The sequence below is a fragment of the Gymnoscopelus braueri genome (assembly GCF_963280865.1).
Source record: "Gymnoscopelus braueri genome assembly, chromosome: 5".
NCBI classification, from domain to species: domain Eukaryota; kingdom Metazoa; phylum Chordata; class Actinopteri; order Myctophiformes; family Myctophidae; genus Gymnoscopelus; species Gymnoscopelus braueri.
Window position 1 is genome coordinate 14,075,318 of NC_137606.1, and position 72,089 is coordinate 14,147,406.

Below are 72,089 nucleotides of genomic sequence, written 5' to 3' on the forward strand. Positions count from 1 at the left end.
CTGATTAATTTGATCATTATACTAGCTACATTTCATATACATAAATCCAAATTGAGTCATTGCCAAACCTTCTTTCATTGTATTTGAGAATTGACATCGAAGCCAATCGTACATAAAAACACTTTTTGTGTTCACTCTTTAATGTTTTCTGTTAGTAAATCCCCCTGGCTCTGATGTTGTTTTATTCATTGATGCATTGTGCTGTTTGTGTTCGTTTTGTATTGTATTGTTATATGTCATGAGTGTTATAAATAAAGATTTGTGGGAGGAAAAAAAAGTAGAACTCTTTTTTTCCTCCCACAAATGTAAACTAAGTACATTTACTCAAGTAAATCTTTATTCCTGGACCTATGCCCAGGAAACGCCCGTAGGGGGCGCTGGTTTACCTATTTGTAGACTGGGATCAGTTCGCTTTGCAGGTTGCTGTTGCTGATCCAGCTTTGTCCAGTAGTCTCACGTCTCACGCATGGTCTCACGTGGCCAGGCTGTTGGCTGGGTCTAATAGCGGATACGGAAACAGTTCCTGCATGAGTGTGCACAAATGACCGGATCCAGGACCAGTAGACGGACTCTGAACCGCACCAGAGCACTGAGCAGAAAATAGAAACCATGGTCTGTGGTGGACAGTAAATTATGGTTAAACAAACAAACAAACAAACTACTCCACTACAAGTGAAAGTTACTCAGTATTGTTAACTTTTTCTTCTTTTTTGTGTGTTTTTGGTCTCCCCTACCTCTCTTCTTCTATCCCCAAAAACACCCCAGTTTGAACCCCAGGTTTTCACAGCATATCTGGGGTTTTCTGAAAATTGGTCTCAAAACAGACCAAACTGATTTTCACCCGAACGTGACGTCACGTTCGGTTCAATCCCTCCCGTTATTTCAGTTCCAGTTCTTTCTTTTTTTTTAATGATTTTTTCTTCTTTTTTCTTTTTACTTTTCCCACACAGAACCAGGAGATTAGCCTGGTAAACCCTCCCTCCGGAAATCTCATTTCTATTTGATTCCAGGAATCAAATAGAAATGAGATTTCCGGAGGGAGGGTTTACCAGGCTACCAGGAGATAACCAAGCCCCCAGAGTTGCTGAGAAACATTGAAGCTGCCACCCCAGTGGCCAAAGCTGGAACTGCAGGCGGGGAGAAATACATGCACGCGCAAAACATGCTGAGAGATATTTATATATATAGATATAAATATGTAAACATATTATACATAAACACATATGCATTTAGTTATACATAGGCATCTCGAGTGTATTTAATAAATATATCGCGTTCAATCCTTGACACACGGGCTGCCGTAGAACGCAAAAAGGACACTAGTGCGCATGCTCATAACTCTATTGGGGTACAAAATCAAACCAATAATTCTACTTCCGGCAGGTTTCCGGGTGCTTCAAAACGCCACTGAGCACATTCATTGAAATGATAGCTGGGGGCGGGGCAATCCGCCCTCTAGTTATATTATACCTCTATAGACCGCCGAAGTCTGACGTCATTTACACATCCTTTGTTTGTCTACCTGGTTCGCAGTTTTCCACCCCCGTTCTGAATCCCATAGACGTATTTAATATCGCGTCAAATAAGAACTGTGTTCCAAAAATAAACAAATGACCACGGCGGGTTGACTCTTATGGATATGAAGCATCAACTGACGGTGAGAAAACGCTAATGTTACTTCCGCCGAATTAGTTACATTTTCGCCAGAAACAGACTGTATCAAATATAAGTGACTGACTATCATAAACGATACAGAACCTCCTCCCTGACAATAACGCCGACACGCGGTGTTTACTTTTGGACCACAATTCTTATATGAGACGATTCTAAGATGACCCAATGTTATTCTCCATAGAGAAATTACTTCCGCAAACCTGGGGATGAACGAGTGACGTCAGGACTTCGGTGCTCTATAGAGCGTCGCAGTTCCCGCCCACTTCCTGTTTTTTTTTCGTGCCGGAAGAAAAAACTCAATGCATTTTTCCATTGACATTTCCAAAAATATTTATATCTATTAATTTAAGCCTCGAATCAAGCCATCATGAGATGACATGAATCATGACCATAAAACGTTTTTTTCTGTGATTTTTTTTTATTTTATATTTAATTATATGATATACTATATTTAATAAATACCCTTTGTTTTGCCGTTTTCACAAAAAAAAAATCACAGAATCAAATGTTTTATGGTCATGATTCATGTCATGTCATGATGGCTTGATTCGAGGCTTAAATTAATAGATATAAATATTTTTGGAAATGTCAATGGAAAAATGCATTGAGTTTTTTCTTCCGGCACCAAAAAAAACAGGAAGTGGGCGGGAACTGCGACGCTCTATAGAGCGTCGCAGTTCCCGCCCACTTCCTGTTTTTTTTGGTGCCGGAAGAAAAAACTCAATGCATTTTTCCATTGACATTTCCAAAAATATTTATATCTATTAATTTAAGCCTCGAATCAAGCCATCACGAGATGACATGAATCATGACCATAAAACGTTTTTTTCTGTGATTTTATTTTATTTTATATTTAATTATATGATATACTATATTTAATAAATACACTTTGTTTTGCCGTTTTCAAAAAAAAATAATCACAGAATCAAACGTTTATGGTCATGATTCATGTCATGTCATGATGGCTTGATTCGAGGCTTAAATTAATAGATATAAATATTTTTGGAAATGTCAATGGAAAAATGCATTGAGTTTTTTTTTCCGGCACCAAAAAAAACAGGAAGTGGGCGGGAACTGCGACGCTCTATTGAGATAACATGCATACAAACTGGCTCAATAGCGCCCCGTGCCAAACAGGACAATGTGGTATTGCAGGTGAAAGTGCCAGAGAGAAGTTAGTTGGAATGAGTATATCTGAGGCTTGATTTAGGCTCAAACCTTTTGAAAAACGTTTGAGGGACATAAAAAATATGATATAAATTTTTTTTTAATTCATGTTGTAGATCATTTAAAGTACTGTAGGTTTTATTTAATTTTTTTTACTTTCTCAAAAATACGTTCTGTTGTTTTCACAATGGATTTATTTTACAGAACCTCGTAACTCCCTGAAACCACGCCACACAAAGCCTCAATAAATGCCTATAAAACTTTGCACAGAATAAAAGGACAGTCAACAGTTATTGTCATTGTATCATTTTTTATTTGCTTGTCATGTTTATTTGCTTGGCATTGCAGATAGGCCTACAACTGTGTGTGTGTGTGTGTGTGTGTGTGTGTGTGTGTGTGTGTGTGTGTGTGTGTGTGTGTGTGTGTGTGTGTGTGTGTGTGTGTGCGTGCGTGCGTGCGTGCGTGCGTGCGTGCGTGCGTGCGTGCGTGCGTGCGTGCGTGCGTGCGTGCGTGTGTGCGTGTGTGTGTGTGTGTGCCAGGGGGTCTGGGGTGATTACTGTGAGCTCTAAATATAGTATCATCAGCACAGTGGAAATCAGAATCCAAAGCTGTTCTACGTCAAAGTCCAGTAAGACATGAGGACTAGAAAGGGGCTTCTTTATACAAACACCTCAGTCATCCAACATCATCGGGGAGAACATCCAACAATTTGGGTGAGAATGCAACATTGCAGCTGAATGCATGTTGTGATGTGTCATAAATTAACCTTATTAAATCGCATAAACTGGATCATATGACTAGAAAAACAGATGGGACTGTTGAAAAGAAATGCAAACCAATAAGCAACAAGGAAACTGACAGGGATACTAGTCAACTCATGTAAACAGGAAACTTGCTCTCAGGGTTGAAGTGTGTCAAGCAGGGTTCTGCCTCACATCTTGTACACCTTATAGGCAATTCCTCTTTCATAGGCATATGGTTGACGATCTACTGACTTAAATCTCATGTATATTCACGTTTCAGGTAAATATCCAAATAAATTAAGTTCTTGCTTATCTTAATATGACTTAAATGTCATGTATGTTCACGTTTAAACTAAAGTTCCAAACATAATAATAATAATAATAATAATAATAATAAACTTTATTTGTATAGCACCTTTCATGACATGAAATGCAGCTCAAAGTGCTTTACAGAGCAAGAATACAATTACAGTTAGAACCAATTTAACAATAAAGCAAACAAAAATAAAATAAAATAAAAGCAAAAGCATAAAACAACATTAAAATAGGCAATACAGTGAGGAATTAAAAATTAACCAAAGAATCAGCTAAAAGCAAGAGTGAAGTAATAGGTCTTGAGCTGTGCTTTAAAGCTATCGACAGAGGCTGCCTGTCTTAAGTGTAATGGGAGTTTATTCCACACTGTCGGTCCGTAAAAGCAGAATGCTGCTTCACCATATTTTTTATATGTCATTGTAGGCACCTCGAGCAGGTCAGCACTTGAAGACCTGAGGGCCCGGTTTGTAACATATCTCTCTAGGCAGAGGTAGGAAGATGCCAGACCATTTAGAGCTTTATAAACTATTAAAAGAATTTTAAAATCAATCCTAAAAACAACCGGGAGCCAGTGTAGTGAAGCTAGAACTTCTCAAACAGAATTTTTTCAAACATAAAGCGCTGTGCTGTACAACTCCCCATTTAATCATCTCTCAATTCTCATAATCCTCAACCTTTTTAGATATCTCTGACTTTCTCCCTAATTTGACGTCGTACCCCCAAGTGGATTCCCTTTAACTGGAACCCTGTTGCAATTGCTTCCTGGGTCATTTATATCAGAGCTTGGGAGAGTCTCTCAGTCTGTCTCTCCCTCCATTTTTCTGTAGTTTCGAGTCTATTTTTTTAACCACTTGAACCCTAATATATATCTGGGGGAACAGCTTCTTCTTTTGGCTAATTCCCATCAGTGGTCGCCACAGCAGATTATCTGTTTCCATATTGTTCTGTGTTCTGCATCTTTCTCAGTTACTCCAGCCACCTGCTTGTCCTCTCTTACTGAATCCATAAACCTCCTCTTTGGCCTTCCTCTTCTCCTCTTGCCTGGCAGCTCCGTCTTCAGCGTCCTTCTCCCAATGTACCCCTCATCCCTCCTCTGCTCATGGTCAAACCATTATCCCAAAACCTTCTAAACTGGGCTGATCCTCTAGTAATTTCTGATCTTGGCTCTCCTAGTCAGTCCTAATGAGAATCTTAGCATCCTCAATTCTGCCACCTCCAGCTCCGCCTCCTGTCTTTTCGTCACCGTTTCCAAGCCGTGCAGCATAGCTGAACAAATTTTCTGCAAATGTTCTCGGGGGAGCATTCACCGAAAATAGCAGATCTACAAACTCACAACGTCAGACATTTCAGCGAAGAAATTTGGTTTAAAGGGAAACAATACAGAGCCTACCCGGGCCAACTAAGTATTGGTTTACCAAGCTGAGGGTTTAAATGGTTAAACATCTGTTTATTGAAAGTATTTTTGTTAGTTTGCTTTCCCGAAAGCCAGTTACAAAACAGTAAGTACAACACAAGATTCAACAGACAATGACAGAGACCCACAAAGTAACAGTAAAAAGGACCATAAGAAAAAAAGAAAAAAGACAGAAAAAAAGGGAAAGTGTTGTGTCTCTGATGAAGCAGGTTTGTGGTGAAGCACACCGTAGCCACAGCTAGAGCAAAAAACAACAACAACTGCTTCTTTTGTCTCGTCTCTGCCTATCTGTCTGTTCCTCACTCCTGTACCAAAATATGTTCATTGCAGAACTATCATCCTCTATAGTAGTTCTCAAACATTGTCATGTCAAATCGATACATTTGACACTTACACCCCCTTTAGAAAATACTTTGTGCCAGGGACCCTATAAGAGAACATTCTTGTTGTTAGATTAGATTTAGTATAGAATTCGACCAATGTCTGATATAGGCCTACTGTAGGTGGGGAAGTAACAGTGGAATGAGTAAAAAAGGGGAAAAAGTACTTTATTGCGAGTACAATGTTTCGGTTCAACTGACCTCCATCAGGTATCTCAGTGGAAAGAGTGAAACCTATGATCTCAATAGCAATTCTTATACATTCTCTCATCAAATTAAGCCTTTCCTCATTTTGCTGGGGCGGCCTGGTACCCCCTCAAGGACCCCTGGGGTTCCCCAGACACCACTTTGAGAAGCACTGTTATGTATCACCTATAGGCTATAACTTTTAAACAATCTATGGTAAAACTCCCTCAAACACACACAAAAACCTTCACCCCATCTCCTCTTAACCCAATCAAGTCCAACAGACTAAAGTACATCGCCAAGCCTAGCGTTGGCTAGCAACACCCACCCCCCCTCTTCTTTACACTGCCATTAGAATGGTGGCTAACTAGTGGGAAAGATGGGGAGGGAGGGGGTGTTTGCCATTGTGAAAGCCAGCCTAAACGTTTTTTGTTGTTTTTGTGAGAAAAGAGGGAGAGTGAAGGATTGAGTACAGGGTGGGGGGGGGGTTGTTACGGGTGGTTGGGATGGCTTGGATGGGGTGGTGGGGATAACTTCAGTTGAACACCATGATGGCTGGTAATATATGCAGCCTTATTGTGGCGAGCCAATGCACCATGCTATAATGGGAGGCGACAGCGGTGGGGGCAAGCCTGGGGGGGGCATGGCGGGCTGTCCTCAGCCTTACTTATGGCCCCTTGCTCACACACCCCCAAGAGGTGTCAACCAGACATTCCTCCGAGCTCAAAATGAAGCTTCTTCCATTAATAATTAAGTATGTTTGTTCATGTGTTTTCATAACGAGTGGAAGGCCAGACACAAAACCCAAGGACAGGCAGACAATGAAGAGTCGATAACACTCTTTCAAGATGCAAATGTGACTACCGCAGCTTCCCGTGCGTACAGCCAGGTTGGGTCTATGTGACAAGCTACTACATGTGTGGCTTTCCTCTGCAGGCATAGCTACGTGCTGCATCACAGCACATTTTAAAGAGAAAGTAAAAGCCTAAGAAACAGGACAAACTAAGGTGAGTATTTATAAAGAAATATATACATATCTTTCCTCCTACTTGAATGCAATTCTATATGGTTACTTTACTAATACAGGGCAGGCTTAAAATATTTACATTTTTTATTAATAAATAACAGTGATGTAAATGATTATGCACACCTTCACATGCAATGAAGTCGGAGCTAAGCTTGGTTATTAATATGATGACCATAACTGCTATTGCTTAACTTTTATGAAGTTATACTTGGAGTGTGTTTACTGTATAATATGCTCGGATTCCCTGACAGGCATACAGTAAGCAGTTGCTGCCAATGATCTATAGTGCACTTAATATGTATGCTTCTATTTAGAAAGGGCAATTTTGTTTTGAAGCCCCCTGCATTGTACATTTATAAACGCCAAAAATAACTGTTCTTAGATTTGATCATGAGCAATCGGTAGGGCCAATTGTCGTGGAATTCTGGATCAATCAGTAATTGATGAGGCAAGAGGAGTCTGAGACAATATTCTAGGTGGTGATGGATATGCTTTAATGTACATGATGTCATAGGGAGAAGTACAATAACACTCATGCCGGTGGTATGCCAACGAGCACAGGGAGCAAACCATAGATATACTCTAGCTGCTACAAGGACAAGATGAACCATAACAAGACAGGCTGCACCAAAACAATAGCTCAGGTCTAAATTCTTTCTCACAAGTCAATTAATTTAATCTGATTTGTTGAATAGAGGGTGGCAGAATAGAGAGCACAGCTTTTTTTTAAGCTTCAGGCTTTGTTTCAGACACTTTCCCTGAAAAGGCCCGGCCCATGAGAACAAGGACCAAAGTATTGTACTGTATCTGCACAAAGATGACAAAGGACAATAGGAGGGTCTGACGCTGAGAAACACGACAGAGGAGGAGGCAAACAAGGACAAAAGATCAACTGATTGGAGCAAACTGACCAAATTGGTGCGAAACATAGAGGCTTTCAACAAATAGCCTATACTGATAGTCGAAGTATCACTGCAAGGAAACTCCACAACAGATTTATTTAGATACTGTTTTATACAAATGTCAACTGAGTTGCAAACTAACCTATAAAGAACACAATAAACTGTAAAATTATTGACATTCATCCCGTCATGACTAATAATTAAAAAAATCTCCCAAATCTCTCCCAAAATCTCTCCCATATGGGACAGATAATTAATGTCCATTGTAATTTTTTACTTTGACTTACTTTGTGTGTCTTTCAAGTGTAATGTTATGGAGTTTTGTGTAATTTAATTTCTAGGGAAATATGTGAAGGGACATAATCCTTTAATAGCAAATGGTTTCTCATACAAACTTCAAACATGGCAGCATACCACTAAATTAGACACCAATAGATGTGTACTGTGTCAGCATTTGCATTGTGAAAGACTATCTGATTATACCACCCATCAACAGGTGTGATGCCATCCATCCACCCTAATCCCAGCAAGTGATGTCACAGACGAGAGGAAGAGTTTGGGGTAAAGGGGACTGGATCCACAGGTTTGCTCTTGCTTACCTTCTGTTAGTCGTACCATGCACAGGCTTCCTTCCCAACTTCTGGTCGCGGGTGTTAACCCTATCCTGGGACTCACACACACACCAGCACATCACAGAGCAGGCCATCCTTAATGTCACCCTGGAGACCCTGATGAGCGTCAATAAACACCAGCACAGCTATGCAAAAGAACAGGTGAAGCGCATTTGGCATGTAATAGAACGTCTACTATTGATGACAGTAAAAGAGAAACTAATCAACATCTGTCTTTTCCAGACTGAACTGGGTCGTGGGTTCTGGCGAGCCGTAGGAGAGGTGGTGAAGTCCAATGCCGCCATGGACTTCCTGAGCTCCACCAGGTCTGACCCGGTGTACCACTTTGATTCGGAGCGTGTAGACAGTGCCATTGCGATGCTGCGGCAATTCTGGGCTCAGACTCTGCTCTCGCTACGGGCCAAGGAGTATCAGAGAGCCCGTCACAGCTTGGGTCAGCTTCTACACTCCCTGCAGGTACAAACAAAACTGTGATTGTATAGTGAGCGCATTTCTATATCATCTTTACCCAACGTGTTTACAATGTGCATTACATGCACCCATGCACACAAAGTTTAGGTTGCTCAAGGACACTTCGACATGACGGTGAACACAGGGTACCTTCGGGTTCTCACAGCCACTCTACCTCCTGAACCACTGTGGCCTGAGTGCATAATTGTCTAAAGTGCTTTCTTATATTACAGTATAATATAACAAAGTACTTTAGACAATTATACATTGGTTTTCAAAGTGGGATCCGGGAAAATTAGCAGATATACAAAATGATCAGATATACAAGCTCATAGCGGGCCAGTTTGTGCTATGAGCTTGTAGATCTGCTATTTTCTTTTAAATCTTGAATATATATATATTTTTAAGTGAACATTTTTAACACAAATCTTTGCTTATGGGGGTCCCTGGCACAAAACATGTTCAGACGGGTTTCCGCGGCCAAATACATCAATCAATATAGGGGTCCTTGACTTTAAAAAGTTTGAGAACAAAGTGTATTACACTATGATTGCAACGTACAAGCGGAGTGGGAAAACATTTAGTTGACAGACTTCGAGACTTGACAGACAATTACATATACAGTATACACAGTATTTGCTTTGTCTCTTATACGCTGTTCCATGTGACATCAGGACTTCTACAGTCACAGTAACTGGGTGGAGATGGGCCAGCGCTCCATCTACCTCCACCTACTACAGCCTGAGGAGCCTGCCTTCCCTGTAGCTAAAGGTTAGTTTCACAGAAGGTATTAACCACTGTCAGGTTAAGTCCAGTATTTTGTCAATACACACAAAAAAAAGAAAGAATTGAAGAAAAGGAATGTTCCGGTTCAAATGGCACATATATATTTTAGCTGTTATTCAATAGTCATGTTAATATGAGTTCTGGTACTTTGAGCCTCTGGCCAAAATCCTCTGAGGCTCTCAAAGGAGATCTTCTCTCAAGTAATAATTTGATGTTTTATGATAAAAAACACAAGCAAAGTTACCTGTAGAGCAACAATGGCTCCATACACTACAATAATGGCTGATGCTGTAATATCTAAACTCCTGTGTAAACAATACATCCACGATCTAGACTACCAGGTATTTTTTTTTTTGCCTTTTAGCTAAATCTGCTACATTTACGTCACAATAATAGTGAGTGATGCAATGTAATGTGATGTTAATTCATGTGTATTTTCCCTGTTAAATTAAGATAAAAACCTGTAATACTCTGGATAAGCTTCAACCTTTTCAAGCCGTGACCCCCAAAATAATCATATTTGAACTGGGGACCCCACTAAATAATCATATTTGAACTGGGGACCCCACCCACCCTCCCACCCTGACAAGCACTTGGAATGTATAGGAGCTGAGGCATTAAATCTAGTTTGACTCGGTTCCACAGATGCTCACAATGCTTTGCGTTGCGAAGCTTTGTGAGCTTCGGCTATTTTCACAATATTTGCCCCTTTCTTATATTATTTGACAATTTGGCCAATGTTTGACCGTTTTATAGTATAATTTGTTGAATACTTTTGATGCAGTGCCAGTAACGGTCTTTTTCTTTTAAATTTTTGAGGTCTTAAAAGTCCTTAAATTGTCACCTCACTGTCATCTGGGGACCCCCTAAAAAATCATGTCGTCACCTTGCTAAACTAATGGCCCAGTCACAAAAGCATGTGACTTAGGCCAAAAAAATGGCCTATTTTGGCCTAAGTCACACTAGGGAGTTAGGCCATTATACTAAAAGGGGAGTGAACAGCATGATCCTTTTCAATTAGGAGATGGGCGATTTTACCAGAGGTGGCCAGTATCATGAGGAGCTGACTTAGGCAAAAATATAATTTTCCTCAAAAAATGACTTAGGCCATTAGTTTAGCACGGTGACGATGTGGGGATCCCCCTGGGGGTCACGACCCACAGGTTGAGAACCACTGCTCTGGATCACCAAGCCAGGAGTGGATAACGACAACACTATAACCTCTTCTGTGTCCTTAGATGATACCCCCACCTGTATGGAATGCTTCAGTGCCACTTGTAGAGGAAACCTCCTGCCCAGAGTCACTGACGTAAAGCAACACGCTCCACTGCTCACCACTGGCTACTTCAGCACTTACCCTTCCAAACCACATGGTTAGCGCAAGTACTGTATAAGGACAATTTCTCACAGTAAAAAAATACGATTTGTGGACATTCTTTTCTGGGACTGCCCTGCCAGAAATATCACAAGCTGAAAAACTAAATCCGATTAAAATTGGTTTTGTTGCTGTTGTTTGATAGTTTTAGATCTTTATCAACACAAAAACAAACAATCTCAAATTGGGAGCGTACCTATATGTTCCCGCAGCAACCATAACCCCAGCAACCCTAACCCTAATCCTAAACTGAGGGAATTCAGGGCTGAGGGAACATATAGGCATGATGATTGACCCCTCAAATCAATCACTAAAACACTGAAACACTGATAAGCAAAAGCCTACAGGTATTCTGCAATTTGTTTTTCAGGCAAATGCAGCCATGGGGGCATACTGGACAGTAGCCGCCATAAAGGTGCCAAGGGGGGCATCAACAAGGATAGCACCTCCCCCCTCTTCTCCCCCCACCACTACCTCCACTTTGATGCTGCTAAGCTGGCTGCCAAGGCCACCCTGGCTGTCTTAAAGGACCTCCGAGACACTGTGAGCCAAACAAGCTTCCTGAGGTGAGATTCATGTCAGTGAACCACATTATTAATACAGATTTCCTTGGTAAGAAATCAGAATATTGAAGTACAGAAATGTCAAAAACTCAATTTCCAGACTCCCTAGAGCACTGTTAGTTAGTTGAGGATTTAGGCAGTTTGTGCAGTTAAATACAATATATAGTCAGCATTGCCCTCAATCATCAAAATATGTAATACAATGCAATAAATGTACATTGTTTTTAAAAAGAGTAGACGCACAACATACCCCTATCTTTTTTTAAATGAACCACACCATCACTTACAACCACCAATTTTTATAATTATCTTTGTTTAAAGCTGCACTATGTAACTTTCCTCTTCTACCCCGGATTTGAACCTAGTTTCCTGCACAAGTGCTGAAATGTTTACCATTGAGCTAAAAGAGCCTGCCTGCTTGCTCAGGGGATTTATTTAATCAAAATCTAAATTTGTGTCAGATCCTGTGTCTAGGTGAGACATGACTTTTGACACAATCTAAATGTCTCAATAGAAGAGCAGGGAGACAAAATACAACCACCCAAATTGTACAAGTCATATTGTATTAACATACTCTACCATACAGATTGGACATCATTACTTTTTATTCATTAAAAACAAGTTACATAGTGCCGCTTTAAGTCTGTATCCACACTTGAGTAAAACGAGACAGACTGGTGAAGTGCAAACCAAGTCAATTTCAGTACAAACAAAACTACACATTTCCAACTGATTATTTTATGATTTGGATTCTCCTGTCTTATGTTTCCTGTTCCTTAAAAGGCTATTTAGTGTGAAGCAGCCTCCTGCATTAGTAATTGTCATGGACACAACAGGTAGCATGTTTGAAGAGATCACTGCTGCCCGTCGTCGGGCCTTGTCCATCATCCAGAGCCGTGCCAGTAACCCCGGGCAGTCTGGCACCTTTTTGCTTGTGCCCTTCCATGACCCAGGTGAGGTTGTGGCCCTTGTCAGTTAACAGGGCCGTGGTCTGAGACCAAATTGTAGCAATAGTAAATGACCCAGGACGTCCACAGACAGCAGAAGCTGAAATGCTAACTTGGTCCTTAAATACGTTAAGGAACAACAAAAACTAATTTGGAGATTTGAAAAAAAAATTAAAGGGTCCTTCAGTAAACACTTTAACCCCTTGAACCCCAGCATCCATATTCGGGGGGGAATATTAGCCAAAAATAGCATATCGACAAGCTCAACAACGCGTTGACGTGTTGTGAGCTTGTAGATATGCTCTTTTTTCTCAAAGAGATTTGTTATAGATGATAAAAAGCAGTCCAAGTACAGAGCTAACTCAGTCTATAGAGGGTTTACTCTTGTCAGAGGCTTCACCCCAGATTTTCAGCACATAATGTACGTCCCTCAAGAACCAGCTAATATGTGTGTTAGTCTACATGAGGCTATCGCCTCTATCTGATTAACCAAATAAAGGTTACTTATTTCTTCCTTGTTCCTGTCTTGACAATTAATGCTGTTTTGAGTAAGAAAATTGATCATTTATGGCAACATTTCAATAAATGTATTATGAGTCCGACTGAGAAACCTAGTACCAGGTTTATGTTTGTCAAAGTTGACTTGTCTGTCACAGTCAATTTGTACCCCATGCTACAGACGTAGGACCAGTCTACGAGACTGATGATCCAGAACAGTTCATGAGCCACATGGAGAATCTAATGGCCCTAGGAGGAGGAGATGAGCCAGAGATGTGTCTCTCTGCCATTCAGGTGGGCATGCTAAAGAAAACATACTAACCAAGTATAAACAGTGTTGTTTATTAAACATTCTTTAACAGGTAGAAAACACAATGAGATTCCAAATGTTATTTTCAAGTGTGAACTGGCCAAGAGACAGTAGCAAGAAAGTTACAGATAATCACTGAACAAAAAGGAAAAAAGACATCCTCCCATCACACTGACAGTCTTGGGAACTCTGATTCAGTGATGTGTGTCATAAAGACGTCACATTATAAGTGTGATGGGGACATACCCAAAATGGCTTTATAAACAAATGTCAACCAGTGACTTAATCTATATTATGTATTAAGAGAATTCATATTATCATGTGAATTCACACGAACGGGATGGTTTACCAAGCTACCGTTCAACCACAGCGTACAATGCAATGATTAATATATACCGTGCATAACATTGGTTATGAACCTCAAGGCATACTGCTTAACAGTGCCTAAAGATCTCAGACACTGAACATGTACTCTAACCGCTTTGTGCGTACGTGTGTGTGTGTGTGTGTGTGTGTGTGTGTGTGTGTGTGTGTGTGTGGGGGGGGGGGGGGTCTGTGTCTCTCATCTCACATTGTCTGTCACATTGTTTATGAATATAAGCCGCAAGTCGCTAATTTGATGTCTTCTCTCAGCTTGCCCTCACTCACAGCCCACCTCTGTCAGAGATATTTGTCTTCACTGACGCTTCCCCCAAAGATGCCCACATGTTCGAGGCAGTGAAGGCTCTGACACTTGAGAGACAAAGCAAGGTAACGTTATTGTAGTCAATATGGTACCCTCAGCTACTTTTCTACAGATTTGACTGATTACCGTATATATATTTTATGTTATATTTTGCATTATGTTGTATTTTAATGTGCTGTGATTTGTGTTGTTGTGTTTTGATACGGCTACTTCCGTGGGCCAGGTCACTCTTGTAATAGCCTGAAAGAGCGAGCCCTATCGATGGTCTTGAAGGGCGGATCCAAAACCCAGGCGGTTGGATTCCAGCGCCGCTTCCTATTGCTTCACCAATCTATGTCCCCGCCTCCCCTCCCCCCCTCCCCCCCCCCCCCCGGCCTGTGCACGGAACACGCTGACGTCACCAAATTTAGAGCGACGCCCCTCTGCACTCTGATTGGTTAGGAGATAACAAGGTTCACTCCCACTTCGAAACCACCGTTCCTGCATGGTTCCCCCAGACTTTTTTCTTTTGTAACAAAGAAAAGGCATGGGTTTACGAGGCTACTCTTGTAAAAGAGATTTCTGACCTCAATGGGATTTCCTGGTAAATAAAGGTAAAATAACTAAATTTTAAAAAATCTGTTCAAAATCTGTTCTACCTGGATCTACTGTCCACTATCTAGGTGACGTTCCTCATCACTGAAGACCCCAGTCACAAAATGGACAGAGGAGGGAGGAGGGGACGGGTGAGGAGGGAGACTCTCTCTCCTGACCGTTTCTCTCTCTACTCCAACTTGTCGTCCGTATCGGGGGGACTGACGGTGTTCACCACCAACGCTGACATCCACAGGGTCTCTGCCATCGTGGATGACAACACAGCCCCTGACAAGGTAGCCTACTGCAGCATAATCAGCACCTCTAGAGCAGTGCTTCTCAAAGTGGTCCCCGAGGGGCTTCCAGGGGGTCCCCAGCAAAATCAGTTCAACCACGTTAACCCATTAAGACCGGGAACGCATCTGTGTCATTTTAGATTTCTTTGGCTATTCAAAAATAGCAGATATACAAGCTCATAGCGCGGCACCGAGTGCCGCACTACGAGCTTGTAGATCTGCTATTTTTGAAAAAACGTGTGCAAATCTTTGAATATATATATATATATATTTTTTAAAGCCAACATTTTTAACTCAGATCTTTGCTTCTGGAGGGGTCCCTGGAACAACATTATTTTGAGATTGGGGTCCGCGGCCAAATACACATCAGTTTGGGGGTCCTTGACATGAAAAAGGTTTGAGGACCACTGATATAGATGGGTTTCCGCGCGACGTCATCACAGAGCAGAGTGCGCAATCTGCGCATGCCTGGGGTAGAACGAACCGGAAGCGCTCTTCACTCTGTTGTTGTGTTCGGGATTTAGATAGGCATAATGCTGCTATTATAGGCATAATGCTGCTATTATATACAAACAGATCCAACTTCCGACAAATCATTTTTATTGAGTAAAGAAGATATTACAAACTGCATAATTTAATCTACTTTCATTAAACCCGGTGAAGACCATTTCTTTTATGAATTTACATTTGACTAGAGCTGCTGCGGGTAATAGCGCCCTCTATCTATAGGCTCACCCCTCCACTGCGTGCGCATCATCCTCTCATGTTTACAAACAGGAAACCCATCTATAGCCACAAAAAAAACGTTTTTTCAAAAAACTGTTAGGATTTAGAAGATATTTGTAAAATCCACAGAAGCAAAGATTTGAGTTAAAAATGTTCGCTTTAAGAAATATATATTCAAAGATTTGCACAAATTTTCACGATAAAAAAAAAAAAAGCAGATAAACAAGCTCATAGCCCGGCACCGAAATGGATAACGCTATTTTATACCACTGTAGATCTACTATTTTCAGAGGAGGGGGATCTTGAATTTGAAACACAACAACCCTCTTTTCAGATGGGGGTCCGTGGCCAAATACATATACTGTACATTTGTGGGTACTTGACATGAAAATGTTTGAGAACCAGGTTATCAAGATGAGATAAGATGTATACGATAAGATAGGATCATACCTCTGTCTCTTTCCCTTGCAGGTGACCCTCCTCCATGTGGAGAGTGATGCTGACTCTATGTCCTCTCACTCATTCAGAGTGGACACCGCTGTCAAGACGGTCACCCTGCACCTCAGCGGCAAACTGATGCACTATAACCTCATCAGCCCATCAGGTATAACAGAGGGGCCACATCATTACGGGTCCATTTGGGTCCAGTGCTCTCAGAGTTAAATGAAGATTTTACTGTGTGTGACTGTGTGTATGATAGAATACCACACATGCAGTAACACAACTTTAGAAGAATGCGAGCACAACTCAAGTCTCACCTATTAGTCTTACTGGCTGCACACGGTTCAGAACAAGTTCATCAAAGCACAAAGATCACAAGTAGGTACTCACAAAATGGCCTTTAGGTACTTTTTATTATGATCGGGCATGGGCAGCATACAATGCGGATGCATTTTGGCAGCGCTTTTCTCAGTGCAAAGACACACTCTCACACACACACACACACACACACACACACACACACACACACACAACACTCCAACATAAGTAAACACACTACACACACCTTAATATCAGCCCTCATGTCGACACTGGCCACAACCCACAACCCCAAGAAAAGGATTCGTCATGAGCCTCTGCTTGCATTGTCTAATGTCTATACCACAAATGCAATATGAATTGCATGTGTGACCGTCAGTGGTGAAAAAAGTACACACATTTTTTCCTTCAGTAAAAGTATCAATACTGCAATGTAGAAATACTCTGTTACAAGTAAAAGTCCGGAATTCAAAATTTACTTGAGTAAAAGTACTAAAGTTTTGGCATCAAAATGTACTTAAAGTACCAAAAGTAAAAATACTTGTTATGCAGAATGTCCCAAGTTTAAAGAAAATATATTTTGGAAATAGCAGATCTACAAGCTCACAATGCATCACATCGCAACACATTGTGAGCTTGTAGATCGGCTATCAGAATCAGAATCAGAATCAGTTTTATTGTCACATCACAGGTTTACAAGGTAAAAAAGTGGGTGAAATTCGTTTTTGTACATCATTCCCATCGCAACGTTAGTTTCCATAGAAAGAAGAGGGGGGGGGGGGGGGGAGAAGAAGAGGGGGTGGGGGGCAAGTGGGAAGGAGATCAAAACAAGAGAGCAACAGAAGGCCAGACAAGTTATCTACATATTTACAAAGTACCTGAGATAATAAAAAACAAAAAAAAACTAAGGTGCCTGAGCATAGCAGCAATGTATGTATACTGTGCATGTTATACTTATACTGTGCATGATATACATATGGACGTTAAGGTGCTTAGAGGAAAAGAGCACAATAAAAAGACAAAAAAAAGTCAGTGCGTTATACATGGGATTAAGGTGCAAAAGGTCAGTGCGTGTCCACCTAGGGTGGACTGACCCTAGTATAATCCGCAAGTAGCTCCATGAGGGAGTGCAACAAAAAGTCATTTGTACCTGGTGTAGTCCACAGGTGTCCACAGGTGTGTCTATTTTCAAATGGCCGAAATGTATATAGGGCTGAAGTCGTTACTGTATATTTTGTAATAATAATCAAAATCTACAAAGTAACTAGTAACTAAAGTTTTAAAATAATTGTAGTGGAGTAAAATTTACAATATTTTATAATGGAGTAGAAGTAAAAGTACTGAAAATGGGAAATACTCCAGTAAAGTAAAAATACCTCAAAACTGTACTTAAGTAGGCCTACAGTACTTGAGTAAAATTACTTAGTTACTTTACACCACTGGTGACACACACACACACACACACACACACACACACACACACACACACACACACACACACACACACACACACACACTCAATATCACTTTTTCAGTATTTCGGTCACCATTTAATTATGCTCCATTCTTGGAATTATCTAAAATCTGTACTTTTCACATCCCTCTCAGGCCAGAGCCAGTCAACCCTGAATAAGCTGGGTCCTCTGGCAGAGTTGGAGAGATTTGAAGGTCTACATCGCATCAGCCTGGTCTCTCCTATAGAGCCGGGGGAATGGACCCTCCAAGCCAGGGCTGACGGGCACCTCACCTTCAATATTATAGGTAAAGATATGTGATTACTGTTAACGTAACCGTTCAGAATCTTCTGAACTGTTGTTTAACAAAATAAAATCCTATATCTGTCCTCTCACAACTGGGGGCAAATGTAAAGAACATACACACATGCACCTTGTCTTTGATGCTTCATTCTGAAGAAGACACTTTTAAGTCGAAACGTTAATAAAGCTTTGACTGCCAGTGTGCAGACTTTATTTGTAATTTTATATACACATGCAAACACGCACACAAACGTGCACACACTCATACTTACACAATAGGCTATTGCATAGTTAAATACTGAATGTTATCTGCTCTGCATCCACAGGTGACAGCAATGTGGACTTCCTGTATTATTTTGCCACTGTAGCCAATGAGACACACCCAGGTCTGGCCAGAATGGAGGGACATCCAATAGCAGGTATTATATAATCATATTAATGTGTCATAGTTCATTAGTATTAGTATTAGTACTGAAATAGAAATATTACTCCTGCCACTCCTTTACTTTTCTAATATGAGAGTGACGACACTAGCGTTGACTCCCATAGAGCACCGAAGTCTGACGTAATTTACACATTCTAGGTTTGTCTACCCGGTTCGCGGTTTTCCACCCCCATTCTGAATCCCCATAAACGTATTTAATATCGCGTCAAATAAGAACTGTGTTCCAAAAATAAACAAATGACCGTGGCGGTTTTACTCTTATGGATATGAAGCATCAACTGACAGTGAGAAAACGCTAATGTTACTTCCGCCGAATTAGTTAAATTTTCGCCAGAAACAGACTGTATCAAATATAAGTGACTGACTATCATAAACGATACAGAACCTCCTCCCTGACAATATCGCCAAGACAGTTTGTTTATTTTTGGACCAAAATTCTTATATGAGACGATTCTAAGATGACCCAATGTTATTCTCCATAGAGAAATTACTTTACGAACCTGGGGATGAACGAGTGACGTCAGGACTTCTGTACTCTATTGTAAGAATGGAATGCGGAAATGCTCGTTCTATCGCAATGAGATAGTTCCAATGTTTGGAACTATAGCCCATAGCGGCCCGCTTTGCGGCGAGATCAAAGCGTGTCATAACTCTCTCTCTCATGGGTCTGCTTTCGCAGGTGTTCCAACCTTCCTGGTGCTGGCCGTTACAGGCCTAGCTCCCAAAGAGGAGGTCTCTTTCAGTCATGTGACACTGCTGGGAGCCAATGGGGAGAGCCTCCTGCAGGTGCAGCTCAACTCCTCTTCCTCCTCTTACTCTGTGGAGGAGCTGGTGGGCCGGATGGACTCGGTCCCCAGAGTTCCCTTCTGTGTCCGTCTGACTGGCCAAGACATGAGAGGAAACAAGTTGGAGAGGGCTTCCACTGAGATGATACAGCCCACCCACGTTCAGATACAGGTGAGCCAAGACAAAACAAAACAATGATCTCCTTAGGGGGTGGCCATAGCTGAGTGGTTAGTGAGCCCGCCTAGGGAGCCAGAGGCCCTGGTTGCCCCAGGTACGATTCCAGGCCAGGCCAGCAAATGTGTCGATGAAATAAAATGTGTCCCTGAGCAAGACTCTTAACCCCTAATTGCTCACAGGCCCTCATTGGAAACAAGACCGCAAGGACTTTCATGAACGGACCTGTTAAAAGGAATTATCCTTAGCCTTATCCTAGTATTAAATAGTCACTCACTAGTGTCGGGTGGAAACCTTATACGTCCAAAACCGTTTATTTTCAGAAAATGGAAAATAAAGATTCCAATGGATCCAATGGAGTTATTTAGTCACAAGCTCATACTTTTCATTGGTTCAAGTATTTATAAAATCCACTTTCACTTAAAAAAAATTGTAAACATAGCAGATCTATTAGCTCACAATGCATGGTGACATGCTTGTAGATTTGAGCTACTTTTAGTTTTATTGTAGTAAGAAGAAGAAGTATTAATTTACAAAAAACAAAACAAAAAGGAGACATGGAGATACAAGGTTTCTGCCCGACGGCTTCGATAATATGATACGATATGATACCAGCACTTAATATGACATTTTAAGTCTCATTTTATACAATTGAATGAATGCATGAATGAATGTAAAACGTAAAAAATGTCTCACATAAATGCCATAAATATGTGCTATAAATATACATACACTACACTTTCTCTCTACACAATAACATTTGTGTTAATGTTGGGGTTTTACTATGCTGGGCTAAATTTAGCATGTTGCTTATCCGGTCTGGGTCTAGAATAAATATGAATATGCAAATTGTGCAGATTAGCGGAAACGGAAGGCAGGCTCTAGTCGGGATCACACTGGTTAATTGAATGACAACCAGGCTTTCCACATGTACTGTGGAAGGCCTGTTGACATAAGGTTCAGTGGTGGAAAAAGTACTCAAATGTAAAAGTACCAATACTGCAATATAAAAAATACTCTGTTACAAGTAAAAGTCCAGAATAAAAAAAATACTTGAGTAAAAGTACAAATGTATTGGCATCAAAATGTACTTAAAGTACCAAAAGTAAAAGTACTCAAATATTTGAAAATAGCAGATCTACAAGCTCACAACGTGTCGCGATGCGACGCGTTGTGAGCTTGTAGATCTGCTATTTTCAAATAGCCTATGTATAAAATAGGGCTAAAGTGGTTAATGTATGTTTTATAATATCATAATTTATATCTGAAAAGTAAGTAGTAACTAAAGTTTTCAAACAATTGCAGTGGAGTAAAAGTACAATATTTGCCTCTGAGATGTAATGGAGTAGAAGTAAAAGTATTGGAAATATAGTACGAAGACCTCAAAATTGTACTTAAGTACCGTACTTAAGTAAATCTACTTAGTTAGTTTCCACCACTGATGAGGTTAGAGTTTTAAAGTGTGTATCTTGTTCTCTCTCTCTGTTGTAGGTGCTCTCGTTCCCACGTCTGGTGCCTGGTCACAGCACCGTGGTACGCTTTGATGTCCAGAACCACGGTCCAGCCCGCCTATTTGATCTAAGCGCTGATGATGACCGTGGATATCTTCATCAGAGAGGACCACACAGGTGCTGCTTTGAGCCATCAATTCAATTTGACTTCCCTTGGTGAACCGCAGGTTCACTTGTGCCATTATTTCCTCATGCTTTTCGCAAATTACATGAGCACCTGCTTCTGGCTTCAGTCAAATCAAGTGAAATCAGAACAGCATCCAAATGACAAGTTGAAGTGTTTTGTTTTCAAAACGGCAGCAATATTTGTGGCACCAGTTATAAAAGGATTTGTTGTGCGAATGCCACAGAATTTGCGATGCACAAGAAAAACACAGAAACTCAAACAATGCTGAACAGAAATTAGAATTTTAAAAGCAACACAACATTTTTGAACATGTAATGGCATACTTTTGTTTTTTTTATAAATTAGTATTTCTATGCCCCAGCTTCCCTGTTTCAGAAAGAGGGTCTATTCGGGATCAGGTGAATCTCCACACACCTGCCACAGCTGAGGCAGGAGAGACAGTCACCCTGACACTGACTGTGCGTGCCCAGGGTTCCCCTGATTCAAACTATGCAGTGGCCTACCTGACCGTGGTCCCTCCGGTGAGGCATCCATTAAGCAGTCATTTGACACACACTTCCATTTTGGACTTTACGTTTACTTTATAGCCATTTTGCTGAGGCTCTAATCCTGAGCAATTTATACTAAAATGTAACTCTAGGATACATTATGAAATTAATGGGATAGAAGTGGGATGTGAGGCACTTTTTGAAGGGATGGGTTTTCCGTTAACAATCAAAGCTGGAGTTACTTAAACATATTGTTGCATTAACCACTGAACCCTTATTTTGTATGACGGTGTCATGCAAAATGAGTGCGACAACGCACGCTATTTGAGATATTATTGAAAGAATTGAAAAAGTTTGAAACATTTTTCTCTGTCCTTTGCTTATTATTTCAATGTTCTCTGCCACAGGATCCAGACATGTCACCTCCATCGTGCTCCACAATGCGAGTGGAGTCGTCCTGTCCTCCCCAGTGCTCCATCTCCAGCTGGAGTGTCTCCCTAGCCGTGGCAGACAGGGGGCGCTCTGGCCTGGCCTTCCTCCAGCTGCATCAGGGTGAGGGTGTTCTCACCCTGCTCCAAAGCCCCACACTTCCACAGGACAACATGGAAGAACAGGCTAAGCCCAGTTCCGTCCCAAACCACACACAGGTGGAGAGGACAGCTCAGGGGAGCCACCACCACACGTCCAGGTTAGAGAAAGGAGATGCCCCTCTCAATGTGTCTGAATGGATGAAAGGATCCCCTCAGCCCCTGTGGGTGAGGTACACATCCAGCTGCTGCTCTCCTCAGGCAGAGCTCCTGGTTTGGGATGCAGCTGGGAACATGAGGCGCTGCCATTTGGCCTCTCCCCAGCAGAGGGTGCTAACAGACAAGTTCAAAGAAACGAACGGCGCTGGAAAGGCAATTCTAGCCAGCTGGGTTTTGCTGCTAGCTAGCTTGCTATGGACTCCATTGTGCTTTTGGTCTGTAGTAGGATTGTGATGTTCTTCTCATGTCAAAGTACTCTGTGTGTGTTCATTATTGGAGTCCTACAGACTCAACATTTGGCCCTCAGGAAAGAATTAAATAACAGACAATTGCAGACATTGAAGAGAAAGCAGAAAACATTTCTCCAAGCTGATGAAACACTTTTTCTTTCTTTATTTTTTCAAAACTAGAAAAAATATGTATGTTTAGTATGTATGCCCTAAATGAATGAATGAATGGTACTTTTTGCATTTTGCTACAGTTCCAGGTCATACTTTGAATCATTGGAACTTCCACCATCCCTGCCAATCTGTGAACAAGTTGCTTTGACACATAAACAAACAGACCTACTGTGAATGTTGTAAATTGTGCATATTATACATTGGCTTTAAGGTACAGTAGTACCTGGCTAAGAACCCTACACTTTAAGATCAACTATGTAATAGTTTTTTTTAAATAAGTTAGGCTATTTAAATGTTGATTTCACAAAAAAACTAGATTTTACATGAAACATGCTGAGCCAATTTCATGTTCAGCCATGTCTCTCTTATAAAACTGAACAATTCTTCATCCACTTTTCTGTACATTCTGAAGCTGAAGGCTACAGTTGTCATTCGCAAAAGCCAGGTAATATAAAGGTTAATATAATGCAAGGCAAGATGGGACCAAATAAGCTAAGCTAGGTAACTTAATGTAACACAATGAAAATGTACACAACTGACATACGATACTATCATAAAATTACAACAGATTGAAAAATATATTCATCCTCAAGGGGAAATGGGAGCATTTAGTACAGAGACCAGCTCATGCAAGCTGAAGGCATCAAGCTTATTTGGGCAAAAACATATGTGTTGTTGTTGGGGTATTTGTACAAGTCCACATACATACATTAAATTCATCCTCTGTTTTTACCCATATCCTATTTAAGCTAAGGGGTGGAGTTTCTACAAGTTATCATTCACTTTACAATGTCTCATTGACTGACTGAACATGACCACACTGTTCTTCTTACAACAATACAAAGAGGCAGGAATTGGTCATCTAAAGTTAAATTACAATCTCAGTTCCAAATTAAGGCACACTGTAGATCTGATAGATACCAACAATCAGAGAGGAAAACCTGGACAAAGAGAAGGAATATAGGAAAGATATAAACCAAGACCTAGACAAAGCTTCTGGAAATGTTGAAAAGATGCACAGTTAGAGAACGGGCAGAAGAGGTAATAATTGAAGAAAGAGGCCATTGGGGCAGCAAAGCGGAATTTCTCCTGGCTGTGGCGGGGAATGTCGTCGGCCTAGGCAATGTGTGGCGATTCCCATACCTCTGCTACAAAAATGGAGGAGGTAAGTCCGTTGAGAACAACTAATTTTCCAACAGTTTTTGAATGTTTAACCTGTCATGATTTATTCAAGGTAGTGATGCTTTGTGTAATTCAGGTGCATTTCTGTTGCCATACCTGATATTTGTGGCAACATGTGGCGTACCCCTGTTCCTTCTGGAGACCTCCATGGGCCAGTTCACCCAGGAGGGGGGTGTCACTTGCTGGAGGAAGTTGTGTCCACTGGCAGAAGGTAATTCATAAAGATGGCAGGTAGGGGTGTGCCGATACACTAATTTCACTATACGATACGATACACGATATTGGGCTCACGATATCGATACAATACGATATATGGCACTTTTTTATTATGAAAATATATGGGGGGGGGGGAAGCAAATGCAAACAAATACTTCTGTTTTTGCATTATTATTATTGCAAAAAAAAAAATGTGGAGAAAAGAAAAAAACGCCAAAACGATATCGTCACGAAAACGTATCGCAACATATCGCGGGACGATATATCGGCACACCCCTAGATGGCACCAATTTGTGACATCTACTGTGGTTTTCCAAAGTCAAGATGAAAAGGGATTTGATGGTGGCATTGGTGGTGGTCAAGGCATAAAAGTGATGTCATTAGGTCACACTGGCTACAGTAAATCCCCCAAATCACAACCCACTTCACCCTTTAATCAGCCAATTGGATTCACAGAAAGGAATAGGACATGAAAAATTATGCTTGGTCTCATGCCAGAGGGGCTGGTCAATAAAAAAAAAGTCTTAACAGCAATAGCAAATATTTTAACAGCCTTTGACTGGTTGTTATCATTACAATTTGAGATATACATGTGTGAACATCTGTAATTCAGTATTGAAACTAATAGTTAAACTAAACAAAATGGAATTGTGAATGTAAATTGAATTATAAATGCTAGTAAAACCGACATGTTAATGTTCCTCCAAAACTGAGCTATCGCCTGGTTTTGAGTACAAGGTAAACATTGACAACACAGTAGCTATGGTCTAACTGAACACAATTAATATTTAAACAAGAGTGTGTCACATGCTGGACTCATAGGAGTGTTCTCTATTGTGTGTGTGTGTGTGTGTGTGTGTGTGTATGTGTGTGTGTGTGTGTGTGTGTGTGTGTGTGTGTGTGTGTGTGTGTGTGTGTGTGTGTGTGTGTGTGTGTGTGTGTGTGTGTGTGTGTGTGTGTGTGTGTGTGTGTGTGTGTGTGTGTGTGTGTGTGTGTGTGTGTGTGTATATATATAAAATGTTATTAGTTTTGTCTGATTTTGCAATCAGTGCAACTAATGTGCATAGTAAATGAAACATTCCCATGTCTATACATTTCCATATGTATCGTCTGTTCTCTGTCTTATTTCCACTAGTATGATTTAGTTGTGTTATATCTTATGGCCTACCTACCAACCCCATTTAGTGTATGTGCAAAGCCGACCAGTCAAAATGATGTACATTTTGCCCAACAGGTATAGGCTATGCTGGGCAGCTGATTCTTTTCTACAGCTGTATGTGTTATATTATTATTTTGGCCTGGGGGTTGTTCTACCTCGTCTTATCCTTCAACTCCCAGCTCCCTTGGGCTAGTTGTAACAACCTCTGGAACACAGGTAAGACATCGTACAGTATCTAACATAGTCTAAGTTTTGTGCACAAACTGAGGCTATGCATAGCCCTATATGATAGTCCTATCTGATAGTCTACATCCCTTTCCATTCTATGCCATGCTGCTAATGTATCCAATAATCCCATTCTTTATAACCAGAAAAGGAAATTTCAGGGTCCGTAATTGTCTTGTGTTTTGTGAGAGCATGTCATAATTAGTAGAATGGTTACACACCAATTAAATAAACACATTCAACCAAAGAACTGTTCAAACCCAGTGATTAACACGTTAATCAAATCTCTACAAATCCTCTTGAAAACATGACTGAATTTCACTTTCATTAAAAGTGCATTATGAATAAAATAATTGAAATGATTATGAATACGACTATCATCATTGTTATGATAACCAAGTTAAATATGTTCTCTCTACCCCATCAGATAATTGTGTAAACTTCTCATCAGAAAATGGTTTCAACAAATGGGCTAACCAGACCAACACCACCTCTGCTGCCACAGAATTCTGGGAGTATGTTTATAAGGGATGATTATATAGTCTACTATTAACACACGTAACCAACTTGCATTCTGTTCCTGCTCCCTACATCCTTTGCACTACAGGCCAGGGTTGCACACTGTGATATAATAGAGCTGTAATGTTTATATTGCAACATTACTAAATAAGAAAAGTAACTTTTACTTAGGTTCATTTCTTCTATAAGAAATGAACACTGTATGCTAATACATCCAACATGCACTTTCATTTGGAGGATTGTTGAAGAGTATACATTTGTGACTGACAAATTACTTAACAGTGGTGAAATTGCCTTCCTTTGAATATTCAGTTATCACACACACTGACATTGATGGAAGCAGTAGAGGCTTTCATAATCTATCCGCCATTTCAGCCAGACACTAAAATAAATGCATCCCTTCTTTGTACAATCTGTCTTTCTGTCCAGGCGACGAGTGCTGGCTATCTCAGGAGGTATCGAAGAGGTGGGCAGCATCAGATGGGAGATTTTGTTATGCCTCATTGCTATGTGGATAATCTGCTACTTTTGTATATGGAAAGGAGTCAGGTCAACTGGAAAGGTAAAAATAAATACAATACTGATAAAGTCATTCTACCACTGCAGCATTCACTTTTAAAATGTAGATTGACACAACTGTAGATGACTTTGTTGTTTGTGCTATTTTGTTTCCTTTTCTTTTGTGACAATTAATTTCAATATTAATAAGGTGGGCATAATAAGCTTTGGCTTCAGCCCTTCTTGTTGATAATATTCTGTATGTTCAACAGGTTTTATTAAATCATGACCGAAATAAATATACTAACAAACTAACTAACTAAACTAAACTAGATGCAATAACAACCCATCATTTCCAGGTGGTATATTTCACCGCTACCTTCCCCTATGCAATGTTATTGATTCTTCTGATCCGTGGACTCACTCTACCAGGGGCTCTACAAGGCATTGTGTACTACCTCCTTCCTGAACCCTCACATCTCACCAACCCACAGGTAGCAGATTATGATATAAAAATGTACGCCTGAATACAATAAATTCAAACATTGTAGGCGGAATTTCAGTCCGTGAGAGGTGAACTGAGTGGCTTCATGCATGCGTCTCTCATTGCTACTTTTGTCAGAACAGGTGTGGATGGAAGCTGTTGCCCAGATCTTCTTCTCTTACAGCATAGGGGTGGGTTCCTTAACTGTTCTAGGGAGCTACAACATGTACGACAACAACTGCTACAGGCGAGTCCGTTCAAAATGGATTGTGTGTGAAGTTGGGTTGGTTACTTGGTATCCATAGCAATAAGACAAATGGGTGGCCGTGAACACATAATATATATCCATATCTGCATCTATACTGGTCCATAATAACTAGGCCTACTTGTTGTAAAAGCTGTTCGTCACCTTCTTAAACTAATGGCCTAAGTAATTATTTTAATTTTTTCAGAAAAAAAAAAACTGATCCAAAACAAAACTATATGATATTTCTTAATCATTTCACCCAAAACGTTTATAACAAATTATGACTATTATTAATATAAAAATAACACTGTCTGTCAGTTATGTAACATAAGAGATTGAAATAGGTTTAAATAGGATTAAGCCTGACTTAGGCCAAATGATTTACTGATTTACTCCAGACTTAGGCAATTTTTTTGGCCTAAGTCACAAAACCATGTGACTTAGGCCAAATAAATAGCCTATTTTGGCCCAAGTCACACTAGGGAGATAGGCCATTATACTAAAAGGGGAGGGAACAGCATGATCCTTTTCAATTAGGAGATAGGCGATTTTACCAGAGGTGGCCAGTGTCATGAGGAGCTGACGTAGGCCATTAGTTTAAGAAGATGACGAAATGTAATATATTCAGAACGCAGCTGTTTTGAATTATTGTGAGGTCAAATCTGAAGCTAAAGACTATGATTTTTATTATGTTTTGCAGAGACTGCCTATACCTGTGTTTGCTGAACAGTGCCACAAGCATAGTAGCTGGATTTGCCGTCTTCTCAGTGCTGGGATTCATGGCTCACGAGCAGGGTGTTCCCATTGATGAAGTGGCAGAGTCAGGTACTGAGACAAGTCACAATGTCTTATTATGTCTAGACTACGTAAATATATAAAGAAGATGTAATCCATTCCATTCTGAAGTCATACAGACTTCCAGACAAGCAACGACTCAGCAAGCAGCAAGGAGATCGTTGGTAGAATTCACACGAGGAGTCACTGGCAGCCAGTGGTTTAAAGTACATTTACTCAAGTACTGTACTTAAGTACAATTTTGAGGTACTTTTACTTTACTGGAGTATTACCAATTGTCTATACTTCTACTTCTACTCCACTACATCTCAGAGGCAAATATTGTACTTTTACTCCACTACAATTATTTGAAAACTTTAGTTACTAGTTACTTTGCAGATATAAATGATTACATTATAGAACATACATTTACCACTTTAGCCCTATTTTATACCTAGGCCATTTGAAAATAGCCGATCCACAAGCTCACAAGCTTTGAGCTTGTAGATCTGCTAGTTTCAAACATTTTTGTACTTTTACTTTTGGTACTTTAAGTACATTTTCATACCAGTACTTTTGTACTTTTACTCAAGTAAATTTTGAATTCTGGACTTTTACTTGTAACAACAGAGTACTTCTACATTGCAGTATTGATACTTTTACTTAAGTAAAACATTTGAGTACTTTTTCCACCACTGCTGGCAGCCCTGTTGCATCAGGCCTTGGCTGTGGCTCAGACTCATACACCGGCTCATGGTTGGATAACATTGTGCAATGACAAATGGTAATGATCTACAGTGTTGTGTGTCTGTTTTCAGGTCCAGGTCTGGCCTTCATTGCATACCCTCAGGCAATAGCCATGATGCCCCTACCTCAGCTATGGGCTGTCTGTTTCTTTTTCATGATCATTCTCTTGGGTCTGGATACACAGGTGATATACAAATGGAAGACTGCATTTGATAGTGACTGAAATATATTTGGGTCATAGATAGTGGTTGTCTAAAAGGGAATTTCCCCTTGGGCGGGGGGGATAGTAGGCTTTAGGGCATCAGGCAGAGGCTCTGAACTACTGCTGCTACACTCACCCCCCGTTTGACTTCCCCCCACGGAAAGCTGCACCAATGTAACACCCGGGATTCGAACCCTGGTCTCCTGCGTGGAAAGCCAACACCCTGTCCACTAGCCTAAAAGAACAACATTTCTCAGCCGGAGGAAATATTAGGGTTTTGATCATCAGGCAGAGGCTCTGTACCTAAGATTGTCTTCCAAAGTTTGCAGGATTGGTCAGTTTTGAACAAAATGCCTCAAATCATGAACGCAGTGTGCAAATTCCGTGTAATTTTGCACACACCTTCCCACTAGGCCGAGGAAGAAATGCCACCCTTTTCACATTGGCCTGTTATAGCGCCACCAGCAGGTCTAATTTAACAAAACACATTTTTGGAACAAAATGCCTCATGAATGCAGTGTCCGATTGCCGTGAAAGGCCTAAGAAGGAATGTCCCTTTTCACATTGGCCGGCCACAATAACCTACCTGACCTGGCGGAGACCTGTGCTCCGAGGAGCACTTTTTCTAGTTACACATGAGATACAGCTGGGGAAGACATGAACATAGAACCATGAAAACTAGAACATGAACATAACATAGAAATACAAAGACCATAGACAAGAGAGGCAAAGTCTGTAACTGTGACACCTGGAGGATGAACCATTCTTTTTTTGTTGACCCCATGACCTTTCCTCCAGTGCTACCCTCAGATCAACCATAACATTTATTTCCCCCTGATTTGTATCCCCCCACCACCGTTCCTCACACCAGACACACGTGAAAACCCACCTACGGCGACTTTGTACGGGCCTTAGTGGCAAGGCTCTAGGAATAGAAATATTGATTGTTTAATTTGTTGGTCATTTGGGCTCACATTGTTGTCACTTAGCCCTGCCATGTGTGGATTCTACTAGTGTGGCTTTGGCGCTTTGTTCTACCCCTTTACCTTTACCCAAAATAAAAACATACATGAGAGTCCCACTAGACCTGTGAAGTAATTGCTCCCCTTGTCTGAATTGTCAGATAAATGTATGTAATGATGAGTGATTGGACCAACCAGGAGCTTCTTGCAATTCTGTGCCCAATGCAATACATGACAAACTGACCACAATATTTTGGCTATTCATGGTGAAATCTATAAACCATGGCATAGAAGGACCAACCCAGCACCCTTCAAACCTTCATAACTTTCAACTCAATTTGGTACTTGTGTGACAAACCCCAGATCAAATAAGTGGGTGTTTGGGTTAGTCCATCTAAAGCCTGATGATGCAATGTGTTGTGAGTTTGTAGATCTGTTATTCTGCTATCTGCTATTTCTGGTGCGCAAACAAGTATAAATCAGGCATTAAAGTATACCCATTTCATAGTCATGAAAGTTATTCACTCTCATTCTCATTGTGTTTTCTTTAGTTCGTTGCAATGGAGGTGGTGATGACATCCATTACAGACATGTTTCCCACAGTGCTGCGTAGGACAGGGCGACGGGAGATCTTCCTTCTCATATTCTGCATTGTCTGCTTCTTCTCCCAGATTCTCATGGTCACTGAGGTCAGTATTTCTTTCCTTTTTTGTTCGTCTTATGCATAAAGGCCTATCGGCATCTAATACTACACAACAGCATACTGTAGCTTGGCGGGTAACAAGCTAACAATGCCTGCCTGTTGCCAAGTACTACAAGTAGGCATCATAGTTGCAAAGTGACCAACACAAAAAAGAACTAAAAGAAAATTAAATTGGCAATATTGAGACATAAAATGTGCTCAAAGGTGGGGTAGAGAGGTTCATTATAGAAGCAACATTAAAAGCTTGCACCGTGGGTGACCACTAATTCTTCCCAAAGGTCAGAAATGCTGACACCAAAAGAAAGAAAAGTTAAGCTCATATTCTCAACTACACCCTGGGAAAACATTGTTTAAATATCAAGGCTAGGTTCAGATGTGACCTATTGTTTGAACACCAAACAACAGAAAATAAACTTTGTTGCCAATTGCAATCACACCTCATGTCTCTTGCCACCAGGGGGGGATGTATGTGTTCCAGCTATTTGACTACTATGCCTGCAATGGAGCCTGCCTTCTCTTTCTCGCTGTGTTTGAGTCCCTGGCATTGGGCTGGATATTTGGTGGGTATTCTATTTCAGAAATAATACAAAGTAATTCACAAGCAATCGCAGTGTCCAAACATTTCAACAGCTAACATCTGTCCATAACACTGTACCAAATTCTGAATCAGGAGCAGATCGTATGTGTGGCATCATACATGACATGACGGGCGTGCGCCCCAATCCCATGTTCAAACTCTGCTGGCTCTATATCACCCCCTTGGTCTCACTGGTGAGTTGAAGCAACATTATCTGTAGCAGTGGTTCACAACTGTGGTCCTGGTGACAAAGACTTTATCCACATTCAGATAATTGTATTCGCCAATAGCCTGCTCTTTTTTATTTTCTTGCTTGGAAATGCCCCATATCCATAGTTTAAGCCACAAAATGGAGCAATCTAATTGACAATTCACAGCATTTGAATTTAAATTCCAAGTAAAGTCAGACAACTGTCTTGAAAAAAAAAATATCCATAACATTTATAGGCACAAAAGCTTTTTTGTTTCCTTTCTCCCCTCAGCTCTGTTTCGTATGTTCCTTAGTGGAGTACCAGCCCCTAACTTTCAACCGTTGGTACATCTATCCAGTATGGGCCTACATTATGGGCTGGCTGTTTGCGCTCTCCTCCATTGTACTTATACCAGGGTGGGCACTGATGAAACTGGCCACTGGGCCAGGGACCCTCCGCCAGGTGAGAGTACAGAAGGTAGTAACATTTTGGAATAATGAATTATAGAGGGATATACTGTGGCTCTCGTAACAGGGGATTATGTTCTGTAGGTGTGCATGTGGTGCTTGATCTTGAATGATTAACATTGTACCCATGCAGTCCCCACACTGATTCAACTCAGCAACATTACCATTTTGTCTTATTTGTGCCTACGCCCCCCCCCTATCGCTACAACTAATAGAAAACAAACTGTTCACAAACATCAGCAACTGTCAGTTTTGATACTCTTTAAAGGGAAAATCATTCTGGCATTCTGCTATTCCAGTGATATTGGCCAGCTATGGCAGCTAAGTTAATATTTACAAACAGACAACATGTCTCTATAAGACTGAAATCAAAGCATGATTTGAACGCTGTATTCTTTTAGCTACAGTGATGTCATGCCCTAGTACGTACGAATATAGGGGAAAGGAATCTATGTCACGCGTGTGTTGGAGGTGCAAACAAAGAAAACAAAGGTGCTCCTTAATTTTTCATAAGATGGTGGATGTCGCAGGTCCCTGCACTACAATACATAGTTGTGCACTAGAACAGAAAAAGATATCACTGTATACGGTCCGTCTCAAAAATGCAATGCTGATTGACCTGTGTTGTTTGCATCTCAAAGACAATGGCAGATATGGCCACGACCCCAAATACCCATATGTTTGTCTCAAACATGGAACTCATTAACCTACAATCCTTGAATAACACCAACACAGTATTGATTTTACTGAAAAGTATGTCAGCACTTTTTTCATTTGAGAATACATCACTTTTGTGGTAGGACAATGCTCTCTGATGAGCATAAATAGCCTCAATGCTACCTAGTTAATAGATGAAGGACATGTGAAACTATCGTTTCATGAGGCTATAGATTGTGATTTGATCGATTCAAGATGGGGATTTATAACCAGCGTAGTAGCCTACACACCACTGAACAGCTCCTTGCCTTCGGCATATGCAGGCAGTATCAAAATAATCTTCCCAGACTTTGGATGCAGTCCAGAATTGCATTATCCTGACTACTGATTTGCAGTCTGTTTGTAGATTGGATTACCCCTTTAGTTTACACTGGAAACTTAAAGGACCATACTGGTAATCTGGCATGTTTAAATGTCCAATGCATAATGTGACTTGTGTGATTTTTGTGGAAGCCACTGGATTCCATTGATTTCAGTAAGCCTGCAGTATGAAAATATACTTGCAGACTTAAAACTAAAGCACAGATTGAGTTGAAAAGTCGACCTCCAGTCCCTCAAGGAAAGATTGATATTATTCGAACAAAAGCCATAAATCCATGCCTTATTAGCCACATAATGTTTCGCAATTATTCAGGTAAGTTTGTTCATGTTTTAATGACTTTGGAATGAATGTAACTTCCCCAAATGTGAAATTTCATGGAATAATGGGTAACTATTTCTCTCTACTCATTAGCGCCTCCATTTGTTATGTGAGCCAGCCGACCTGCTGACCCAGAAGACAAATGCTCTGCTGCACCACATGACCTCAGAAGCAGAGATGGAAGCGAGAGATGGAAAGGGATAAGCTAATGAAAGTATTGGGAATCCTGTGCGTACATTTTTTAGCAGAGAAATTGCCAGTCATGTACTGTTATTTGACTATCAGCAACTGATTGTCATCTGTTAGGCCTATTGCTAACAATCAAGTAATTCATCAATTAATTAGAAAACTCACAACTTTATTTAGAGAAGTGTTCCTTCAAATCCATACTGGTCAGGCCTTATTATGAGAATGTTTTATCATATTCAATAAAGGGAGCATACATTCAGTACAGAAGAAACACTGACTGTAGACTTACTGTTGCCATCATGTTATTAGGTGACAAGCCAGTACCATTTTTCTGACAGATATTATGTAAATGTCAAGAGAAAAACTGGAACCCTCTGATGATTCAGGAACTGGACTGTGTGAACTGAACATACCTGTATGACTTCAAATAATGCCTACTATTCCTGTATTCCACAATGTGCTTATGTATTCTCAACTTAATGAGTAAAAAATATTTCACTGAATTTATGCGTCTGATCTAATGGAAATGATGGCTAATTCACTCACTCACCCCCCCCCCCCCCCACATTGGATTGGAAAAGAAACAATATTGAGGCCATGATTTACTATGCTATCTCGTGTGCATGATATGCATTTCTTCCCTTGTTTGTGTGTAATTTGTGCGCACATTGTATACACTTCATGGACCACAGGGAATCAGAGTACAATTTGGAGTCTGGGAAACGGCTACATCCAAGGAAGTGGCCAATTGAGGGTGCGGTTGGGGTGGGCAGTGAGAGAGCAGGGGAGGGTGTGTGCGTGTCTGGAAGTTGGAAAAGTGGGTATTCAACGAGGTGTGGTGGCCAAGTGAGAGTGCATGAGAGGCAGGCAGAGATAGGTGAGGGTGGATTGTATATTGTGCACTCAAATGAACAAAATGAGGGAATTAATGAACCAAAATGAGGTAGCAAAATGTATAATGTGTGCATGAGATAGCATTTCTGGGGCTCAATGTAGTAAATTGTGCCCTCAATAAAACAAAGTTTCCATAGAGTAGGCTACTATTTGTGGTGGACAGGAAATTCAACAGGAGGGGGGGGGGGGCAGAAAAGAAAACGGTTTTATTTGCTTATCAGCTTTTTGATGGAAAAAGGTCTTACTTACTATTTTTAAAAGGGACCGGGGAGGCAAGGCAACTAGGTAATGGCAGGATTCAAACCTGCACCAGTGATTCTGGAGGCACATAGACATGTTGTATCATAAACCGAGAGATAGGAAATGCATGCACAACCACTATATAAACAATTTTATTATTTAGAAATCTGCATTGTTGACCATGGTGTCTAAAAGATGTAAAGCACAAGAACATTAGAAAAAGAGAACACAAATCATAAACATACATATATGCACAAAACCAACCAAATGTTAACATACACCTACAGTATACTATCCTTAAACATATTGTAATCTTTTAAACTTACTGTACAAACTGGTTCATCTACAGATAAAACAGATGATGCCAATAACACCACCAATTTCAGGCTCTGTATAAATAACTCAAAACCATTCAGTTCAATTTGTACAACAAAGCTTCCGAGGGGAAATATGGGGGGAAAACATAGTCAAAACAGTAAATCAAATTGTTTCCATTCCCATGAGATGCTTATGCACTTGGTAGCTTCACAGAGAAACAGTTTCGATTGAATTTAAGTGTGATATTTCATGTCACAAATGTGCCTAGGTTGTGGAAAAGTTTTTTTCTTAAAAAAAAAAAAGGCTCAGCTGAAAAGCATTTGCTCGGCGGCCTTGGCTGAAATACAGTGTAGCGCAGTCTGTTACTTTGTTTAAAGGTCCTCTCTGCGTCATTACGCACGCCGCTTGATCTTTACCATTTTCCTTTGCCCTAGTGCCATACCAATGGGAGCCAGACCAACCCCGACTTCCACAGTATTGATCGGTGCCCTTATAGGTATAGCTCACACAAAGAAAAGAAAAGGAGAAAAGAAAACGTTCTTAGTTTGGGAGTGCTAGTCACAGAGTACGATACTAGAAACAAAGTGCACATTTTCAGTGCACATTTTCAATAGGACTCATCACACATCTTTATTCTGACCACAACAACGGTCTGACAAGACCGTTATGAGCACCCTCAGTTCAACAGCTGAAAAGGATGCAATGAGATATCTCAGGAGAGTCACTGTGAATGCCTTCTAAAAGCCCAGTCTCTGTTTTTCTTGATTAAGAGTTATTTTGATCTCATAATCTTTGTAGGAGATTACAAGTGCTTTCCTGAGTCCTCAGTGTTTTTCTACGCAGACTGGAACGGTGATGTCAAATGACGTGTGGGGATTAGGTTACACTGGACTGCTGCTTAGAGATCAGCTTCTACACTTCCAACCGTTTTGTCCCATCAGGTAGAGTGACTGACTGCAATGGGAGTAGAGGTCTTAACGGGTCCACCCGTACCCAGAAACCTGAGACTCTACCCGAGACCCGAGCATATCCAGGTCCAAAATCCTGACTTGTGTCACGTGTATGGGTCAGACCTATTATAATTGCATCGGGTCTCGGGTAAGCAAATCTTAAATTGATATACCCGTATGGTCCCGCAAGGCCCCGATCAGCTTTTTTTTTCATATTGAATTCTTTGATCTTAAGTTTTAAAATTAGACGTATTTAATTATTTCTATAAAACTATTTCTATAAACAAAAGGTGCAATTCAACATAACAAATTAATTATTTTTGGAATTACATTAGCAGTACATCAGTGGTTACAGTATAGCTCGTTTGCTATAGCCGATTAGGGTCCGTTAGGTCATGGGTCTGATTATCCTCGTGTCAGTTTCAGCACAGGTCTCTGTTTAAAAAAAAGATTTTAAAAAATAAATAAATAAAGAATTATGCATATGGGTTTTGGGTAACAAAGCATTCCATTTCGCGTTCCCTTTCAGAACGGGTCCAACTTCGGTAGATTGCAGTCATAACAAACGAAAATGATGAAAAACATGAAATAGCAACTGAAGCCATAAATAGTGTTTGTTTTCAGCTTGCATAGAAACATTTGATGATCCTTAGGAAAACTGATCTCCGTAACCACCAATAACGACTTTAAATCAAGCATACTAAAACAATAATTTTCACCACAAAAAAAAAAGGGTTTTCTGGTTACGTACTGTAGTGGCTTTTAGGTATTGATTCCTTTGACAGGCACTAACAAACATCCCCACCTGTTGAACTGTCAGGTGGCACAATGGTGACTTTCTCTGATTGCTCCTTGTTGACCTTGTGCTTCTCACCTTGCTCTGAGTGAGACATAGAATTGCTGCTATTGACTGAGCTACGCTCCTGCACAGGACACGTCTGTTTCAAGTTCAACAGTGGAGTGTGAAGTGGGAGGGAGGGAGCATCTTGATTCTGAGCAGCACACGCAAAGTCGGTATCTCCCACAGCACCAGAATCATCGCTATCTGAATCTCCTGAATGTGGGTTGGAGGAGTTCTGCTCGCTGCGCAGGTCTGCTAGGCTGGGGTAGCTGCCGGATTGTGCCATAGCCTTGTGGACCTTCTCCCAGGCTTCATCGCCATCCAGGCCGCTGTTGGGATTATTCGCAGCCTGGCACAGTAGCCGGGTGTGCTGGCGCAGCTGGGCAATTTCATGCTCCGTGGCTTTACTCTGGCGGAGCAGCTCTCGGGTGCGCATGGTAATATCCAACAGGCCCGACTGGCTGAGGATTTCGATGGTGTTGAGGAAGCGGCGATGATGAGAATTTAAGAGGCTGTTCCATAATCCATAACCCTTCCTCCTCCCTGCTATGATGGAAGACAAGTGGTTGTGCCGGCGCGAAGTGAGGGAGGTGTCTAGACCGGAAATAGATTGGGAGCCCAGGCTGGAAGAAACTGCGGTAGGACCGAGGTGTGCGCAGCTATCACTGACTGAGACGGGACATGTGTCCGGTACCTCAGAAGAAAACGTTACAGAATCAGGCTCTCTGAGGTGTTTCTCAAGTAGGCTCTTTAGGGTAGACACGTTATGTCTCTGATCTTCGGTGCACAGCCTCTTGCTCTGGCTCTGGGAGTCCTGGCTTGCCTTATCCGGTGGCTTTTTGGCAGGGTGTGGAGCGATACGAGGATAAGAGTTGAGGATGGGCAGATAGGTACCATTGCTTTTCCTTCCAGTGCCATTGTTTTTCCGTGTCTGGGCTTTATGAAGTCCATCAGAGACAGGCAAGTTTGGGGTTGTGCTTGGCTGTTGCAGTAGGATCACGTGGGGGGCAGTATTGGTACTGGTATCACCTCCACCATTCCCCCAGATCAGCTTAGTCTGAATGTGATCACCTCCATCCTGGATCATCTCCGGCTAGAGGAAGAAAGAAAGAAAGAAAGAAATAGAGGTTGATGAAAAGGTAACAATGGTAAAAGAAGGAGGCAAGAAAGAGGAGCCAAATCCAATGAAGGTAAGGAGGGATCATACTACATTATATTTGAAGCATTTAGCCTATGTTGGGATCCAGAGTGACTTACAACAAGTGCTATCAAAGGATGTGCCTCAGTTCCTAGTACACCAAGATGCTGTCGGGTCAAAGACTCAGGTCAAAGACTCAACAATAATCTAAAAATGATCTATGATCCTTGAAGATATGTGAATAAATTGTCTTGAAAGAAAAAGTAGAGGAGAATGAGATGACAAATGAATTCATTGTAGAGGAAATAGTTAAAAGTAATATGGTAGCTCAAAGTCTCAAGCATTTGCAAAATGTAACCCACAGAGTATCACCTTTGCATATGAAAACAACTACTGCTCTCCTCCCTAGAGATTTGGACTTGGCCAGGGCAATGAAAAACACAACCCTGTGCTCTGTCACATTTGGATGTGAAAATGTCAACATTCCTTCTAAATGTTCAAACAGCTTCAAAGTGGTTCAGTGGTCCGTTCCAAGCTTTGGATCCAAGGATTGCATTCTATTTTTGGTCACACCATATGTGTTACATACTACATATATTACGTATTCAAAAACAATGTAAATCACTAAATGGTCTCATTTGTTATTCATTTTATAAGAGGGAGCTTACCAACACCACACACAAGCTCCAACAGACACAATTAGCTACGTGTTTTGATTGATGTACTTTATTTAGTAAGACATGAGAAACAGTACCTGGAAGTACAATTCACAATACAAGCATATGTTCAAACAATGTTAATCACTAATGTTCTCATTCGTTTTTTTTGTTCTCGTCGCAAGATAGAGACACACGGGGACTACAAATTTCACGCCCACTTTTGAGACAGCGCCGCTACTCGAGGTCCGTTAGAACGATGAACAGCAGCTGCCAATGCATTCCCTATGAGAGGATATGAAAGTTAGCCTACTTTTAACATTATCCTGCATTAACTGAAGACGATATTGCTTTAAATAAAAATATGTTTCCAAATGTATGGAGTGTCTTTGTCAACATATCTTCTTGTTTTCTTAATAGTTGATGTGTTTCACATTTAATTTGCCACTTTAACGAGTTACCCATAATGCTAACACAGCAGAGGGTAGACAGCAGACGGGCATTTCAGTGACATCACTGTCTTTACGAGTGCCGAGCGCCGACCAGTGGCGTACCCACTGTAGAGGCAGGAGAGGCGGTCGCCTGCCCAACTAAGATCTCGCCTCCCCTAAAAAATTTTTAAAAAAAACGAAAATGTGTCATTGCGTGCTTAATGTCCTCAAAGTCACGCATCCAACAAGCTTTGAACTGAGCAGATTGGACCTTCTGTTCCAGAGATAATGACCAAAACCTATTGAAAACGGCCACTTTCGCCAGTTTTCTGGGTATTGAAAACCTCAAGGGATGCGTCCGTGACGTATATACCATGCCATCACTTGAACTCTAGATCTCCGATGCTAACGATTTTGACATACTGATGGAGTATATTATAGTATATTGTGGGTAGTATATCGAGATGAAAGATATGGGACATTAAAAAGGACAAATTAAACAAATGGCACAGATTATTAGAACACAAAAAAAATCGCTACAGCCTCAGTAGTTAACCAGTGAAATGACGGTATTTTACAATGCCTCTCATAGAGATTGCATTGAGAGCTGCAGTTCATCGTTCTCGAACGGACCCCGAGTGTCAAAAGTGGGCGTGGATTTGTAGGCCTTCCGCTTCCGGCCGTGTGTCTCTATAGTATCCTTTTTAAATAAAAACTATAATCTTGCGATTACATGTTGACTGATAGTTATAACATTTATGACATACAAAAGAGAACATTACGTGATTTAAATTGTTTGAATATGTAATATAATGACATAATATTACATATTACAATATTATTAATATTAATAAACTGGCCAGACATAACTAATATATGTATGAAAAGGCCATTAGTATCCATTGTACATTTCCTAGCGAGAAAGGGCTCATTATTGTTGGGGCATGCCTTGTGGCGGAGATCTGTGCTCCACTGAGCGTACCTTTCTAGTGTTTAAAAGACATATACATATTATAAGGAGACTAGGAGAGCAGCTTGTTCCAGGGACCCCCCAGAAGCAAAGATTTGAGTTACAAATGTTCACTTTAAAAAATATATATTTAAAGACTTGCACAAATTTTCAAAGTGCCGCGCTATGAGCTTGTAGATCTGCTATTTTTGAATAGCCTAAAGAAATCTAAAAGTGACACAGACGCCTTCCCGGTCTTGATAGGTTATAAACTGCCCCTCCCTACATTAACAGTATCGTACCTGCTTGACCCCCATGTTCTTCAGGACGTAGATGGGTCTGACCTCGCCGCTCCCTGGCATCAGGATGGGATTGGCCTTCTCAGCCCTGTCTTGGCCCCGTCCTGGGCTCTGTCCTGGGTGTGGAGCCTGTCCATGGCCACTGGCCCTGGGTTGGCTCACACTGTTGTGCTGGTCCTCAACATCTGCCTGCTGCCAGTCCGAGCCGTTGTCTGGAGAGGAAAAACAACGGGACATGTTGTTATCAAATTTGTTTTCTTGGTCCAAGCCAAGGCACATCAGAGGGCCAGCCGAAATCTCAAGGCACATCTGTATTTATATCCGTGCAAAATAGCCTCTGTAACATATTATATATACTCTCATATCCACTCTTATAACGCTGTAATCGTACTAATACCAAATCAGGTTCAAGTTGGAGTATACCATTCTCCACATATTATTAGAGACAAATCTAGAGCTATACTATGATGACTTACATCCAGGTCAAGTATGTGGATAAAATGAAAGGTGTTCAGTCAAATATAGGGAAATTAACACATAATGCTTTGCTTTTGTAAAAAAAAGTAGGGGGGAAAAGGCCTATAATGGTAATGTTTCACACAAACGTGGTTAAACTAGCACTGACAATGTTGCTGTGTAGTTGTGCCCATACTCTATTAGCCTGTAATGTGGTAGTGGTACAGTCATTGCTCAGGTGTATGAATAAGAAAATAAAGCATCATGCATGCTCTGCAGACTTTTTCTGGCTAATGGTCTTGTACAATATTAATTTATTTACTCATAGTTTCTATATGGTATGTGATAGAGTTGATCTTGTTGATTATAATTTGTCTAGTGTCATAAACCTGCTTAAAATGTCATCTCTGATATAATATGTCAAGCAGTCTCCTATTTTCTCTCTCTCTGTGCAAGGCCGCTGAGCTGGCTCTTTTTGAGATAACACTCTCTCCCTTATTTAGAGTCCCACTAACTTTGTTTTGCTCTGAGTGGTCCAGCCTGGTATGTTAACCATAACACTAGGAGGTTAATCTTGGACTGTTTTCAGAACAATACATCTCGGCGTTCTTCTCTACAATAACCATTCTTTCAGTGCCACGGAGTGACCACTGACCAGCGACGCCGGTCAGAGCCGAGGTCAACGTGTTGTTTGAGACATTTGGACGCTGATTGTCCAAGATAAACTGTCACAACATCTTCATCAACCATCATCATCCTCATCTGATGACGACTATCATCATCACTCTCATCCAATCCAAGGATTCCACCTTCGCCCGGAAACTGATCTATGTCATATCCTATGATGTCATTGTTTATGTTACCTAACTGATAACGGGCCTTGTAAAAGCCCAGTCTTTTCGTTCTATGTGAGAGAGACGCCGACCGATGATGTGTGAAATACCTGTGATACTGTAAACCTTCCCATTGTCTCTCTGTCTGACGAAATATAATATAATCATTTTACCCAATGGCTGCCTGTCTCTGTCTGCTTTCCTTGTCGCACTCACAAGGAGCATGGTCTACAACACCAGATACCACAAAGAATAAATAATTAGAAAAAATAAAAATCTCATTCACCAGAGTAACCAGAATCTTTCTCTGAACTGCAGCGGGAGCCCCGTCCACTGGAGTCATCTGTGTCTTCACGTAAGGCCAGCAAAGTAGCGATGTTGCTCTTATCCTTAGCATTCTTGCTTGATGTGCGCAGGTCTTCTTTAGGCATGCTGAGGCCTATTGGGACATGGCATAATTCATACAATTATATAACATTTAATCTGGCCAGCCAATTCCAGAAGATTATGTGAGTACCTTTCCCCGTAAATGTTATATTCACAGAATTTGTCTTCTAAATAATGAAGGAAAATGTTGTATTGTGTTTTTTTTTCATAGTTTGGGAACTAGAACTAGTTTTGTTCAAACTACAGTGAACTCCATGAGTACTCGGACAGTACATGGTCACTTGGCCCCTTCATAGGATGTAAAATGAGATCGTAAGGGGTAATTGGCAGTATGAGATTCATTCACATTACAGACATACGGTATGCAAATAAATCACAAAAGCATTTGGACAGGTTAAGATGATATTCAATAAGTTATTTTGCTAAATGACCTCCGGTCATTGACACTCATTTGTAATGTAAACATAGGTGGAGGTCATTGCTTCTTGTCTACAATGTAATGTAGAGTGGCCAACTGTCCTGTATACAAATGCAAATCACCTGTGCATGTGCGGGTGAACCATTTGGTTTCGGTATGAACCAAATGGATCCTTATTACTGTGATTATAATACAATATAAATTATAATGTATTACAACTATGCTAATTATAATACACTTTAATGGATTATAACTGATCATAATACACTATAAAGTATTATAATGTTTTACAACTATGATAATTATAATACACTATGATAGATTATAACAGTGATTATAATACAATATAATCTATTATCAATCATGTATTACAACTATATCCTGTTCTAAATAAAAAGTTGGTGAGTGATCAGTCATTATGAAGTGTTTGGCCCGGTTTGGCCTAGCTCAGACCTACCCAGGACTGGGTACTTTTTAGGCACCAGTTTAGTACCACTTACACACCACGCTACCCACTTCATTGTAGTGGAAACCGTGGCACAAGTGGGCGGTGTGGTGTTGTGGCGTAGGGTGAGGCCATGCATATGGAAAGTCACACAGCTGAGAAGCCAAGGAATGCCCACGAACCATTACAGGCATGGCTGCCATGGGGGGACAACCAAGCATGGTTATTGTAGCAGCCAAATACACTACTTCTGTAGGCTATTAGCATCAAATTCTTCATTTTAATTACACAAGAAAACATGTCTAAAAGTTGTATGGTTGTTCCTTAAGAAATGCTGTTTGGGAGAGAGTCAGTTTAGCTAATTGCTGTGATCTTGATATTGAGCTCATATAACTACTCTATATCATATCACTGCATTTCCTTTGAGTTTGTTTCTTAGGGCGGAAGACCCCACACTTTTCAATATGGAAGGTTGTTGTTGTGTTATTAAGACTTGAGTTGACAATAGAAAACAAACACAACAACAAGGAAATGTGCAGGGGGGTAGACACAAACAGCTCCAGTTACATAATTCCTATTTACTTCATTATATAACCAAAATATTACATCATACCATCTGACTGTGAGTTGGCAATACTACAAAGCAATCAAATGTGTGGTGGGGTGCATACAAATGTTTTCCCAGTTACATAATTTCTATTTAGGTAATTATGTAACCAGGAAGAGTATCATATCATATGACTATGGTGCCATCCGATCATCATGGTAGTGATTTGATGACTCCAGATAGTTCCTCATTATGTCCCATTAGCCTCCCATACCATGCCTGTCAAAAATATATTAACTACTTAATAAGCCCTATTTTCAAAACTTTTCAACCATTTTCACAATGTCTTAGCTTCTGTAGCTTGTAGTTCTGCTGTTTTCTTTTGAAACGTTTCACCTTTTTTTCTTCCAAAATATATATTCTGTAGACAAGTTAAAGGTAGGGTAAGTGATTTTTTAGTTTTTGTTAAAAAGGTTAAAGTAATATATTCTTATAGTAATCATTGCTACAGAGCGTTTGTTCGGTCACAGGGGTCTCTCCAGCTCTCCAGTAAACAGAATATAGTACATTTTCAGGTAGGTGACAACATTTTAAGCCAATCAGGAGAGAGCACTGAAAATGCATTTTCTGTTTAATAAAGAGCTGGAGAGACATGGAAGACTGCTTATATGGACAGGACACTCTATAGTAACGAGCACTATCAGAACATAGACCCATTTTGCAATTATTTGAATAATTGCAAATCACTTACCCTACCTTTAAATGTAAGGAAACATTTTATTTACAGTGCTGGAAAAAAATGCCATGGCCTCTCTGCATATTTGTGGTTAACTGCACACATTTCTCACACGCCACAGGACTCCTCCTTCCGCCTCTCAATGGCCAACACCAGGTCACGTCAGGACACAAACCAACATAATATAGCTACAACAACTGTGCAGTGTTGCCATGTCCTGACATGACCTGGTGTCGGTCTTAGCCCCATTACGAACCTCTCCCTCCGCCTCCGGTGCTGTATAGCGGAGGGAGAGGTTCGTATGGGGCTATAGGGCCATTGAGAAGCGGGAGAGAGGCGGGAGGAGGTCACGTCAGGACACAAACCAACATATAGCTGCCTACAACAACAGCTGTGCAGTGTTGCCATGTCCGCTTATTATAAGCGAGTTTGGGCTTGTTTTTATATAAAGTTGCTTGATAGTTGTGGGTTGCGATTAATATATATTTAATATATATAATATAATATATATTTAATATATATAATATAAATATATATTTAATATATGTAATATAAATATATATTTATAGACCCACCCTTCTGAAAATATTTTGTGCCAGAGACACCATACAAGATTTTGTGGATTTGAAAATATTCCAAAGTGTTATTTTTTCCCCAAGATTTTTCTTTGAAAATAGCAGATATACAAGCTCACAACGTGAGCTTGTAGATCGGCTATTTTCAAATAGACAATGTATATGGTTAAAGTGCTCATGTGGATTATTTTGGGCTTGTTTTCATAGACCTGGTTTCTTGATTCTCTCACAAAGCCTGGCAACACTGCTCTCAATGGACGACACGAGGTCACGTCAGGACACAATCCAATAGCTACAACAACAACTGTGTTTACTGAGGCAGCCAACAAAACTGACTGACCGGCATTTATACAAACCTTTACTATCGTTCAAGCTATAGTATAGCTTGAGCTGCTCTAGCATGAGTTAATACCGGGATAATAACATGAGCGACACGGTATTCAAAGCAGCATGAAGGGGGGTTTCATTCATTGGCGGAGTGGCAGCAGCAGCAGAGTGCATTTCAGGTCATCCATACCGCGCAGACGTAGAGCAGGCAGACAGGGGTTATTGCGGGACACGCTGCGTCGCTAAACTCAGCGTTGCCAGATTGTGCGAGAGAAATAAGCAACCAGGTCTAGGAAAACAAGCCCAAAAGAAGCGACTAGGGCACTTGGGCCATACATTGAAAGTAGCCGATCTGTGAGCTTGTAGATCTGCTATTTTCAAAGAAATCTTGGGGGGAAATGTAGAATAAAACATTTTAAGATCACAAATGTTGTACAACATATTTTCAAGTGTGTGTGTGTGTGTGTGTGTGTGTGTGGGGGGGGGGGGGTCATTGGATAATTAAGGCAACTACACTTTAGAAACGAGGCCCCAAAAAACAATATTTACAAGCAACTTTGGAGAAAAACAAGCCCAAAGTAGCTTATAATAAGTGGACATGGCAACACTGCTGTAAACTGTCCCGGGCTGATCTCTCTTTCTCACTCACTCACACACACACACACACACACACACACACACACACACACTTCTCGCGCGCGCGCGCACTCTCTCTCTCTCTCTCTCACACACACACACACACACACACACACACACACGACAACTGTCCACCGTGGCTGCTATAACCATGTTGTAAGTAACACAACGCAAAGCTGCCAAAATGGCTTCACCCTCCCCTCCCCCTCTGCTCAGCTAAACATTACAGGCGTCAGCCTGTATTCCCGGATTCACTGTCACATCCGAGCCTTCCAACACAAGAATTCTAACAAACAACTCACCAAAAAGTAAGCTATTTAGTTCAAACTTCAACCAGAACGGTAAAATGAAGGGACTGTACGGTTTTGATGTTTCAACAAGGCCTTCTTTACCGTAGCCCTGAAACATGACTGTCATAATATATTATATTATATGATATGACAGTCATGGATGAACTTCTACCTGGTGTTTGCACTTTCTCCCTTTTGGCCCGTACATCTACATAAAGGTTCAGATATCAAATATAAAGTGCTGACCGAAATGGCCACGGATGTTATATTTATGTACGTTCCCTTAGAAGTACCCGCATCTTCCATATTGTTCGATAAAAAAGCATTTTAATCCGATCGGTGGCCATTGTCTCCGTATTTCCCATACGCTTTCAACTGCGCGACGCTATTGGTTGGGAGGTGTACTGCACTCTGACTCTGATACATTATAACTCTGAGAAAATGACCGATCGGATTAAAATGCCTTTTATTGAACAATACGGAATATATGGGTATTTCTGAGGGCCCGTACATAATTCTAACATCCGTGGCCATGGGGTAAGCACTTTATATTTGATATCTGAACCTTTATGTAGATGTACGGGCCGTAAATGTAGAAAGTGCAAACACCAAGTTGAAGTTCATCCATGACGGTCGTGGCAGACGACCGTCGTGTGATCCATGGCCTTCTTTATTGTAAACAAATAGGTGGGATCGAGTGCCAATGATGCAGACAAAGGCAGATATTAGACTCTTGCTCTTGTAATACAGTGGTTGTCACACACACTGTGCCACTGAGCCCCATATTATGTAACCATAAGCACATAACTTCAAGTCCAGCCTTTTATGTCACACTTCTCTCACTTTGCATCGGAAACAGTACAATAGTAAAATAGCAACTGTCACACAATGTCATAATAATGGACATTATCGTCGGTAGAAATTAATGCATGGTTGCTGAGATTACTATAAAAAAAGCATGAAATAATAAGCTAAATTAAATGCAAAATGGTCATAGCATGCAGTTCATCCCCAACTGTTACATTTGAACTGTATTAGCCTTGGATCAAGACTATATCATAGATGTATTTGATCGATTTTTACATTTTTTCATCATGATTTGTGTGCATGGGGATCTCATCTTAAACAAGCTCAGTGCTTAATGAGTCTCCCAGTTTAGTAGACCTTGTATTGTGAATTTGTACTTCCATGTACTGATGTTCTCATGTCTTACTAAATAAAGTACATCCATCAATCAATCAATCATATCTAGATACGAAAGTAAAAGTCAGACTCGATAAAATACATCTAATGATAGTCCTAGATAGATCCAAGGCTAGTACTGTATTAGAAAGACACATGAAGAAAAAACAAACTTACCCCCAAGTGTAATACCTCAAACCTAAAAAAATATTTCCAAGGAAGGGTCTCTGGACCACTCTGGCAGGTTGTGGGACAACAGACATCGGGGGTTAGACAAGCACAGCTGAAGGGCCACCTAAGAGTCGCTATTATCTCTCCCACACCAGTGTCTGAGTGTCAAGCGCGACCTGCATCAAGATATGGCCAGTGTTGCCAGATTCTGTGAGGGAAATAAGCAACCAGATCTGTATAGAACTGCATATAACTGTACTTTTATGTGCGTTTTTTTTTGCAAACTGCTCAATAAAGTATGTATTCAATCAATCAAAACCAGGTCTAGGTCTAAAACAAGCCCATAAGAAGCGAATAGGCTATTTGAAAATAGACGATCTACAAGCTCGCGACGCGTTGTGAGCTTGTAGATCGGCTTTTTTGAATATTTTAACAAAACAAATCTTGTATGGGGGGTCCCTGGCATAAAATATTTTCAGACGGCGGGGTCATTGACTTGAAAATGTTTGAGAAACACTGGTTTAAACATTAGGAAACAAGCCCTATAAGTAACTACACTTTAGAAACAAGCCCAAAAAAACGCAACCCGCAACTACCAATATTTACAAGCAACTTTACAGGAAAAACAAGCCCAAAGTCGCTTATAATAAGCAGACATGGCAACACATCAAGTCCGACGAACGTAGGCATTTGACTTCCGGTTGATGATTTCAAAATAAAGGCAACTGTTGACACATTTCATGTTTACATTTACATTTATTTATTAATAACAAACGTTATGAAAAAAAATTGTGTTGCTCCTGCAAGGAAAATGTCAGAAAAATAAAATCATGAAATAAACTAACATATTTACAGATCACTCACTGTAAAACATAAAAACCAAAGAAAAAACTCAAATTGGCATAGTTTTCCGCTAATGTTATGGGGGGAAAAAAAATCATATTTGTGTTACCGATAACAGCACAACAGTAGCCTACTTTCTAGAATACAATATTTATTGTAATACAAATGTTCATCAACGCAATGTGTATGTATTTTTAAATCCACGGACCGGAAGTCAAATACTTATGGTTATTTTTTATGGTCTCGACTTCATAGCTCGACTTAGCTGTGCTGCTCTGTCTAATAGTGTTGCCATGTTAGCTTATTATATACAACTGTAAAGTTGCTTGTAAATTTGGTAGCTTTGGCGTTTATTTGGGCTCGTTTCCTAATGTGGTTTAAACCAGTGGTTCTCACACCTTTTCGAGTCAAAAAGAACCCCAAAGTTAATATGCATTTGTCTGCAGATCCCCATCTGAAAACATGCTATGCCAGGGACCCCCAATACCAGATTTGGTTTGTTAAAATGTCAAATTGTTTAGACTTTTTGAAAATAGAAGATCTACAAGCTCACAACGCATCAAGCTTATTAGATCTGCTATTTTCCAGGTCACAACACCACAGAGCAGACCAACATCAATATAAAAAGCAAATAACTACATAACGCTGAATACACATGTGCAAAATTAATTCACTTATAAGACTGAGATAAGTTGTTAAGCAAGATTTGGGTTATCAGAGTAAAAAATATATATATTAAAAAAAATCTGTGTTTATACGAAACACTTATCCACTACAGTAATAGGACAGGTGGGCACCAAAACATTCTGGGTACTAGGGAAGTGTGGGCACCTGGAAGACTGAGAACTTGGGTGAAGAAGAGTGGGCACTAGGGAAATGTGGGCACCTGGAAGACTGAACACCCGGTGCACTGCCTGTGAGATTGAGTACTTATTCACAACAATGCTCGATTGGGCTTTTTTTGCACTGGCAGATTATTCTGCCTTCCAGGCTAGTGGGTACTAGACAAGCCACATGTCACCAGCAGGGGGCCCTGAATATTAGAACTGCAGGTAGAATTCCTGGTAAAGCATTGGTAATACATCTTCAGAGGTTAGGGATTTTGCAGCAGCAGTTTATTTTAAACATTAAAATTTCACATTAAAGTTCATGTTTTCTCCAACAATAAACGCAGAGACAAGCATACACACATTTTACATACAAAAACCGCTGCAACATAAGAGCATAAAAACATGCCACGTGGGGCATTGAAGCGTTCATAATTTTTTGTCTATGCTATGGAAGGCAGTGATGGCCATGCAACATGCACCCTGAATTCATATGTTGCCATCAGGCAGAAACCTTGTAACTCCATTTCAAGGAGTTGTTATTCCCGTAAATTAATGCTCTCATACTAGAGTGTCAAACAAAAGTAGCAAAAATAGCAGATATACAAGTCCATAACATGTGACGTGTTGTGAGCTTGTAGATGAGCCATTTGTGATTTTTTTTTAAAGTGAAAGTGGTCAAGTCGGTCTGTGGGTTTTATAAATAATGAACCAACGAAAATTATTAAGAGCTTGTGACTAAATAACTACATTGAATGTTCTTTCCAGTTCCCGAGTTGATTTTGGACATACAAGGATTCTGTCCGACAGACAGTGACGATAAGTCAGTGATATGGAAGGCAGTGACGGCCATGCAGCCTGAATTCATATATGATGGCATTGTCCAAACACCAACTGTCCAAAAAAGCTACATACTATAGCCCACTGTTTAGTAGGATCATGCAGCAGATGGAGAAACGTTCATTGTTCTACCTCCGTGGATAGGCTGCACGTGAAGCATCATCAGCCCCCTCCACTCCAGGAGCATCCCAGTCCGGTGTCAGCCCAACATGTCCCTCCGTCGTCCAGGATAAAGAAAAAACCTACGCAACCTCAACATTTCAGATACCTGGTTGTGTAGACTGACTCCAGGTTTGGGATCTTGTGTGATTCTATATAAAATGCGTGTCACCCCTGCTCCCTGAACGTCTCATCCCTTCAGACGGACGTCTGATAAGTATATATGGCTAATCATTTTATGTATTCAGTGCGCATACTGCATGGTCATCAGTACCTTCCATAGCATAGACATTTGAAATCAGGGTGCATACTTTTACTGATTGGCCATCCCCATCTTCCATAGCAGTTGTCAGCACCCTGTCAATAGACCGTATTCACAGTGGCCATTCTGCAATTAAGATAATTAAATGCCACCCTGTTGCCACCCCATTATTTCAATGCAAAATGCCAACATGGGCACCATGTGAATATGGTCTATGGAGCTGACCACAGGGATCTGACTTTTATGTTGAGGACATGGAAACCTAGCAGTCGCCTGTCTCAGTGCCCCATGGAACCAGGTGAGGTAGAAAGGTGAAATGTTTGAGTTTCTCTCCCTGCTGGGCATCAAGTGTGCAATACAGGTAGCATGCAAAGGGCATTCTGCAGAATAGGATGATTGCTGACGTGCATGGCCTCTCGCGAGGAAAATTTGATGAAAGAAGGCGCTTCTCGGCTATAGGCCTTGGCTGCAGCCTCAGCCAAGATGTGCATGATCCTCAGAAGGGTGTCCTCACTGGAAGACATGGAGCAGATAAAGGCATTTGAAAAACAGTTATTTACAGCGAAGAGAAGCAAGCTGTCCCATCTAGATGATGTGAAAAACAAGGATGCAAAAAAACAGTATGATGCACTTCATGACCAAGTAAGCCTCCTCATCCAATATATGCCGTTTAGTTTATTTGGATTGCATAGAACCCACAAATCCAAGACGCATTTAAATATAGACAAGTTCTTTACACACCTGCCCGCATAAATACTTGAGGCCACACACCAGGCCGTCTCCCCCTCTGGTGTGGGGGGCTCCTGCAGTACTCTACGGGCCAAGCAGAGGGCAGCCCCTGCCAACTGGACAGGCAAGAACACTACACACTGGATCTCCATGAGAGACAGATTCAGTAGATAACGGGCCATCCACACCACCTTGACCGCACATAGATGAAAAACAGGGAGGTCTAAGCAACTGCACTCAACACCACCAATTCAAAGAATTACTATATTGCCCGGACGGCTAGGGTAGCGGTCTGGGCACCTCGGCTGACAGCATGTTACGGGTTCGATTCCTAATGACCTTTGCTGCGTGTCACTCCCCATTTCCTATCAGACTACTGTATACTATCAAATAAGGCAGAAAAAAGCCCCAAAACAATAATGAATGAAAAAACGGATAGGGCTATAAGCAAAGTTAAGCTAACCTACAAACGTCAACCAACCTTGGCACTGCAGCGTGCGATGGAGGCAGAGAGGAGGAGGAAGTGCAGCGGTGAACAGTGGGATAGATCAAAGTGGAGTGCGCCGAGGACTTTGCGTTCCATCCGAAGCAGCTGGTGCTTGGTATAAGTGTTGTCCATGAGGTAGCACAGCTCAGACACCTGGCCGATGAGACATGGGAGCAGACCAATTAGATTAATTGGTATGCAGAGTTAAACTCCTGTTAAGCATTTGAAAATAATTTAAAGCACATCCTCCTATGTTGGTGCCGAGCCAAGGGCAGTGAAATATTTTAGAAAGGAGGGGTTTATTACTCACTTTTGAACGCTCCAACTTTAACAGCAGTGTCAATTGTTAAAGTTTGGAGCGGTCAAGTGAGTGCGTTTCTAAACAGAGTTAACTGCCTAACATATACAGTGACAAATCGAACAATAAACCGTTTAAACTAAACGCATTCTACAAAACATCCTTCACTTGGTGAAACAGAAAATACCCAATGCCATCACAGCCATTTACTACTTACTTAGTCAGAAGTAGCTCCACTGGTGCAGATTTGTGATACATCAACATACACCCATCTCTACAATTGCACAGCACATCAAACTGAAACTCAAACTGTTCTACCTTCCATTACCTCCACTGATTTGCATGGGGTCATCTTTATGTGAAAGTGTAGTATGCTGATATACATACATACCTCAGGGAGGAGAGACTCTTCTTTCTTGGCAGCCAGGAAGAGGCAGACTACAGCAATGAGCTGCAGTTTGGATGTAGACATCTTGATCTGCCGGAGAGAGTGGTTGAGGAGGTGTACTGCCAGACAGAGGGTCTCCTCCTGGAAATGGAACAGATCCTATAAACCAAGAAAAAAAAACACTTAATTATTAAAGAAACAAATGTCACAATTATACAGTTCAATTATTCATTGTATGACTGTTGCGCACCGAAAATAATTACTGTTGAAAATCTATTTATGGTTACAACGTGAAGTATAAATAAGTCGCTTTATAAGGAACCATTATGAATACAAGAGAAAAACATGGCCATTCCACAACCTAACCCATAGTATAAGCCAGTTTGTTTAGCAAAGTCCTATCGGTTAGTTACCCCATGGAGACTTGAATTCATGGATATTTTTTTTGTTTTTGCCAAACTAAGCCAATAGTTTGATGACCGGCAGCGGTTCCGTTAGGAGACACAAAAAGTCTCCTTTGTGTCTCCTACCAGAACTGCTGCCTACCGGTCCGCTGCTCATATTGGCTTAGGAATGCGACAAACTAAAAACTATCCATGAATTCAGGTCTCCATGGGGTGACTAATCTATAGGGCAAAAAAAAAGGTACTTTTTGGAGTAAACTATCCCTTTAAGTGAAAGAATAGTCTTGAACTCACATTAACCTGTATGAGCCAGTCAACTAGGACTGCATAAGTCGTGTCCGTGTAAGGCTGGGGCAGCTCAGCGCTGGGGAAACAGCTCTGGAATTGATTTCTCTGGAGAATGAATAAAGAGAAAGTGGACAACCAGAACAAAGTCCTGACATTAACCAATGCAACTTTACTAGTCCATAAATAACCATGACACAAACTTATTTCATATGGTAACTAATGGCAAATATAGCACAAGTACCAGCTATATAGAGGGTTTACTCTAAGAAAAAAAACATAAGTAGGGCTCCAGAGTCTAGTCCCATTTGCAGGTCTGGAGTTTGTTGTGAGGAGGTATTGAGAACCAATGGAGTGACCACGTTGAAAATTAGGTAACTTCTTCCAGCTTGTTGTACTATCAACAGTACAGGAACGGGAAGGAGATTAGTGGTTCAATTAGGGCATACTTGGGCAACTGGCAGCCCGGGGGTCACATGCGGCCCTCACCTTCACTTAATGCGGCCCGCAGGTTAATATCGGAATACTGATATATTATTGATTTCAAATTCCAAACATGACCTGCTTTAATTACTTCTATATTATTAGTTTAATGACTTTTATGAGTCCGATGTATTTGTATTTAAGTTCATAAAGTTAACTTAAGTATAACTAAATGCATTTGAAATTAAAATGTTACTTTTCAGGATTCCAAAAAAGAATTCAGGATTCCAAAATAGCAAAAATAGCAGATCTACAAGCTCAATGAGACGCGTTTTGAGCTTGTATATCTGCGATTTTTGCTACTTTTGTGTGACATACTAGAAGTACGGCATTAATTTACGAAAAGTTAAAATATGGAGATCATGATGTGTGGCCCCCTGGAGTGAGTGTGGAAATAGTGGCCCTCTCCATCATCAAAGTTGCCGACCCCTGAATTAGGGAATAACCCCACCACCATCTTACCATCATATCCAAAAAGATGTCCCAAGCGTAGGTGCGGTCATAGATCAGAGTCAGCTTCTCCATGGCAGTTTCGACTTCATGCTGGAGCAGGCTGGGGATCAGTGCCTGTAGGTTGTGAAGGCCCTGGAAGTCATGGGGGTTAAGCAGCATCGCCCCATTACCGCACACATCTGCTACAAAAGGAAAGGAATAATCATCACCAGGAGATCAGACTTGATTTCTTTGTCTTGTTTCAAGTGTTACAAAGCCGTTACTCCCTCACACCAATTAAAACAAAGTAAATGTAATTATAAAGATAGACTACAGTCTAATACTTCAATAAATGAAGCTTGAGAATCTCTGGATCTTAACATTGGTTCACCTGGTTGCTCATTGTTAAGTAGCCCTGGATAAGTTAGCCAAATGATTTAACTGGTAGTTGATGGTAAATATCTTGAGTATACTACCATTTGAGCACGTCTGACCATCGTTAGGAAAGCCCACGATAATGTCCTCATCATCAGTTGAGCGTTGCAAGCTCCTGGCCTGAAAATATATATTTAATCATGAGAACAGTCAATGCAATATACATGTACAAAATCTGCATCTGTAAAAAATAAAATACAAAACTAATTGCGTGGGCTGTTAACAGCCTAGAGGAAATAGGCCAAACTGCAGTAGTAAGAATAGGAGACCTACCCATGCACCCTCTGACCCCTTAGGCTCATCTTTTAGGGCCTTCCAGTGATCTTCAGGTCCACAGGCATCATTATTAGCCCAAGCTCCGAGGGGGACACACTCCTCCTCCGTCTGAAATAGGGAGAGCACATTTCTAAGTTAAAGGGATATTTCACTTAATTTTTTTTTTGTCATTTTATCGTCTACTCTGGCTTTTGTGAGCCCATTGTAATTTCAAACTCCATTTTAACCATGTTAGATTCATCGGAAACACCCGTCTTTGGTTCTGGTGACTGATATTGTCCTTCTAATACGTGAGGAGACCTGTGTTTTTTCAATTACCCTTTTCATTAATTTTTTTATAGTTTTTGGGGAAAAAAATAAATAAAAATGAATACAATAAATGAGAAAGGTAATCGAATAAACATGGCCCCCTCATGTATTAGGAGAGCAGGATGACTCACCAGAACCAAGGACGGGTGTTTTTGATGAATCTAACATGTTTTGTTGAGAAAATTGAGTTTGAAGTTAAAATGGGTTTGTATAGGAAGGGGGCGTGTCTGATAAAATGAATATCAAATATCTAAATACTGAATCAAGCAACTTAAAAACTGTCTGGGGGATCACAAAAGCCTGAGTAGATGATAAAATGACCCAAAATAAATTTGAAAGTGAAATATCCCTTTAAAGCTGTCGATACAGGTCGAGTGGGCAGGTAAATATTGTGGGCTTCTCCATGTTAAAATGGACATTTTTTCCTCAAATGTAAAGTAGTAAGGAGTATTAATGTATGCTATTTGAAAATGGTTGGAAATATAAAGTACATGACTTGAACATGCATGGTACATCATAATCAGACCTTTTTATAGACCAGTTTATACCCTTCCAACTTACTTGTTTGTTATGCCCAAAATGACTGGATATCCACAGGTTTTGTACACATTGTAGAGATACTATGCCCTAAATGTCTTTACAATGATTATATGCATTTGGCTCCCTATTTATAGGCCTAAGATAAAATGAATATTTGGTTATTGTGCCTACATGCTACACCACTGTTAACAAAACACTGGGTCTATTTTTATGAGTCGCTAGTAAAAATCCCCTAGATAGTTATTTCCTACATTTTGTTTTTCATTTTGAAATGAATTATTTTTTAAAATAATGGCATAAATAAAGGCCAAAAACCTAAGAAATTCTGTGAATTTGAAAACAAATGTAGTATTTGTAAAAGTAGTGAAAATAGCCGATCTACAAGCTAGCGAAGTGAGCTTGTAGATCTGCTATTTTCACTACTTTGGCCTGCCGCATGCACCACCAGATATTTTAAACATTTCAATTTTCAAATAGAAATCTATGAGTTGGTGCAGTTCATAGGCCTAATTAAACTTAGGTTAAGACAGCTTTAAGACCTAGTTTACTGCCACAAGTTTTCAAAGTGTGCGTTTCTACTGATTTACCGAGGACTGGGTTATAATTTAGCTAATGCTATGGACCTAGCTGTAGAATACAACTCTCTGACGTATTTATGATACTGACGTTTTCAATCTACAAGAGTTGTAGGGTTCACCCCCCATGGAGATAGGGACTTTCAGCAGTATGCCCCGTAGACTCTCCAAACATGTACAAATTGAAGAAAAACGGTGCTTACCCCCAGGCCCCAAATGTTAACTCTCGCTACGGGGTAGTAGTTTAATGTAATAATCCATATCTTTCAATAAAGAAGTGTTTTAATGCCGTCTGTGGCCGAACGCCATTTTTTCACCCTCGTTTACTTCCTGTTTACATCGAGTGTAATTCCGGGTTTCACCAGGTTGGCACGTCACTACCGCCCATTGGAAACTTCCGACAGAATCGGCCACAGACGGCATTAAAACACTTCTTTATTGAAAAATGTGGATTATTACATTAAACTACTACCCCGTAGCGAGAGTTAACATTTGGGGCGTGGGGTTAAGCACCTTTATTTTCAATAATTTCTGTCTACGGGGCATAGTGCTGAAAGTCCCTGTCTCCATGGGGGGTGAACCCTACAACTCTCGTAGTTTGAAAACGTCAGAATCATAAATACGTCTACGAGAGTTGTATTCTACAGCTACTATGGACCAGAGCAGAGCTAAGAGCCTATGATGATTTGCCCACAATGCCGCACTAAATTCCCCAGTTCCAGTAGGATTTACTGACTTTTACTCACCTTTTTGTGCAAGTCCAGCAGGGTCTTGGAGTCGCAGAACCCAGTCACCATGGCCATGCTTACAGCCAGAGACAGGGATTTCAACTCACAACGCCGCTGCAGCTACTTACAACTGACAACAGAACGGAAGGGTAGACAGATGCGCCATGACACAATTGGTGGAGCTCTTCATATAGACAACAGGTGGAATTGATTAAAGACAGGTGCAGTGATTGCAGAGGTGGAAAGTAACTGATTACTTTTACTCAAGTACTGTGGCTGGACATGTCTCTGGACCTGGACAACAGCCAGATGTACCAGGCCCCCAGACACACTGCCGGGTACCTGACTCCACTTCTTTTATTTATTGGGTGTTTTGTGCTCTAGTGTCTTTCTTTGTGTAGACCAGTGGTTTTAAACGCCTTTCCATGTCAAGGACCCCCAAATTGACACTTATTAGCCCGCGGACCCACATTTGAAAAGATATGCCAGGGACCCCTATAAGAGAAGATTTTTACGGCTCTAGCAGTGATTCTCAAACATTTTAATTTCAAGGACTCCCAGTTTGACATGCATTAGGCTACGGACCCCCATTTTTATCTCTGGGACCCTAATTCATATAGTAAAATCAATGTTAATTTAACTCAGAGAGTGTACGAATGGAACCAAATGGACCCGTTAGGGTCCATTTGGTTCCGTTTGTACCCTCTCTGAGTTACAGACACGACCCTTATGATAAGGGTCCATTTGGTTCCTAAATATCTATCATTTAGCTGGGGACCCCCTGTAACCCCCTCAAGGACCACTTGTGGTCCCCGGACCACTGGTGTGTAGACCACTAGTAGAAAATGGACGGCATACTGTAGGCATACTGTAGGTCCGGTAATGCCATCATCTGCCCCTGTTCTTTTGTGTAAGAACAAACTGTCTTTTTTTTTTGTTGAGAAGTTGGTTTCTTTGTTGGTTCTCTGTAACGTTTTAGGGCGGTGTAGCCGCCCCTATAAGTACACCCTAGCTGTACTGTGATTGGCTGACTCTATTGGCTGACTCTATTCAGCACTGTGATTGGCTAGCGAGACACATGATGAAATGATGAAAAACACTTTTCTTTAATGTGAGCTTCCATCACTGTGATGACCACACCGCCCACTTCACACTGGGTGTGATTTTTTTTATCAAATCATGAGAGAAAACCCCAGAGAGATCATTAATCAGTTTGAATTCATACTGTTATACTGTACGGGAGAGAAAACCCCAGAGATCATGAATCAGTTTGAATTCATACTGTTCGCCAATCTTGCTTCATCACTTAGTTCAATTTCACTGATCCTGTACGTATGAGTTCTCGCTCCTGCCTGGATGAAATTGGTATCTCAACCTGAAAATGTATTTTCTGTTTGGGCTGGAGAGACAGGGAGACCCTTTTAACCCTCCTGACTTAATCCCTCTATAGTTTAGAGAACCGGACTTGAGTTATAACTGTACATTCACTGTTTTTAGTTTTTCGTCTGCACCAAATCCGCCAAAAATGGCCCATCTACAAACTCATAACGCGTCTCCTTTAGATCATCTATTGAGATCTCCTCCTCGTCTAGGGCATTTTTCATGTTCAATCCCCTGATATCAGAGAGAGGCCACACTGTGCTTGGTGGACATGTAGTGCATTGCAACTGGGCTCTTTTGATCTTGGTTGCGAATGCTGCTTCTATGTTCATAAATGTGTGTCTTTAGCGCCCTGTTGGTCTTACCAACATATCCTAGACCACATGGGCACTTAAGCATGTATATAACATGTTTGGTTGTGCATGTTCTAGTGCCCTTGATATCGAAATATTTCCCCTTGAGTGGGTGCGTAAAAGTGTGGCTCTTTAGTCAAATTATTATTCCTCTGTGTCTGCTTTGGAGTTGGGTTCTGCTTGCTATGACATCACAGCAGACATGGTTGGCAGGCTCTGGTGCAGGGCAGGAATGTCGTCATGCCGTGATGACACATTATTGTGTTATTCTTTTAACCTTAATGTCTTACTGTACCAGATGTTTACATTTCTGACTAACAAAGTATTCAATCAATCAATCAATCAATGAAGGCCATGGCTGCTGTGGCCCCTCCCTCACTTTGTCCTTCTGTCCCTCAACAAGATAGAGACACACGGGGACTACAAATTTCACGCCCACTTTTGAGACAGTGCCGCTACTCGAGGTCCGTTAGAACGATGAACTGCAGCTGCCAATGCATTCCCTATGAGAGGATATGAAAGTTAGCCTACTTTTAAAATTATCCTGCATTAACTGAAGACGATATTGATTTAAATAAAAATATGTTTCCAAATGTATGGAGTGTCTTTGTCAACATATCTTCTTATTTTCTTAATAGTTGATGTGTTTCACATTTAATTTGCCACTTTAACGAGTTACCCATAATGCTAACACAGCAGAGGGTAGACAGCAGACAGGCATTTCAGTGACATCACTGTCTTTACGAGCGCCGAGCGCCGACCGACAGCGTACCCACTGTAGAGGCAGGAGAGGCAGTCGCCTGCCCAACTAAGATCTCGCCTCCCCTAAAAAAATAAATAACCCGAAAATGCGTCATTGCGTGCTTAATGTCCTCAAAGTCACGCATCCAACAAGCTTTGAACTGAGCAGATTGGACCTTCTGTTCCAGAGATAATGACCAAAACCTATTGAAAACGGCCACTTTTGCCAGTTTTCTGGGTATTGAAAACCTCAAGGGATGCGTCCGTGATGCGACCACTTAAAGTCTGGATCTCCGATGCTAGCGGTTTTGACATACTGATGGAGTATATTATAGTATATTGTGGGTAGTATATCGAGATGATAGATATGGGACATTAAAAAGGACAAATTAAACAAATGGGACAGATTATTGGAACACAAAAAAAATGCAGTTCATCGTTCTCGACCCCGAGTGTCAAAAGTGGGCGTGGATTTGTAGGCCTTCCGCTTCCGGCCGTGTGTCTCTATGGCGCCACAATGGCCTTGATGCCACGCCCACACTGCTCCAGCTGATTTAAAAGTTTTCTCCTCTGTCCTGTTAAAACCGTTTTTAAACACCAGTGTCTTTTGTAGAGATTCTCAGTTCTTAAAGGGATAGTTCACCCCCAAAATGACATTTTTTTCTATCGATTAGTCACCCCATGGAGACTTGAATTCATAGATATTTTTTTTGTCTCATTCCTAAGCCAATTTCCTAAGCGCTGGAATTGCAGGCCTGCTTTGGTGTGTTTGGTATAGAGATGGAGTGAAGAGAACGAAGGTGGCGAGCCACAGACATGTTGTATTTCTGAGATAGAAGTTTTATTACATGAGCAGTAGGCTATAGTTCTCCAGACCATCGTTATGTTGCACAGTACTCACAACAGCATACAGCATGAAGGACCATTTTGACTCTATAATATTCAGCTTGTCAAAACATGTAAGGCCAATGATGATCAGCATGTTGTGCATCACGCGCACACGCTAGACTGTTAGGCTAATACAGTGAATGGAGAGACAGTAAGGCTGTACCTAACACTATATGAAGACATTATTTCACAAATGATAATGAATGTAAAACAACAAAGCAGTGGTGGGAAAAGTACTCACTTTTCTTACTTAAGTAAAAGTATCAATACTGCAATGTAGAAATACTCTGTTACAAGTAAAAGTCCAGAATAGAAAATGTACTTGAGTAAAAGTACACAAGTATTGGAATCAAAATGTAATTAAAGTACCAAAAGCAGAAATTACTCATTATGCAGAATGTCCCATTTCACATGTTTGTTTACAAATCCTTTGAAAATAGAAGATCTAAAGCTCATTGTGAGCTTGTAGATCGGCTAATTTCAAATGGCCAAAATGTATATAGGGCTGAAGTGGATTAATGTGTGTTTTGTAATAATAATCCAAATCTTCAAAGTAACAGGTAACTCAAGTTTTCAAATAATTGTAGTGGAGTAAAAGTATAACATTTGCTTCGGAGCAGTGGAGTAGAAGTAAAAGTACTGAAAATTGGAAATACTCCAGTAAAGTAAAAATACCTCAAAATTGTACTTAAGTACAGTACTTGAGTAAATGTACTTAGTTACTTTCCACCACTGCAACAAAGCAACATCTGGATGTGTATTTATGCATTGGACATATTTTAAACGATCATGCAACTGAGTTAACGTTTGTCAGTATTCAAAATGCCATTATGAAATATAAGGCATAAGTGAATACACAGTTTGTCTCAGTGGTTTAGTAAACTTTGTGTAGGCTATTACACTCGTATGATGGGATACGAGCGCAATACAGTAACAGGCTGTTAATAATAACCATGATACTTCATCTTATTATTCTATATACTGTACTGTACTGCAGTGTTAATTATGTTGACTGAGACTAAAAGACTAAAATACTACGGTTTTGATATTTAGTCGACTAAACCATTTCAGAAGACTAGAATGGGACTAAAACTAGTGTTATTCACCGTTATTCAAAAGACTAAAACTAAATCAGAATTTGCTGTCAGAATAACACTGCTGTACTGTATGTTTCAGTGTCAGTTACTCAGGTCTTGGTGCTCTTCTGGGTCTCGGGGCTCTGGTTGCGATCCTTGGTCTTCGGGGTCTCGGGGGTCTAGTCTTGATCCTTGGTCTTCGAGGTCTCGGCGGTCTGGTCGAGAACAGTGGGCTTGGGGGTCTCGGCGGTCTGGTCGAGAACAGTGGGCTTGGGGGTCTCGGCGGTCTGGTCGAGAACAGTGGGCTTGGGGGTCTCGGCGGTCTGGTCGAGAACAGTGGGCTTGGGGGTCTCGGCGGTCTGGTCGAGAACAGTGGGCTTGGGGGTCTCGGCGGTCTGGTCGAGAACAGTGGGCTTGGGGGTCTCGGCGGTCTGGTCGTTAACAATGGGCTTGGGGGTCTCGGCGGTCTGGTCGAGAACAGTGGGCTTGGGGGTCTCGGCGGTCTGGTCGAGAACAATGGGCTTGGGGGTCTCGGCGGTCTGGTCGAGAACAGTGGGCTTGGGGGTCTCGGCGGTCTGGTCGAGAACAGTGGGCTTGGGGGTCTCGGCGGTCTGGTCGAGAACAGTGGGCTTTGGGGTCTTGGCGGTCTGGTCGAGAACAATGGGCTTGGGGGTCTCGGCGGTCTGGTCGAGAACAGTGGGCTTGGGGGTCTCGGCGGTCTGGTCGAGAACAGTGGGCTTGGGGGTCTCGGCGGTCTGGTCGAGAACAGTGGGCTTTGGGGTCTTGGCGGTCTGGTCGAGAACAGTGGGCTTGGGGGTCTCGGCGGTCTGGTCGAGAACAGTGGGCTTGGGGGTCTCGGCGGTCTGGTCGAGAACAGTGGGCTTTGGGGTCTTGGCGGTCTGGTCGAGAACAGTGGGCTTTGGGGTCTTGGCGGTCTGGTCGAGAACAGTGGGCTTGGGGGTCTCGGCGGTCTGGTCGAGAACAGTGGGCTTGGGGGTCTTGGCGGTCTGGTCGAGAACAGTGGGCTTGGGGGTCTCGGCGGTCTGGTCGAGAACAATGGGCTTGGGGGTCTCGGCGGTCTGGTCGAGAACAGTGGGCTTGGGGGTCTCGGCGGTCTGGTCGAGAACAATGGGCTTGGGGGTCTCGGCGGTCTGGTCGAGAACAGTGGGCTTGGGGGTCTCGGCGGTCTGGTCGAGAACAGTGGGCTTGGGGGTCTCGGCGGTCTGGTCGTTAACAATGGGCTTGGGGGTCTCGGCGGTCTGGTCGAGAACAGTGGGCTTGGGGGTCTCGGCGGTCTGGTCGAGAACAATGGGCTTGGGGGTCTCGGCGGTCTGGTCGAGAACAGTGGGCTTGGGGGTCTCGGCGGTCTGGTCGAGAACAGTGGGCTTGGGGGTCTCGGCGGTCTGGTCGAGAACAGTGGGCTTTGGGGTCTTGGCGGTCTGGTCGAGAACAATGGGCTTGGGGGTCTCGGCGGTCTGGTCGAGAACAGTGGGCTTGGGGGTCTCGGCGGTCTGGTCGAGAACAGTGGGCTTGGGGGTCTCGGCGGTCTGGTCGAGAACAGTGGGCTTTGGGGTCTTGGCGGTCTGGTCGAGAACAGTGGGCTTGGGGGTCTCGGCGGTCTGGTCGAGAACAGTGGGCTTGGGGGTCTCGGCGGTCTGGTCGAGAACAGTGGGCTTGGGGGTCTCGGCGGTCTGGTCGAGAACAGTGGGCTTGGGGGTCTCGGCGGTCTGGTCGAGAACAGTGGGCTTGGGGGTCTCGGCGGTCTGGTCGAGAACAGTGGGCTTGGGGGTCTCGGCGGTCTGGTCGGGAACAGTGGGCTTGGGGGTCTCGGCGGTCTGGTCGAGAACAATGGGCTTGGGGGTCTCTGCGGTCTGGTCGAGAACAATGGGCTTGGGGGTCTCGGCGGTCTGGTCGAGAACAATGGGCTCTTCTGGATCAGTGGCCTTCGGCATGGGCTGATGGCAATGTGAGCAATTGGGATCGTGATGGTGAGCAGGGATCTCGGGGGTCTGGTCGGTAACAGTGGTCTTCTGGATCTCTTCTGGAGCCTTGATCTTCACAACCCAAACCTGTTCCCCACATGTGGTTACATGTCCAGGGCCTAGAGAGGAAAGAGTCCAAACTGTTACTTTTCAGGAAATGGATCCAATGTAATTATTTAGTCACAAGCTCTTCTTAATTCTCTTTCCATTCGTTCAACATTTATAAAAACCCACACACACACTTAACCACTTTAACATTCACTTAAAAAAATCTACAAGCGTCACATTGCGCTAGTAACTCAAGTTTTCAAATAATTGTAGTGGAGTAAAAGTACAATATTTGCCCCTGAGATGTAATGGAGAAGAAGTAAAAGTATTGAAAATTGGAAATACTTTAGTAAAGTAAAAAATGCCTAAAATGTTTACTTGATTACAGCACTTGAGTAAATGTACTAGGTTAATTTACACACTGGAATACTTACATCTGTAGACAGTTTCACAGCAGAGATGTGATGACCCATACAGGAGTGATGTGATGTGATGTGATGTAAAGTTCAAAGATCGCCTTGGTGTACAGGATACTTTAGGACCCCAGAGATCAGCCAATGAAGGTACTGAAACCCCCGCCTTGTACAGGCCGATGCGCTGGTTCTTCTTGATACTACACATGGTTGGTTGGTTGGTTGGTGGTCGTGGTGTGTGGTGCTGGAGAAGGAGTCCCTGTTGGTGTGCAGAGAGGATAGAGTGTAGATGAGAGCTGTCCTCTTTTATACACACAACACTGGGTGTGGCATGGTGGTGAAGTTATGTGGCCCACCAAGGTGGAGGAACCTGTCTGGCCCCCAGTAATCTCTCAAGAACAGATTCTGCACTGCGTTGGAATCTGTCGGGGAGGTTCGTCATAACAAGTGCGCATGGGCGTGCCTTCAGATCAGGAAGCGGGCCGCGCTTTACCCAATCAAATGTAGTGGGCGGGATTCACGTGTCCGTCCATCCTTCCCCCCTCGAAACAAACCGAAACTAATTTAACAATAACGTCCGCGGAGCAGACAAAACCACGGAAAGATATTCACATTTTAACTTACTCTTTCATCATAGAAACAAGTGGGCTTATAACCAAAACGATCGATGTTCTTTGGGAGAAGTGGTGTTAGTGTTCCGTGTAGAAATATTGTTAGTGGGAATGAAAACATAGTCGCACCAACCGGAAGTGACGCGCTGAAGGCATACAAAACACTGGTTTCCTTTGCGCTCTGGCTCTACGTTTTCTTCCGCCCAGAGCCAACAGACATAGAACAAACAGCAGAGGGCGCTGTTTTTCATTTTCAGTTGGCGATGGGTTCCCAGATTGGGCCCCCAGCTACCCATCGCTGTACAAACAGGTTGCATTGTTCCTGCCTCCTTGAATAGAACCGAGGTATTTGACCACAGGTGTTTCCCAAAACCACTTACCGTAAGCCCTATTTCAAAAACAGTGAAAATAGACAATCTACATATCAGCTATTTTCAATATGTCTTAAAACAAATAATAATTAACTTTAATAATGACATTATTCTTTTGTGGGAAACATTAAAAAAAGAAGACAGATTTAATCTCATTTTGGGAAACATTGATGTAACCAACATAGATACTCGCTCATCACTCAGTCTCTCTGGTTACAGTAAAATCCTCAACATTAATTTAACTCTGATTGTACAAAATGTCACCAAAAGGATCTTTAGGGGTTCATTTGGTTACATTTGTACACTCTCTGAGTTATAAACGGATGAATTAAGTTAATGTGATGCAACACAAAATGTACATATTTATGTTAAGTCTAGATGGAAAGTGGGGCCCACGCGCATAGTACCCTTTATTAGTACACATATCCTGAACCCAAACCAGAAAATGGAAAAAAATGGAACACTTTTGAAGGAAACAACCTTCAAATAATGTTTTTCCCAATACAATTTGGACCAAAGGAATTCAATAAAGTGGTTATTATTCAGATTAAAGCACATCTTGACTCTACCACAGGACAAAAAACGCAAAAAATAACAAAGCCGAAAATGTTCATATCACATAAAAATTATAACATTTTGTTTTTGCTAAATACATCAGTGTCCCCGAGCAAGATTCAACTGCATTTTCTCAATCCTTAAAGTGTGTATTTTAAGATTCTAACAGGTACCAGGCTGAAATAATGTCTCCAGACTTCAGTAAAATTGGTATTATTAAGATTAAAGCATATCTTGGCTCTATTTCAATATAGCAAAAACAGAGCCAAAACTGTTCTCCTGTGGAACCATCTTGGAGGTTTGGTCCAGGAGGCAGACACAAGTGTAAGAGCAGCCTTAAAACTGTCCTTCCATTTGGGGAACAACAGCACCATCATCATCCATAGTCTCTTATATCGTTAAAGCCAGTGCAGTTTACATTTTAGCCTTTGCATAAGCCTGGAAGGTTATCGAGGCTAGGGCAAGTGCTACGCTTGTTCAACAAGTCTTATGAATGTGTAGTGTGGTGAAGTAAGTACATGTACATTTTATTTGTATGGCACTTGTATGGAACTCACAAAGTGCTTTACATACAACAGAAATAAAGACACCGCACGAAGCATTCAAATGGTCAAAAACAACAACCAAAAAAATAGAAGACATTCCACAAATGCTTTTGTTTAAACAGCAGTGTTTTTAAGTGGTTCTTAAAAATGTCCACAGAGCCTGCAGCTCTGAAGACCTGTGGAGGGGCATTCCGTACCTTTTTGTTTTTGGGAGCAGTTAGAGGTTAAGTATCTTGCTCGGGGACACTTCGAACCTTGGGCTTCCCGGGCGGGCTCACTTCACTAACCATTCAACTATTGCCGCCCAACCTGGTACGAGGAATGACCAATAGACCCTGCAGCTGACCTTAAATCCTGCTGGGCACATAATATGGTTTTAGCAGGTCAGTGAAGGGTCCTGGACATCACTATATGCTTCAAAGTGAGGCTCTACTTGCAGCACTGGTGGACCAAAGTACTCTACCCCAGTACTTGAGTCAAAGTATAGATACTCCTGGTGAACATTACTCAACTACAAATGAAATATGCTCAGTCAAATTGGTTTCCAGTTAAAGTATTAAAATGTAGACATTTTCAAAAACGTTTTCAGAAATGTAAACTACTACAAGCTTAACTGTGATGCGTTGAGTGCAGGAACGTGCAGAGGGAATTATAGGAGCAGGGGCTGTAATTTCCAATGGGCACCTCTAGCCGAGAATTTTTTTTTACATTTCTAAACAGATTTAGAGGAATATCTCTTTTTAAATTAACACTAGGAATCTAATAATCTAGGATTATACAGAATAAATTACTCCACAAACAGTAATAATATTCATACAAAAGTTACAATTGTTACAATAACACTGGTCTGATTTGTGCTTCTTTTCTCTCTCACTTTCATCTTACCACATGCTCTCCCTGTTTTACACTCCAACAGACAGATAGCATAGCAACACAGGCAGAAACACTAAGCTAATGTAATAATAATGACTATCATTATTATTATTATTAACTGCATGGCTGCCTCTTTTAATACCTGTATTAATACTCTCTTATCTGCCTCTTTTAATACCTCTATTAATAATCTCTTCATCTTCATCTCTCCATACAAGGTATAATAATTAATAATTTAATTACAGTCATAATGAGCAATAAGAAGATGCAGATACCATTACACTGTGAGAGTGCCAACAAATTAGTTCAATATAATTCACATCCACGTTATACTGATAATATAATTCTACAAAGCAACACAGAAGCTTTAGATAAGGTGTATGAAAAATGTTGCTGTGTTGTTGGGTAAAAAAAAATGTTGCTGTTAAGTTCAAATTTTTCTTGATTTAACATAACTTACAAATGCAGGGGAAAAAGTGCTAGAATGAAAATTAAATGTGCATTTGTTAATATAACTTGTTATATTATTCCCTTCCTGTGTTAGTAGCTTGTTACTTTGTTCACAGCCTTTATCCTTTAGATTAGGAGTTATTATTTTCCAGTCCAACTGCTGTCTATCGCCTCATTGTGGTCTGTGTACAGGAATGTCTTTCTCAATAGTGATGAGGATATCAGAAAAACAATGGGGAATAAAGTGCTATAACTTAAAAATAAATAAAGGAAATGCTACTTTGGTCTTTGTTACTAGCTTGTTATAGCTTCCTTCTTCTCCCTCCTTCCTATGTTACAGCAGCAACCTCCTGGGGGCCATGGCCTTGTAGATGTTGATCACCTTATTGTGTTTTTTTATAGTGTCTTTCTCAATGGCGAGGAGGAGGAGATCAGAAAGCCTCTCTTCCTGGCATAGGCTTCTGAGTGAGGTTTTCCCCAGATTGAGCTTATAAGGACCTCTGCACCGTTGCCGTTGACACTGGAATAAATGTTCTTATCATTTCCATCAGTGTTGGAAAGATATCCTGTCCCTCATTGTCTCCTAGTGTTTTTAACATCCCCTTCACTGTGGATGTATCTGGGAGAGAAGCATGATTAATATGTATCATGTGTTAATTGTGATGTTTCAGATATCCTTCAACTTCTATCAACATGCATCAAAATGTTGAATGGACTTACTATATTTTTATAAGTGTTTTGCTAGCATATTGTTATTCATCATCTTATGCATATTGTTATTCATCATCTTATGCTAGCTGTAAATAAGCATTGTATTGTAGCATTATCAGCGTGCATATTAGTAGTATATTGGCAGTTTTTTTAATGTTTTATTATAAAGCAGTATTAGTGCATTATTCTGCATGATGACCATATTCTATTCTACAACTACTAGGCCATCCGTATTAATAAGCAACTATAATAAGCAGCTATAGTGAATATATATCTTAAAGCTATATGTACTACTACCCCACCTCCAAATGGTACCTTTGCTGGTCTCTCTCACGCACGCACGCACGCACGCACGCACGCACGCACGCACGCACGCACGCACGCACGCACGCACGCACGCTCAGAAAATGCTATATCAACTAAATACAAAATGCAATGTTGTGACAAGGACTTAGATCAGAGGTGGGCAACTTTGATGATGGAGAGGGCCACTATATTTCCACAGTCACTCCAGCGGGTCACATTGCATATTGCCATATGTCACACAAAAGTAGCAAGAATAGTCGATCTACAAGCTATTTTCGAATTGGAATTATATATATATTCTAATATTAACCTGCAGGCCGCATTAAGTGAAGGTGGGGGCCGCATGTGGCCCCCCGGGCCGCCAGTTGCCCATGTATGACTTAGATAGATACACAGTTAATTAACTCATATGGTACAGTGTGTAGGGGTCTTAAGTACTGTATGCAACTACTTGCTCTTCCTTCCTGCCAGGCAAGCTGCCTGTCTGTCACTGGGGCCAGGGGTGGGGGGGGTCTGCAACTTGGATGGCTGCTGTCACACTGATCCATATCTATGGTTCTCAAACTTTTTTTCACGTCAAGGACCCCCAAATTGACACTTATTAGCCTGCGGACCCCCCATTTGAAAAGATATGCCAGGGACCCCCATAAGAGATTTTTTTTTTTTACGGCTCTAGCAGTGATTTTCAACCATTTTAATTTCAAGGTTCCCCAGTTTGACATGCATTAGGGCTACGGACCCCCATTTAATGGCATTTCTATCTCTGGGACCACACTTTTTATGGTAAAACCCAATGTTAATTTAACTCTGAGAGTGTGCAAATGGAACCAATTGGACCCGTTAGGGTCCATTTGGTTCCATTTGTAAGAGTGTACAAATGGAACATTTGGTTCCATTTGTACACTCTTAAGGCGGTTACACACCGGCGAATGTGCGAATACGCAAAATTCGGACTCGTTCCGAATAATTAAAAGACGCTTTTTCGCTTCGTTTTTCCGCTTTTTCGCGCCATGTACGCTTGCATTGACTTTATAAGGTTTTAAAAAAAAGCGTATTATTCGCACGAAAAAATCGCCCCGGTGTGTAAGGACCTTGAGAGTTACAGACCCATAAGGGTCAATTTGGTTCTTAACTATCTATCATCTAGCTGGGGACCCCCTGGAACTGCATCAAGGACCCCTGGGGGTCCCCGGACCCCACTTTGAGAACCAATGATCTATACCAGGGGTCTTCAACAGGGGGTCCGGGACCCCTAGGGGGTCCTCAGAGTTACTACAGGGGGTCCACCAAATCTTTGTGTGATAGGATTTTTTATTTTACCTTAACCACCTGAACCCCTGGCATCCATTTTCTGAGGAGAACTTTAGCCAAAAATAGCAGATCTACAAGCTCACAACGCCTCGCAGCTATTTTTGGCAAAGAGGCGTAAGAGGTAAAAAAAATTAGCAGACCACGTAAACAAAAAATGTTGAATCTGAAACACAACTTTATACGATGTAGAGGGGGTCCCTGCTTCATCTCCCTCTCTCAGCTAGGGGGTCCTTGGCCTGAAAACGTTGAAGACCCCTGATCCATACAAGCAATTCAGCTTGGGACACAGTGGGACGCAACTTTGTTGCCCTGATCATGAGGTACATTGAAAAAAACAAGAAGAGCCACAAGTTGCACAACAACCCCCCAGCCTGCCCTAACAATCCGGTAGCCTAAAATGACTGATAACAAAGTTAAATTAGCAGTTGCTGTTATTAAGTATTAAGCATTTGCTTGATTACCTAGAAGTGTCAGTCAGAAATGTTGTGATCGATCAAAATCCAAACAGCAAATTGTGACATTACACTGACTGCTGACCAGTGGTGTAAAGTAACTAAGTACATTTACTCAAATACTGTACTTAAGTACAATGTTGAGGTACTTTTACTTTACAGGAGTACTTCCAAAAGTACTTTTACTTCTCCTCAACTACATATCAGAGGCAAATATTGTACTTTTACTCCACTACAATTATTTGAAAACTTTAGTTACTAGTTACTTTGTAGATTTGGATTATTATTACAAAACATACATTAACCACTTCAGCCCTGTATACATTTCGGCCATTTGAATATAGCAGATCTACAAGCTCACAATACGTCGCATCGCAGTAGATCTGCTATTTTCAAAAGATTTTTATACATTTGAATACTTGAAATGGGACATTCTGCACATTGGGCCATTTTTGTCCATACCTATCTGTCTGAAATTGGTCGGTATTCGTCTGAAGATGTACGTTGTTGTGCGGAATGTGCGCCCAGCTAGATTTCGATTGTTTACATGCTTCGTTGCGGTCTGTATCGCGCACCGAAAATAGCCGATCGACAAGCTCACAACGCCTCGCATTGGGACGCGTTGTAAATTGGCTATAATTCTGCGCACGCACTGCACGGCACCGGGCTCAATTAAGTAAGCTTTACTGCAGGTGCGGGCCAGCGAGCGCATGCATGGATTTCTACAGTTTACAGACAGAGGAGAAGGGCAATTCTTGCAACATAAAAGGCTGCATTCCAGTTCAGGAGAGTAAGACGGGGGCAATTATCTTAAATGCTGCCTTCGAGTACAGCATGGAGAAGGGGCATTTGCGTTTTTTTTTCACCATTATAAATGCTGCATCCATGGTTTGGGGAGGGCACTTTTTACCGCATAAAAGGGCAGGGGCTCAAGCCCCCTTTGCAGGGACGTGCTGGCCACTGGGAAATTCGGGAAAATTCCAGAACGGCCGCGCCATTTACGGGCCGCCTGACGGCCGGTGGGCCACCCAAAAAAAAAAAAAAAAAAAATTGGCTGGGACGTTTATCAGCAGTGGCGCAATTTACATAGGGTTGCTGGGTTAAAACGCAGCAACCCCCCACCCCCCCCCCCCCCCCGTTGACAAAACAAAACGGTGGGCCGGTTCGGAAAATCCCAGAGCTGAATTTTGGTCCCAGCACGCCCCTGCCCCTTTGATGTCTATGTGTGCACTTGCATGGTTGTGTGCTTGTAGATATTCTATTTTCAAATTGTTTTAAATAGGGCGTCAGTGTCGAAATGTCCCTGAGCAAGACACTTAACCCCTAATTGCTCCCCCCTCCGTGCTCCTCTGTGAGCAGCACAACAAAGTGTGGAATGCCATTCCACAGGTCTTGAGAGCTGAAGCCTCAGTGGACATTTTTAAGAACCACTTAAAAACACTACTATTTAAACAAGCATTTGTGGAATGTCTTAGATTTTTTGTTTGTGTTTTTGTTTTGTTTTATAATTTGAATGCTTCGTGCTGTGTCTTTATTTGTGTTGTATGTAAAGCACTTTGGGTTCTCTCTTTGAGAGGTGCCATACAAATAAAATGTACATACTTACTTCACCACACTACACGTTCATAAGAGTTGTTGAACATGTCTCACCGGGCAGGTCATGTGATTTATTAATGAGGTAATCAAACGTGGCACTGTACTGGCTATGACGACATAGCGCACGCACACACACACGCACACACACACACACACACACACACACACACATACACACACACACACACACACACACACACACACACACACACACACACACACACACACACACACACACACACACACACACACACACACACACACACACACACACACACACACACACACACACACAGAGAGAGAGAGAGAGAGACACAGACACAGACACAGACAGACACATACAGACACACACACACACACACACACACACACACACACACACAACCTTATTTCAGACTCCAAGGATTATGAGAAAATAGTAGGCAAGAAAACAATCAACAACAAATATTTAGTAAAATGTGTATTTATTTATTTTGAAAAAAGCCCCTTGAGATGCAGCATCTCGTTTTAGAGGGGGTCCTCAAAGCACAACACAAAACAAGAAAACAATCCAACAACACAGAACAAAGCAAGTCAGGGAAATATCTCCACCATCTCAAACCCCACTACCTCGGTATACTAGTAACCTTAAATAAAATAACATTTAAATACAATTTAAATGAAAATAAAACAAAAGTCCGGAATTCAAAAATTACTTAAGTAAAAGTATTGGTATCAAAATATACTTAAAGTACAAAAGTAAAAGTACTCATTATGCAGTATGTCCCATTTCGCAAGTTTTCAAATGTATAACAATCTTTTGAAAATGGCAGATCTACAAGCTCACAATGCGTCGCATCGAGCTTGTAGATTGGCTATTTTCAAAT

The 72,089-nt window shown here is 41.3% G+C and overlaps 4 protein-coding genes across 4 annotated transcripts; 2 read left to right on the forward strand and 2 right to left on the reverse strand.

Moving 5' to 3' along the window:
- The first annotated feature begins 6,809 nt into the window (after positions 1 to 6,809).
- On the forward strand, positions 6,810 to 23,004 carry vwa7 (von Willebrand factor A domain containing 7). The gene is made up of 17 exons (XM_080428780.1): positions 6,810 to 6,886; positions 8,305 to 8,581; positions 8,663 to 8,896; positions 9,565 to 9,661; positions 10,915 to 11,049; positions 11,422 to 11,617; positions 12,398 to 12,567; positions 13,241 to 13,353; positions 14,003 to 14,119; positions 14,717 to 14,923; positions 16,121 to 16,253; positions 18,017 to 18,169; positions 18,492 to 18,584; positions 19,290 to 19,567; positions 21,062 to 21,198; positions 21,570 to 21,729; positions 22,104 to 23,004. The coding sequence occupies exons 2-17, from the start codon at positions 8,342 to 8,344 to the stop codon at positions 22,674 to 22,676; spliced, it is 3,036 nt and encodes a 1,011-aa protein (XP_080284906.1). The 5' UTR covers positions 6,810 to 6,886; positions 8,305 to 8,341; the 3' UTR covers positions 22,677 to 23,004.
- An 841-nt stretch (positions 23,005 to 23,845) lies between these two features.
- Positions 23,846 to 32,141, forward strand: LOC308085769 (sodium- and chloride-dependent GABA transporter 2-like; the record flags this gene model as incomplete). Its single annotated transcript, XM_080429080.1, has 14 exons — positions 23,846 to 24,008; positions 24,102 to 24,236; positions 25,476 to 25,616; positions 26,053 to 26,140; positions 26,574 to 26,706; positions 27,002 to 27,136; positions 27,270 to 27,373; positions 28,074 to 28,198; positions 28,966 to 29,078; positions 30,610 to 30,747; positions 31,219 to 31,321; positions 31,432 to 31,532; positions 31,821 to 31,991; positions 32,130 to 32,141. The coding sequence occupies 14 exons, from the start codon at positions 23,846 to 23,848 to the stop codon at positions 32,139 to 32,141; spliced, it is 1,662 nt and encodes a 553-aa protein (XP_080285206.1).
- A 3,152-nt stretch (positions 32,142 to 35,293) lies between these two features.
- LOC308084952 (CLOCK-interacting pacemaker) lies at positions 35,294 to 47,436 on the reverse strand. Its single transcript, XM_080427947.1, has 4 exons — positions 47,268 to 47,436; positions 41,834 to 41,986; positions 40,262 to 40,470; positions 35,294 to 37,878 (listed from the first exon to the last, which is right to left on the reverse strand). The coding sequence occupies exons 2-4, from the start codon at positions 41,976 to 41,978 to the stop codon at positions 36,733 to 36,735; spliced, it is 1,500 nt and encodes a 499-aa protein (XP_080284073.1). The 5' UTR covers positions 41,979 to 41,986; positions 47,268 to 47,436; the 3' UTR covers positions 35,294 to 36,732.
- A 3,100-nt stretch (positions 47,437 to 50,536) lies between these two features.
- ccnp (cyclin P) lies at positions 50,537 to 53,806 on the reverse strand (the record flags this gene model as incomplete). The annotated part of the gene is made up of 6 exons (XM_080429081.1): positions 53,729 to 53,806; positions 52,793 to 52,891; positions 52,098 to 52,253; positions 51,403 to 51,561; positions 50,934 to 51,112; positions 50,537 to 50,705 (listed from the first exon to the last, which is right to left on the reverse strand). Exons 1-6 carry the CDS (start codon positions 53,789 to 53,791, stop codon positions 50,537 to 50,539), a joined length of 825 nt encoding a protein of 274 aa, XP_080285207.1. The 5' UTR covers positions 53,792 to 53,806.
- Between the last annotated feature and the right edge of the window lie 18,283 nt (positions 53,807 to 72,089).

Bases quoted from the DNA above. Each gene is read 5' to 3' on its own strand.
- LOC308084952 (XM_080427947.1), bottom strand. From the start codon at position 41,978: ATGCCTAAAGAAGACCTGCGCACATCAAGCAAGAATGCTAAGGATAAG. The intron at 40,471-41,833 runs GTGAATGAGATT...TTTCCTCTCCAG, and splicing joins GAAAGATTCTGGTTACTCTG to ACAACGGCTCGGACTGGCAG. The intron at 37,879-40,261 runs GTACGATACTGT...TTCTTCCTCTAG, and splicing joins AGAACATGGGGGTCAAGCAG to CCGGAGATGATCCAGGATGG.
- vwa7 (XM_080428780.1), top strand. From the start codon at position 8,342: ATGTCACAGACGAGAGGAAGAGTTTGGGGTAAAGGGGACTGGATCCAC. The intron at 8,582-8,662 runs GTGAAGCGCATT...TGTCTTTTCCAG, and splicing joins ACAGCTATGCAAAAGAACAG to ACTGAACTGGGTCGTGGGTT. The intron at 8,897-9,564 runs GTACAAACAAAA...ATGTGACATCAG, and splicing joins AGCTTCTACACTCCCTGCAG to GACTTCTACAGTCACAGTAA.